Source organism: Haliotis asinina, chromosome 4 (genome assembly GCF_037392515.1).
Source record: "Haliotis asinina isolate JCU_RB_2024 chromosome 4, JCU_Hal_asi_v2, whole genome shotgun sequence".
Taxonomy (NCBI): domain Eukaryota; kingdom Metazoa; phylum Mollusca; class Gastropoda; order Lepetellida; family Haliotidae; genus Haliotis; species Haliotis asinina.
In genome coordinates, this window is record NC_090283.1 from 9,710,934 (window position 1) to 9,773,291 (window position 62,358).

The 62,358-nt window shown below is 42.8% G+C and overlaps 3 protein-coding genes across 3 annotated transcripts; 2 read left to right on the top strand and 1 right to left on the bottom strand.

The window, feature by feature from the left end:
- Positions 1–30,888: 30,888 nt before the first annotated feature.
- On the bottom strand, positions 30,889–39,546 carry LOC137280748 (mucin-2-like). The gene is made up of 5 exons (XM_067811967.1): positions 38,939–39,546; positions 38,548–38,770; positions 36,397–36,754; positions 33,199–36,062; positions 30,889–30,942 (listed from the first exon to the last, which is right to left on the bottom strand). Exons 1-5 carry the CDS (start codon positions 39,544–39,546, stop codon positions 30,889–30,891), a joined length of 4,107 nt encoding a protein of 1,368 aa, XP_067668068.1.
- Positions 39,547–39,592: 46 nt separating this feature from the next.
- On the top strand, positions 39,593–40,492 carry LOC137280749 (uncharacterized). Its single transcript, XM_067811968.1, has 2 exons — positions 39,593–40,148; positions 40,257–40,492. Exons 1-2 carry the CDS (start codon positions 39,593–39,595, stop codon positions 40,490–40,492), a joined length of 792 nt encoding a protein of 263 aa, XP_067668069.1.
- Positions 40,493–53,332: 12,840 nt separating this feature from the next.
- On the top strand, positions 53,333–54,271 carry LOC137280750 (uncharacterized protein F54H12.2-like). The gene has a single exon (XM_067811969.1). It carries the CDS (start codon positions 53,333–53,335, stop codon positions 54,269–54,271), a length of 939 nt encoding a protein of 312 aa, XP_067668070.1.
- Positions 54,272–62,358: the final 8,087 nt, after the last annotated feature.

The following is a 62,358-nucleotide window of genomic DNA, read 5'->3' on the forward strand; positions in this document are numbered from 1 at the left end:
ACGCACTGTCCTAACCACTGCGTTCTGCTACCTACCATCAGTTTCTGTTAAATGTACGCACTGTCCTAACCACTACGTTCTGCTACCTACCATCGGTTTCTGTTAAATGTACGCACTGTCCTAACCACTACGTTCTACTGCCTACCATCAGTTTCTGTTAAATGTACGCACTGTCCTAACCACTACGTTCTGCTACCTACCATCAGTTTCTGTTAAAGGTACGCACTGTCCTAACCACTACGTTCTGCTACCTACCATAAGTTTCTGTTAAATGCACCCACTGTCCTAACCACTACGTTCTGCTACCTACCCTCAGTTTCTGTTAAATGCACGCACTGTCCTAACCACTACGTCCTGCTACCAACCATCAGTTTCTGTTAAATGTACGCACTGTCCTAACCACTACGTTCTGCTACCTACCATCAGTTTCTGTTAAATGCACGCACTGTCCTAACCACTACGTTCTGCTACCTACCATCCTTTTCTGTTAAATGTACGCACTGTCCAAACCACTACGTTCTGCTACCTACCATCAGTTTCTGTTACATGTACGCACTCTCCTAACCACTACGTTTTGCTACCTACCACCACTTTCTGTTAAATGTCCGCACTGTCCTAACCACTACTTTCACCTACCTACCATCAGTTTCTGTCAAATGTACGCACTGTCCTAACCACTACGTTCTACTACCTACCATCAGTTTCTGTTAAAGGTTCGCACTGTCCTAACCACTACGTTCTGCTACCTACCATCAGTTTCTGTTAAATGTACGCACTGTCCTAACCACTACGTTCTGCTACCTACCATCAGTTTCTGTCAAAGGTACGCATTGTCCTAACCACTACGTTCTGCTACCTACCATCAGTTTCTGTTAAATATACACACTTTCCTAACCACTACGTTCTGCTAATTACCATCAGTTTCTGTTAAATGTACGCACTGTCCTAACCACTACGTTCTGCTACCTACCATCACTTTGTGTTGAAGGTGCTCACTGTCCTAACCACTACGTTCTGCTACCTACCATCAGTTTCTGTTAAAGGTACGCACTGTCCTAACCACTACGTTCTGCTACCTACCATCAGTTTCTCTTAAATGTACGCACTGTCCTAACCACTACGTTCTGCTACCTACCATCAGTTTCTGTTTAATGTACGCACTGTCCCAACCACTACGTTCTGCTACCTACCATCAGTTTCTGTTAAAGGTACGCACTGTCCTAACCACTACGTTCTCCTACCTACCGTCAGTTTCTGTTAAATATACGCACTGTCCTAACCACTATGTTGTGCTACCTACCATCAGTTTCTGTTAAATGTACGCACTGTCCTAACCACTACGTTCTCCTACCTACCATCAGTTTCTTTTAAATATATGCACTGTCCTAAACACTACGTTCTCATACCTACCATCAGTTTCTCTTAAATGTACTCACTGTCCTAGCCACTTCGTTCTGCTACCTACCATCAGTTTCTGTTAAATGTACGCACTGTCCAAACCACTGCGTTCTGCTACCTACCATCAGTTTCTGTTAAATGTACGCACTGTCATAACCACTACGTTCTGCTACCTACTATCGGTTTCTGTTAAATGTACTCACTGTCCTAACCACTACGTTCTACTGCCTACCATCAGTTTCTGTTAAACGTACGCACTGTCCTAACCACTACGGTCTGCTACCTGCCATCAGTTTCTGTTAAAGGTGCGCACTGTCCTAACCACAACGTTCTGCTACCAACCATCAGTTTCTGTTAAATGTACGCACTGTCCTAACCACTACGTTCTGCTACCTACCATCAGTTTCTCTTAAAGGTGCGCACTGTCCTAACCACTACGTTCTGCTACCTGCCATCAGTTTCTGTTAAATGTACGCACTGTCCTAACCACTACGTTCTGCTACCTACCACCAGTTTCTGTTAATGTACGCACTGTCCTAACCACTACGTTCTGCTACCTACCATCAGTTTCTGTTAAAGGTACGCACTGTCCTAACCACTACGTTCTGCTACCTACCATCAGTTTCTGTTAAATGCACCCACTGTCCTAACCACTACGTTCTGCTACCTACCATCAGTTTCTGTTAAATGCACGCACTGTCCTAACCACTACGTCCTGCTACCAACCATCAGTTTCTGTTAAATGTACGCACTGTCCTAACCACTACGTTCTGCTACCTACCATCAGTTTCTGTTAAATGCACGCACTGTCCTAACCACTACGTTCTGCTACCTACCATCCTTTTCTGTTAAATGTACGCACTGTCCAAACCACTACGTTCTGCTACCTACCATCAGTTTCTGTTACATGTACGCACTCTCCTAACCACTACGTTTTGCTACCTACCACCACTTTCTGTTAAATGTCCGCACTGTCCTAACCACTACTTTCACCTACCTACCATCAGTTTCTGTCAAATGTACGCACTGTCCTAACCACTACGTTCTACTACCTACCATCAGTTTCTGTTAAAGGTTCGCACTGTCCTAACCACTACGTTCTGCTACCTACCATCAGTTTCTGTTAAATGTACGCACTGTCCTAACCACTACGTTCTGCTACCTACCATCAGTTTCTGTCAAAGGTACGCATTGTCCTAACCACTACGTTCTGCTACCTACCATCAGTTTCTGTTAAATATACACACTTTCCTAACCACTACGTTCTGCTAATTACCATCAGTTTCTGTTAAATGTACGCACTGTCCTAACCACTACGTTCTGCTACCTACCATCACTTTGTGTTGAAGGTGCTCACTGTCCTAACCACTACGTTCTGCTACCTACCATCAGTTTCTGTTAAAGGTACGCACTGTCCTAACCACTACGTTCTGCTACCTACCATCAGTTTCTCTTAAATGTACGCACTGTCCTAACCACTACGTTCTGCTACCTACCATCAGTTTCTGTTTAATGTACGCACTGTCCCAACCACTACGTTCTGCTACCTACCATCAGTTTCTGTTAAAGGTACGCACTGTCCTAACCACTACGTTCTCCTACCTACCGTCAGTTTCTGTTAAATATACGCACTGTCCTAACCACTATGTTGTGCTACCTACCATCAGTTTCTGTTAAATGTACGCACTGTCCTAACCACTACGTTCTCCTACCTACCATCAGTTTCTTTTAAATATATGCACTGTCCTAAACACTACGTTCTCATACCTACAATCAGTTTCTCTTAAATGTACTCACTGTCCTAGCCACTTCGTTCTGCTACCTACCATCAGTTTCTGTTAAAGGTACGCACTGTCCTAACCACTACGTTCTGCTACCTACCATCAGTTTCTTTTAAATATACGCACTGTCCTAAACACTACGTTCTGCTACCTACCATCAGTTTCTCTTAAATGTACTCACTGTCCTAACCACTACGTTTTGCTACCTACCACCACTTTCTGTTAAATGTCCGCACTGTCCTAACCACTACGTTCACCTACCTACCATCAGTTTCTGTCAAATGTACGCACTGTCCTAACCACTACGTTCTACTACTTACCATCAGTTTCTGTTAAAGGTTCGCACTGTCCTAACCACTACGTTCTGCTACCTACCATCAGTTTCTGTTAAATGTACACACTGTCCTAACCACTACGTTCTGCTACCTACCATCAGTTTCTGTCAAAGGTACGCATTGTCCTAACCACTACGTTCTGCTACCTACCATCAGTTTCTGTTAAATATACACACTTTCCTAACCACTACGTTCTGCTAATTACCATCAGTTTCTGTTAAATGTACGCACTGTCCTAACCACTACGTTCTGCTACCTACCATCACTTTGTGTTGAAGGTGCTCACTGTCCTAACCACTACGTTCTGCTACCTACCATCAGTTTCTGTTAAAGGTACGCACTGTCCTAACCACTACGTTCTGCTACCTACCATCAGTTTCTCTTAAATGTACGCACTGTCCTAACCACTACGTTCTGCTACCTACCATCAGTTTCTGTTTAATGTACGCACTGTCCCAACCACAACGTTCTGCTACCTACCATCAGTTTCTGTTAAAGGTACGCACTGTCCCAACCACTACGTTCTCCTACCTACCGTCAGTTTCTGTTAAATATACGCACTGTCCTAACCACTATGTTGTGCTACCTACCATCAGTTTCTGTTAAATGTACGCACTGTCCTAACCACTACGTTCTCCTACCTACCATCAGTTTCTTTTAAATATATGCACTGTCCTAAACACTACGTTCTCATACCTACCATCAGTTTCTCTTAAATGTACTCACCGTCCTAGCCACTTCGTTCTGCTACCTACCATCAGTTTCTGTTAAAGGTACGCACTGTCCTAACCACTACGTTCTGCTACCTACCATCAGTTTCTTTTAAATATACGCACTGTCCTAAACACTACGTTCTGCTACCTACCATCAGTTTCTGTTAAAGGTGCGCACTGTCCTAACCACTACGTTCTGCTACCTACCACCAGTTTCTGTTAAATGTACGCACTGTCCTAACCACTACGTTCTGCTACCTGCCATCAGTTTCTGTTAAAGGTGCGCACTGTCCTAACCACAACGTTCTGCTACCAACCATCAGTTTCTGTTAAATGTACGCACTGTCCTAACCACTACGTTCTCCTACCTACCATCAGTTTCTCTTAAAGGTGCGCACTGTCCTAACCACTACGTTCTGCTACCTGCCATCAGTTTCTGTTAAAGGTACGCACTGTCCTAACCACTACGTTCTGCTACCTACCACCAGTTTCTGTTAAATGTACGCACTGTCCTAACCACTACGTTCTGCTACCTACCATCAGTTTCTGTTAAATGCACGCACTGTCCTAACCACTACGTTCTGCTACCTACCATCCTTTTCTGTTAAATGTATGCACTGTCCTAACCACTACGTTCTGCTACCTACCATCAGTTTCTGTTAAATGCACGCACTGTCCTAACTACTACGTTCTGCTACCTACCATCCTTTTCTGTTAAATGTACGCACTGTCCAAACCACTACGTTCTGCTACCTACCATCAGTTTCTGTTACATGTACGCACTCTCCTAACCACTACGTTTTGCTACCTGCCACCACTTTCTGTTAAATGTCCGCACTGTCCTAACCACTACTTTCACCTACCTACCATCAGTTTCTGTCAAATGTACGCACTGTCCAAACCACTACGTTCTACTACTTACCATCAGTTTCTGTTAAAGGTGCGCACTGTCCTAACCACAACGTTCTGCTACCAACCATCAGTTTCTGTTAAATGTACGCACTGTCCTAACCACTACGTTCTGCTACCTACCATCAGTTTCTGTGAAAGGTGCGCACTGTCCTAACCACTACGTCCTGCTACCTGCCATCAGTTTCTGTTAAATGTACGCACTGTCCTAACCACTACGTTCTGCTACCTACCACCAGTTTCTGTTAAATGTACGCACTGTCCTAACCACTACGTTCTGCTACCTACCATCAGTTTCTGTTAAAGGTACGCACTGTCCTAACCACTACGTTCTACTACCTACCATAAGTTTCTGTTAAATGCACCCACTGTCCTAACCACTACGTTCTGCTACCTACCCTCAGTTTCTGTTAAATGCACGCACTGTCCTAACCACTACGTCCTGCTACCAACCATCAGTTTCTGTTAAATGTACGCACTGTCCTAACCACTACGTTCTGCTACCTACCATCAGTTTCTGTTAAATGCACGCACTGTCCTAACCACTACGTTCTGCTACCTACCATCCTTTTCTGTTAAATGTACGCACTGTCCAAACCACTACGTTCTGCTACCTACCATCAGTTTCTGTTACATGTACGCACTCTCCTAACCACTACGTTTTGCTACCTACCACCACTTTCTGTTAAATGTCCGCACTGTCCTAACCACTACTTTCACCTACCTACCATCAGTTTCTGTCAAATGTCCGCACTGTCCTAACCACTACTTTCACCTACCTACCATCAGTTTCTGTCAAATGTACGCACTGTCCTAACCACTACGTTCTACTACCTACCATCAGTTTCTGTTAAAGGTTCGCACTGTCCTAACCACTACGTTCTGCTACCTACCATCAGTTTCTGTTAAATGTACGCACTGTCCTAACCACTACGTTCTGCTACCTACCATCAGTTTCTGTCAAAGGTACGCATTGTCCTAACCACTACGTTCTGCTACCTACCATCAGTTTCTGTTAAATGTACGCACTGTCCTAACCACTACGTTCTGCTACCTACCATCACTTTGTGTTGAAGGTGCTCACTGTCCTAACCACTACGTTCTGCTACCTACCATCAGTTTCTGTTAAAGGTACGCACTGTCCTAACCACTACGTTCTGCTACCTACCATCAGTTTCTCTTAAATGTACGCACTGTCCTAACCACTACGTTCTGCTACCTACCATCAGTTTCTGTTTAATGTACGCACTGTCCCAACCACTACGTTCTGCTACCTACCATCAGTTTCTGTTAAAGGTACGCACTGTCCTAACCACTACGTTCTCCTACCTACCGTCAGTTTCTGTTAAATATACGCACTGTCCTAACCACTATGTTGTGCTACCTACCATCAGTTTCTGTTAAATGTACGCACTGTCCTAACCACTACGTTCTCCTACCTACCATCAGTTTCTTTTAAATATATGCACTGTCCTAAACACTACGTTCTCATACCTACCATCAGTTTCTCTTAAATGTACTCACTGTCCTAGCCACTTCGTTCTGCTACCTACCATCAGTTTCTGTTAAAGGTACGCACTGTCCTAACCACTACGTTCTGCTACCTACCATCAGTTTCTCTTAAATATACGCACTGTCCTAAACACTACGTTCTGCTACCTACCATCAGTTTCTCTTAAATGTACTCACTGTCCTAACCACTACGTTTTGCTACCTACCACCACTTTCTGTTAAATGTCCGCACTGTCCTAACCACTACGTTCACCTACCTACCATCAGTTTCTGTCAAATGTACGCACTGTCCTAACCACTACGTTCTACTACTTACCATCAGTTTCTGTTAAAGGTTCGCACTGTCCTAACCACTACGTTCTGCTACCTACCATCAGTTTCTGTTAAATGTACACACTGTCCTAACCACTACGTTCTGCTACCTACCATCAGTTTCTGTCAAAGGTACGCATTGTCCTAACCACTACGTTCTGCTACCTACCATCAGTTTCTGTTAAATATACACACTTTCCTAACCACTACGTTCTGCTAATTACCATCAGTTTCTGTTAAATGTACGCACTGTCCTAACCACTACGTTCTGCTACCTACCATCACTTTGTGTTGAAGGTGCTCACTGTCCTAACCACTACGTTCTGCTACCTACCATCAGTTTCTGTTAAAGGTACGCACTGTCCTAACCACTACGTTCTGCTACCTACCATCAGTTTCTCTTAAATGTACGCACTGTCCTAACCACTACGTTCTGCTACCTACCATCAGTTTCTGTTTAATGTACGCACTGTCCCAACCACTACGTTCTGCTACCTACCATCAGTTTCTGTTAAAGGTACGCACTGTCCTAACCACTACGTTCTCCAACCTACCGTCAGTTTCTGTTAAATATACGCACTGTCCTAACCACTATGTTGTGCTACCTACCATCAGTTTCTGTTAAATGTACGCACTGTCCTAACCACTACGTTCTCCTACCTACCATCAGTTTCTTTTAAATATATGCACTGTCCTAAACACTACGTTCTCATACCTACCATCAGTTTCTCTTAAATGTACTCACTGTCCTAGCCACTTCGTTCTGCTACCTACCATCAGTTTCTGTTAAAGGTACGCACTGTCCTAACCACTACGTTCTGCTACCTACCATCAGTTTCTTTTAAATATACGCACTGTCCTAAACACTACGTTCTGCTACCCACCATCAGTTTCTCTTAAATGTACTCACTGTCCTAACCACAACGTTTTGCTACCTACCACCACTTTCTGTTAAATGTCCGCACTGTCCTAACCACTACGTTCACCTACCTACCATCAGTTTCTGTCAAATGTACGCACTGTCCTAACCACTACGTTCTACTACTTACCATCAGTTTCTGTTAAAGGTTCGCACTGTCCTAACCACTACGTTCTGCTACCTACCATCAGTTTCTGTTAAATGTACACACTGTCCTAACCACTACGTTCTGCTACCTACCATCAGTTTCTGTCAAAGGTACGCATTGTCCTAACCACTACGTTCTGCTACCTACCATCAGTTTCTGTTAAATATACACACTTTCCTAACCACTACGTTCTGCTAATTACCATCAGTTTCTGTTAAATGTACGCACTGTCCTAACCACTACGTTCTGCTACCTACCATCACTTTGTGTTGAAGGTGCTCACTGTCCTAACCACTACGTTCTGCTACCTACCATCAGTTTCTCTTAAATGTACGCACTGTCCTAACCACTACGTTCTGCTACCTACCATCAGTTTCTGTTTAATGTACGCACTGTCCCAACCACAACGTTCTGCTACCTACCATCAGTTTCTGTTAAAGGTACGCACTGTCCTAACCACTACGTTCTCCTACCTACCGTCAGTTTCTGTTAAATATACGCACTGTCCTAACCACTATGTTGTGCTACCTACCATCAGTTTCTGTTAAATGTACGCACTGTCCTAACCACTACGTTCTCCTACCTACCATCAGTTTCTTTTAAATATATGCACTGTCCTAAACACTACGTTCTCATACCTACCATCAGTTTCTCTTAAATGTACTCACCGTCCTAGCCACTTCGTTCTGCTACCTACCATCAGTTTCTGTTAAAGGTACGCACTGTCCTAACCACTACGTTCTGCTACCTACCATCAGTTTCTTTTAAATATACGCACTGTCCTAAACACTACGTTCTGCTACCTACCATCAGTTTCTGTTAAAGGTGCGCACTGTCCTAACCACTACGTTCTGCTACCTACCACCAGTTTCTGTTAAATGTACGCACTGTCCTAACCACTACGTTCTGCTACCTGCCATCAGTTTCTGTTAAAGGTGCGCACTGTCCTAACCACAACGTTCTGCTACCAACCACCAGTTTCTGTTAAATGTACGCACTGTCCTAACCACTACGTTCTGCTACCTACCATCAGTTTCTCTTAAAGGTGCGCACTGTCCTAACCACTACGTTCTACTACTTACCATCAGTTTCTGTTAAAGGTTCGCACTGTCCTAACCACTACGTTCTGCTACCTACCATCAGTTTCTGTTAAATGTACACACTGTCCTAACCACTACGTTCTGCTACCTACCATCAGTTTCTGTCAAAGGTACGCATTGTCCTAACCACTACGTTCTGCTACCTACCATCAGTTTCTGTTAAATATACACACTTTCCTAACCACTACGTTCTGCTAATTACCATCAGTTTCTGTTAAATGTACGCACTGTCCTAACCACTACGTTCTGCTACCTACCATCACTTTGTGTTGAAGGTGCTCACTGTCCTAACCACTACGTTCTGCTACCTACCATCAGTTTCTGTTAAAGGTACGCACTGTCCTAACCACTACGTTCTGCTACCTACCATCAGTTTCTCTTAAATGTACGCACTGTCCTAACCACTACGTTCTGCTACCTACCATCAGTTTCTGTTTAATGTACGCACTGTCCCAACCACAACGTTCTGCTACCTACCATCAGTTTCTGTTAAAGGTACGCACTGTCCTAACCACTACGTTCTCCTACCTACCGTCAGTTTCTGTTAAATATACGCACTGTCCTAACCACTATGTTGTGCTACCTACCATCAGTTTCTGTTAAATGTACGCACTGTCCTAACCACTACGTTCTCCTACCTACCATCAGTTTCTTTTATATATATGCACTGTCCTAAACACTACGTTCTCATACCTACCATCAGTTTCTCTTAAATGTACTCACCGTCCTAGCCACTTCGTTCTGCTACCTACCATCAGTTTCTGTTAAAGGCACGCACTGTCCTAACCACTACGTTCTGCTACCTACCATCAGTTTCTTTTAAATATACGCACTGTCCTAAACACTACGTTCTGCTACCTACCATCAGTTTCTGTTAAAGGTGCGCACTGTCCTAACCACAACGTTCTGCTACCAACCATCAGTTTCTGTTAAATGTACGCACTGTCCTAACCACTACGTTCTGCTACCTACCATCAGTTTCTCTTAAAGGTGCGCACTGTCCTAACCACTACGTTCTGCTACCTGCCATCAGTTTCTGTTAAAGGTACGCACTGTCCTAACCACTACGTTCTGCTACCTACCACCAGTTTCTGTTAAATGTACGCACTGTCCTAACCACTACGTTCTGCTACCTACCATCAGTTTCTGTTAAATGCACGCACTGTCCTAACCACTACGTTCTGCTACCTACCATCCTTTTCTGTTAAATGTACGCACTGTCCTAACCACTACGTTCTGCTACCTACCATCAGTTTCTGTTAAATGCACGCACTGTCCTAACTACTACGTTCTGCTACCTACCATCCTTTTCTGTTAAATGTACGCACTGTCCAAACCACTACGTTCTGCTACCTACCATCAGTTTCTGTTACATGTACGCACTCTCCTAACCACTACGTTTTGCTACCTGCCACCACTTTCTGTTAAATGTCCGCACTGTCCTAACCACTACGTTCACCTACCTACCATCAGTTTCTGTCAAATGTACGCACTGTCCAAACCACTACGTTCTACTACTTACCATCAGTTTCTGTTAAAGGTTCGCACTGTCCTAACCACTACGTTCTGCTACCTACCATCAGTTTTTGTTAAATGTACACACTGTCCTAACCACTACGTTCTGCTACCTACCATCAGTTTCTGTCAAAGGTACGCATTGTCCTAACCACTACGTTCTGCTACCTACCATCAGTTTCTGTTAAATATACACACTTTCCTAACCACTACGTTCTGCTAATTACCATCAGTTTCTGTTAAATGTACGCACTGTCCTAACCACTACGTTCTGCTACCTACCATCACTTTGTGTTGAAGGTGCTCACTGTCCTAACCACTACGTTCTGCTACCTACCATCAGTTTCTGTTAAATATACGCACTGTCCAAACCACTATGTTGTGCTACCTACCATCAGTTTCTGTTAAATGTACGCACTGTCCTAACCACTACGTTCTCCTACCTACCATCAGTTTCTTTTAAATATACGCACTGTCCTAAACACTACGTTCTGCTACCTACCATCAGTTTCTCTTAAATGTACTCACTGTCCTAGCCACTTCGTTCTGCTACCTACCATCAGTTTCTGTTAAAGGTACGCACTCTCCTAACCACTACGTTCTGATACCTACCATCAGTTTCTTTTAAATATACGCACTGTCCTAAACACTACGTTCTGCTACCTACCATCAGTTTCTCTTAAATGTACTCACTGTCCTAACCACTACGTTCTGCTACCTACCATCAGATTCTGTTAAATGTACGCACTGTCCTAACCACTACGTTCTGCTACCTACCATCAGTTTCTCTTAAAGGTGCGCACTGTCCTAACCACTACGTTCTGCTACCTGCCATCAGTTTCTGTTAAAGGTACGCACTGTCCTAACCACTACGTTCTGCTACCTACCACCAGTTTCTCTTAAATGTACGCACTGTCCTAACCACTACGTTCTGCTACCTACCATCAGTTTCTGTTAAATGCACGCACTGTCCTAACCACTACGTTCTGCTACCTACCATCCTTTTCTGTTAAATGTACACACTGTCCAAACCACTACGTTCTGCTACCTACCATCAGTTTCTGTTAAATGCACGCACTGTCCTAACCACTACGTTCTGCTACCTACCATCAGTTTCTGTTAAATGCACGCACTGTCCAAACCACTACGTTCTCCTACCTACCATCAGTTTCTGTTACATGTACGCACTCTCCTAACCACTACGTTTTGCTACCTGCCACCACTTTCTGTTAAATGTCCGCACTGTCCTAACCACTACGTTCACCTACCTACCATCAGTTTCTGTCAAATGTACGCACTGTCCAAACCACTACGTTCTACTACTTACCATCAGTTTCTGTTAAAGGTTCGCACTGTCCTAACCACTACGTTCTGCTACCTACCATCAGTTTTTGTTAAATGTACACACTGTCCTAACCACTACGTTCTGCTACCTACCATCAGTTTCTGTCAAAGGTACGCATTGTCCTAACCACTACGTTCTGCTACCTACTATCATTTTCTGTTAAATATACACACTTTCCTAACCACTACGTTCTGCTAATTACCATCAGTTTCTGTTAAATGTACGCACTGTCCTAACCACTACGTTCTGCTACCTACCATCACTTTGTGTTGAAGGTGCTCACTGTCCTAACCACTACGTTCTGCTACCTACCATCAGTTTCTGTTAAAGGTACGCACTGTCCTAACCACTACGTTCTGCTACCTACCATCAGTTTCTCTTAAATGTAGGCACTGACCTAACCACTACGTTCTGCTACCTACCATCAGTTTCTGTTAAATGTACGCAATGTCCCAACCACTACGTTCTGCTACCTACCATCAGTTTCTGTTAAAGGTACGCACTGTCCTAACCACTACGTTCTCCTACCTACCGTCAGTTTCTGTTAAATATACGCACTGTCCAAACCACTATGTTGTGCTACCTACCATCAGTTTCTGTTAAATGTACGCACTGTCCTAACCACTACGTTCTCCTACCTACCATCAGTTTCTTTTAAATATACGCACTGTCCTAAACACTACGTTCTGCTACCTACCATCAGTTTCTCTTAAATGTACTCACTGTCCTAGCCACTTCGTTCTGCTACCTACCATCAGTTTCTGTTAAAGGTACGCACTGTCCTAACCACTACGTTCTGATACCTACCATCAGTTTCTTTTAAATATACGCACTGTCCTAAACACTACGTTCTGCTACCTACCATCAGTTTCTCTTAAATGTACTCACTGTCCTAACCACTACGTTCTGCTACCTACCATCAGATTCTGTTAAATGTACGCACTGTCCTAAACACTACGTTCTGCTACCTACCATCAGTTTCTCTTAAATGTACGCACTGTCCTAACCACTACGTTCTGCTACCTACCATCAGTTTCTGTTAAATGTACGCACTGTCCTAACCACTACGTTTTGCTACCTACCATCAGTTTCTGTGAAAGGTGCGCACTTTGATAACCACTACGTTCTGCTAATTAAAATCAGTTTCTGTTAAATGTACGCACTGTCCTAACCACTAGGTTGTGCTACCTACCATCGGTTTCTTTTAAATGTACGCACTGTCCCAACCACTACGTTCTGCTACCTACCATCAGTTTCTGTTAAAGGTACGCACTGTATTAAACAACAACGTTCTCCTACCTACCGTCAGTTTCTGTTAAATATACCCACTGTGCAAACCACTATGTTGTGCTACCTACCATCAGTTTCTGTTAAATGTACGCACTGTCCTAACCACTACGTTCTCCCACCTACCATCAGTTTCTTTTAAATATACGCACTGTCCTAAACACTACGTTCTGCTACCTACCATCAGTTTCTCTTAAATGTACGCACTGTCCTAACCACTTCGTTCTGCTGCCTACCATCAGTTTCTGTTAAAGGTACGAACTGTCCTAACCACTACGTTCTGCTATCTACCATCAGTTTCTGTGAAAGGTGCGCACTGTCCCAACCACTACGTTCTGCTACCTACCATCAGTTTCTGTTAAATGTACGCACTGTCCTAACCACTACGTTCTGCTACCTACCATCAGTTTCTGTCAAAGGTGCGCACTGTCCTAACCACTACGTTCTGCTACCTACCACCAGTTTCTGTTAAATGTACGCACTGTCCTAACCACTACGTTCTGCTACCTACCATCAGTTTCTGTTAAAGGTGTGCACTGTCCTAACCACTACGTTGTGCTACCTACCATCAGTTTCTGTTAAAGGTGCGCACTGTCCTAACCACTACGTTCTCCTACCTACCAATTGTTTCTGTTAAATGTACGCACTGTCCTAACCACTACGTTGTGCTACCTACCATCAGTTTCTGTTAAATGTACGCACTGTCCTAACCACTACATTTTGCTATCTACCACTAGATTCTGTTAAAGGTATGCACTGTCCTAACCACTACGTTCTGCTACCTACCATCAGTTTCTGTTAAATGTACGCACTGTCCTAACCCCTACGTTGTGCTACCTACCACCAGTTTCTGTTAAATGTACGCACTGTCCTAACCACTACGTTCTGCTACCTACCACCAGTTTCTGTTAAATGTACGCACTGTCCTAACCACTACGTTCTGCTACCTACCATCAGTTTCTGTTAAAGGTGCGCACTGTCCTAACCACTACGGTGTGCTACCTACCATCAGTCTCTGTTAAAGGTACGCACTGTCCTAACCACAACGTTCTGCTACCTACCATCAGTTTCTGTTAAAGGTCCGCACTGTCCAAACCACTACGTTCTGTTACCTACCATCAGTTTCTGTGAAAGGGACGCACTGTCCTAACCACTACGTTCTGCTACCTACCATCAGTTTTTGTGAAAAGTGCGCACTGTCCTAACCACTACGTTCTGAAAATTACCATCAGTTTCTCTTAAATGTACGCACTGTTCTAACCACTACGTTCTGCTTCCTATTGTCATTTTGTGTTAAAGGTGCTCACTGTCCTAACCACTACGTTCTGCTACCTACGATCATTTTGTGTTAAATGTACGCACTGTCCTAGTCACTACGTTCTGCTACGTACCATCAGTTTCTGTTAAATGTACGCACTGTCCTAACCACTACGTTCTGCTACCTACCATCAGTTTCTGTGAAATGTACGCACTGTCCTAACCACTACGTTCTCCTACCTATCATCAGTTTCTGTTAAAGGTCCGCACTGTCCTAACCACTACGTTCTGCTACCTACCATCAGTTTCTGTGAAAGGTGCGCACTGTCCTAACCACTACGTTCTGCTAATTACCATCAGTTTCTGTTAAATGTACTCACTGTCCTAACCACTACGTTCTCCTACCTACCATCATTTTGTGTTAAAGGTGCCCACTGTCCTAACCACTACGTTCTGCTACCTACCATCAGTTTCTGTTAAAGGTACGCACTGTACTAAACAACAACGTTCTCCTACCTACCGTCAGTTTCTGTTAAATATACCCACTGTGCAAACCACTATGTTGTGCTACCTACCATCAGTTTCTGTTAAATGCACGCACTGTCCTAACCACTACGTTCTCCTACCTACCATCAGTTTCTTTTAAATATACGCACTGTCCTAAACACTACGTTCTGCTACCTACCATCAGTTTCTCTTAAATGTACGCACTGTCCTAACCACTTCGTTCTGCTGCCTACCATCAGTTTCTGTTAAAGGTACGAACTGTCCTAACCACTACGTTCTGCTATCTACCATCAGTTTCTGTGAAAGGTGCGCACTGTCCCAACCACTACGTTCTGCTACCTACCATCAGTTTCTGTTAAATGTACGCACTGTCCTAACCACTACGTTCTGCTACCTACCATCAGTTTCTGTCAAAGGTGCGCACTGTCCTAACCACTACGTTCTGCTACCTACCACCAGTTTCTGTTAAATGTACGCACTGTCCTAACCACTACGTTCTGCTACCTACCATCAGTTTCTGTTAAAGGTGTGCACTGTCCTAACCACTACGTTGTGCTACCTACCATCAGTTTCTGTTAAAGGTGCGCACTGTCCTAACCACTACGTTCTCCTACCTACCAATTGTTTCTGTTAAATGTACGCACTGTCCTAACCACTACGTTGTGCTACCTACCATCAGTTTCTGTTAAATGTACGCACTGTCCTAACCACTACATTTTGCTATCTACCACTAGATTCTGTTAAAGGTATGCACTGTCCTAACCACTACGTTCTGCTACCTACCATCAGTTTCTGTTAAATGTACGCACTGTCCTAACCCCTACGTTGTGCTACCTACCACCAGTTTCTGTTAAATGTACGCACTGTCCTAACCACTACGTTCTGCTACCTACCACCAGTTTCTGTTAAATGTACGCACTGTCCTAACCACTACGTTCTGCTACCTACCATCAGTTTCTGTTAAAGGTGCGCACTGTCCTAACCACTACGGTGTGCTACCTACCATCAGTCTCTGTTAAAGGTACGCACTGTCCTAACCACTACGTTCTGCTACCTACCATCAGTTTCTGTTAAAGGTCCGCACTGTCCAAACCACTACGTTCTGTTACCTACCATCAGTTTCTGTGAAAGGGACGCACTGTCCTAACCACTACGTTCTGCTACCTACCATCAGTTTTTGTGAAAAGTGCGCACTGTCCTAACCACTACGTTCTGAAAATTACCATCAGTTTCTCTTAAATGTACGCACTGTTCTAACCACTACGTTCTGCTTCCTATTGTCATTTTGTGTTAAAGGTGCTCACTGTCCTAACCACTACGTTCTGCTACCTACGATCATTTTGTGTTAAATGTACGCACTGTCCTAGTCACTACGTTCTGCTACGTACCATCAGTTTCTGTTAAATGTACGCACTGTCCTAACCACTACGTTCTGCTACCTACCATCAGTTTCTGTGAAATGTACGCACTGTCCTAACCACTACGTTCTGCTACCTACCATCAGTTTCTGTCAAAGGTGCGCACTGTCCTAACCACTACGTTCTGCTACCTACCACCAGTTTCTGTTAAATGTACGCACTGTCCTAACCACTACGTTCTGCTACCTACCATCAGTTTCTGTTAAAGGTGTGCACTGTCCTAACCACTACGTTGTGCTACCTACCATCAGTTTCTGTTAAAGGTGCGCACTGTCCTAACCACTACGTTCTCCTACCTACCAATTGTTTCTGTTAAATGTACGCACTGTCCTAACCACTACGTTGTGCTACCTACCATCAGTTTCTGTTAAATGTACGCACTGTCCTAACCACTACATTTTGCTATCTACCACTAGATTCTGTTAAAGGTATGCACTGTCCTAACCACTACGTTCTGCTACCTACCATCAGTTTCTGTTAAATGTACGCACTGTCCTAACCCCTACGTTGTGCTACCTACCACCAGTTTCTGTTAAATGTACGCACTGTCCTAACCACTACGTTCTGCTACCTACCACCAGTTTCTGTTAAATGTACGCACTGTCCTAACCACTACGTTCTGCTACCTACCATCAGTTTCTGTTAAAGGTGCGCACTGTCCTAACCACTACGGTGTGCTACCTACCATCAGTCTCTGTTAAAGGTACGCACTGTCCTAACCACTACGTTCTGCTACCTACCATCAGTTTCTGTTAAAGGTCCGCACTGTCCAAACCACTACGTTCTGTTACCTACCATCAGTTTCTGTGAAAGGGACGCACTGTCCTAACCACTACGTTCTGCTACCTACCATCAGTTTTTGTGAAAAGTGCGCACTGTCCTAACCACTACGTTCTGAAAATTACCATCAGTTTCTCTTAAATGTACGCACTGTTCTAACCACTACGTTCTGCTTCCTATTGTCATTTTGTGTTAAAGGTGCTCACTGTCCTAACCACTACGTTCTGCTACCTACGATCATTTTGTGTTAAATGTACGCACTGTCCTAGTCACTACGTTCTGCTACGTACCATCAGTTTCTGTTAAATGTACGCACTGTCCTAACCACTACGTTCTGCTACCTACCATCAGTTTCTGTGAAATGTACGCACTGTCCTAACCACTACGTTCTCCTACCTATCATCAGTTTCTGTTAAAGGTCCGCACTGTCCTAACCACTACGTTCTGCTACCTACCATCAGTTTCTGTGAAAGGTGCGCACTGTCCTAACCACTACGTTCTGCTAATTACCATCAGTTTCTGTTAAATGTACTCACTGTCCTAACCACTACGTTCTCCTACCTACCATCACTTTGTGTTAAAGGTGCTCACTGTCCTAACCACTACGTTCTGCTACCTACCATCAGTTTCTGTTAAATGTACGCACTGTCCTAACCACTACGTTCTGCTACCTACCATCAGTTTCTCTTAAATGTACGCACTGTCCTAACCACTACGTTCTGCTACCTACCATCAGTTTCTGTTAAATGTACGCACTGTCCTAACCACTACGCTCTGCTACCTATCATCAGTTTCTGTTAAATGTACGCACTGTCCTAACCACTACGTTCTGCTAATTACCATCAGTTTCTGTTAAATATACGCACTGTCCTAACCCCTACGTTGTGCTACCTACCATCAGTTTCTGTTAAATGTACGCACTGTCCTAACCACTACGTTCTGCTACCTACCATCAGTTTCTGTTAAATGTACGCACTGTCCTAACCACTACGTTGTGCTACCTACCATCAGTTTCTGTTAAATGTACGCACTGTCCTAACCACTACGTTGTGCTACCTATCATCAGTTTCTGTTAAATGTACGCACTGTCCTAACCACTACGTTCTGCTACCTACCATCAGTTTCTGTTAAATATACGCACTGTCCTAACCCCTACGTTGTGCTACCTACCATCAGTTTCTGTTAAATGTACGCACTGTCCCAACCACTACGTTCTGCTACCTACCATCAGTTTCTGTTAAATGTACGCACTGTCCTAACCACTACGTTCTGCTACCTACCATCAGTTTCTGTGAAAGGTGCGCACTTTCCTAACCACTACGTTCTGCTACCTACCACCAGTTTCTGTTAAATGTACGCACTGTCCTAACCACTACGTTGTGCTACCTACCATCAGTTTCTTTTAAATGTACGCACTGTCCCAACCACAACGTTCTGCTACCTACCATCAGTTTCTGTTAAATGTACGCACTGTCCTATCCACAACGTTCTCCTACCTACCGTCAGTTTCTGTTAAATATACGCACTGTGCTAACCACTATGTTGTGCTACCTACCATCAGTTTCTGTTAAAGGTACGCACTGTCCTAACCACTACGTTCTCCTACCTACCATCAGTTTCTTTTAAATATACGCACTGTCCTAAACACTACGTTCTGCTAACTACCACCAGTTTCTCTTAAATGTACGCACTGTCCTAACCACTACGTTGTGCTACCTACCATCAGTTTATGTGAAAGGTGCGCACTGTCCTAACCACTACGTTCTGCTACCTACCACCAGTTTCTGTTAAATGTACGCACTGTCCTAACCACTACGTTCTGCTACCTACCATCAGTTTCTGTTAAAGGTGTCCACTGTCCTAACCACTACGTTGTGCTACCTACCATCAGTTTCTGTTAAAGGTGCGCACTGTCCTAACCACTACGTTCTCCTACCTACCAATTGTTTCTGTTAAATGTACGCACTGTCCTAACCACTACGTTCTGCTACCTACCATCAGTTTCTGTTAAATGTACGCACTGTCCTAACCACTACATTTTGCTATCTACCACTAGATTCTGTTAAAGGTATGCACTGTCCTAACCACTACGTTCTGCTACCTACCATCAGTTTCTGTTAAATGTACGCACTGTCCTAACCCCTACGTTGTGCTACCTACCACCAGTTTCTGTTAAATGTACGCACTGTCCTAACCACTACGTTCTGCTACCTACCACCAGTTTCTGTTAAATGTACGCACTGTCCTAACCACTACGTTCTGCTACCTACCATCATTTTGTGTTAAATGTACGCACTGTCCTAACCACTACGTTCTGCTACCTACCATCAGTTTCTCTTAAATGTACGCACTGTCCTAACCACTACGTTCTGCTACCTACCATCAGTTTCTGTTAAATGTACGCACTGTCCTAACCACTACGTTCTGCTACCTATCATCAGTTTCTGTTAAATGTACGCACTGTCCTAACCACTACGTTCTGCTACCTATCATCAGTTTCTGTTAAATGTACGCACTGTCCTAACCACTACGTTCTGCCACCTACCATCAGTTTCTGTTAAATATACGCACTGTCCTAACCCCTACGTTGTGCTACCTACCATCAGTTTCTGTTAAATGTACGCACTGTCCTAACCACTACGTTGTGCTACCTACCATCAGTTTCTGTTAAATGTACGCACTGTCCTAACCACTACGTTGTGCTACCTACCATCAGTTTCTGTTAAATGTACGCACTGTCCTAACCACTACGTTGTGCTACCTATCATCAGTTTCTGTTAAATGTACGCACTGTCCTAACCACTAAGTTCTGCTACCTACCATCAGTTTCTGTTAAATATACGCACTGTCCTAACCCCTACGTTGTGCTACCTACCATCAGTTTCTGTTAAATGTACGCACTGTCCTAACCACTACGTTGTGCTACCTAGCATCAGTTTCTGTTAAATGTACGCACTGTCCTAACCCCTACGTTGTGCTACCTACCATCAGTTTCTGTTAAATGTACGCACTGTCCTAACCACTACGTTGTGCTACCTACCACCAGTTTCTGTTAAATGTACGCACTGTCCTAACCACTACGTTCTGCTACCTACCATCAGTTTCTGTGAAGGGTGCACACTGTCCTAACCACAACGTTGTGCTACCTACCATCAGTTTCTGTTAAATGTACGCACTGTCCTAACCACTACATTTTGCTATCTACCACTAGATTCTGTTAAAGGTATGCACTGTCCTAACCACTACGTTCTGCTACCTACCATCAGTTTCTGTTAAAAGTGGGCACTGTCCTAACCCCTACGTTGTGCTACCTACCACCAGTTTCTGTTAAATGTACGCACTGTCCTAACCACTACGTTCTGCTACCTACCACCAGTTTCTGTTAAATGTACGCACTGTCCTAACCACTACGTTCTGCTACCTACCATCAGTTTCTGTTAAAGGTACGCACTGTCTTAACCACTACGTTCTCTTACCTACCATCAGTTTCTGTTAAAGGTCCGCACTGTCCTAACCACTACGTTCTGCTACCTACCATCAGTTTCTGTGAAAGGTACGCACTGTCCTAACCACTACGTTCTGCTACCTACCATCAGTTTTTGTGAAAAGTGCGCACTGTCCTAACCACTACGTTCTACAAATTACCATCAGTTTCTTTTAAATGTACGCACTGTCCTAACCACTACGTTCTGCTACCTATTATCATTTTGTGTTAAAGGTGCTCACTGTCCTAACCACTACGTTCTGCTACCTACGATCATTTTGTGTTAAATGTACGCACTGTCCTAATCACTACGTTCTTCTACCTACCATCAGTTTCTGTTAAATGTACGCACTGTCCTAACCACTACGTTCTGCTGCCTACCATCAGTTTCTGTTAAATGTACGCACTGTCCTAACCACTACGTTCTGCTACCTACCATCAGTTTCTGTTAAAGGTCCGCACTGTCCTAACCACTACGTTCTGCTACCTACCACCAGTTTCTGTGAAAGGTGCGCACTGTCCTAACCACTACGTTCAGCTAATTACCATCAGTTTCAGTTAAGTGTACTCACTGTCCTAACCACTATGTTCTGCTACCTCCCATCATTTTGTGTTAAAGGTGCTCACTGTCCTAACCACTACGTTCTGCTACCTACCATCAGTTTCTGTTAAATGGTACGCACTGTCCTAACCACTACGTTCTGCTACCTACCATCAGTTTCTCTTAAATGTACGCACTGTCCTAACCACTACGTTCTGCTACCTACCATCAGTTTCTGTTAAGTGTAGGCACTGTCCAAACCACTACGTTCTGCTACCTATCATCAGTTTCTGTTAAATGTACGCACTGTCCTAACAACTACGTTCTGCTACCTACCATCAGTTTCTGTTAAATGTACGCACTGTCCTAACCACTACGTTCTGCTACCTACCATCAGTTTCTGTTAAATGTACGCACTGTCCTAACCACTACGTTCTGCTACCTACCATCAGTTTCTGTTAAATGTACGCACTGTCCTAACCACTACATTCTCCTACCTACCATCAGTTTCTTTTAAATATACGCACTGTCCTAACCACTAAGTTCTGCTACCTACCATCAGTTTCTGTTAAATGTACGCACTGTCCTAACCACTACGTTCTGCTACCTACCATCAGTTTCTGTTAAATGTACGCATTGTCCTAACCACTACGTTCTGCTACCTACCATCAGTTTCTGTTAAATGTACGCACTGTCCTAACCACTACGTTCTGCTACCTACCATCAGTTTCTGTTAAATGTACGCACTGTCCTAACCACTACATTCTCCTACCTACCATCAGTTTCTGTTAAATGTACGCACTGTCCTAACCACTACGTTGTGCTACCTAGCATCAGTTTCTGTTAAATGTACGCACTGTCCTAACCCCTACGTTGTGCTACCTACCATCAGTTTCTGTTAAATGTACGCACTGTCCAAACCACTACGTTGTGCTACCTAGCATCAGTTTCTGTTGAATGTACGCACTGTCCTAACCACTACGTTCTGCTACCTACCATCAGTTTCTGTGAAAGGTGCGCACTTTCCTAACCACTACGTTCTGCTAATTAAAATCAGTTTCTGTTAAATGTACGCACTGTCCTAACCACTACGTTCTGCTACCTACCATCAGTTTCTGTTAAATGGTACGCACTGTCCTAACCACTACGTTCTGCTACCTACCATCAGTTTCTCTTAAATGTACGCACTGTCCTAACCACTACGTTCTGCTACCTACCATCAGTTTCTGTTAAGTGTAGGCACTGTCCAAACCACTACGTTCTGCTACCTATCATCAGTTTCTGTTAAATGTACGCACTGTCCTAACAACTACGTTCTGCTACCTACCATCAGTTTCTGTTAAATGTACGCACTGTCCTAACCACTGCGTTCTGCTACCTACCATCAGTTTCTGTTAAATGTACGCACTGTCCTAACCACTACGTTCTGCTACCTACCATCAGTTTCTGTTAAATGTACGCACTGTCCTAACCACTACGTTCTGCTACCTACCATCAGTTTCTGTTAAATGTACGCACTGTCCTAACCACTACATTCTCCTACCTACCATCAGTTTCTGTTAAATGTACGCACTGTCCTAACCACTACGTTGTGCTACCTAGCATCAGTTTCTGTTAAATGTACGCACTGTCCTAACCCCTACGTTGTGCTACCTACCATCAGTTTCTGTTAAATGTACGCACTGTCCAAACCACTACGTTGTGCTACCTAGCATCAGTTTCTGTTGAATGTACGCACTGTCCTAACCACTACGTTTTGCTACCTACCATCAGTTTCTGTGAAAGGTGCGCACTTTCCTAACCACTACGTTCTGCTAATTAAAATCAGTTTCTGTTAAATGTACGCACTGTCCCAACCACTACGTTCTGCTACCTACCATCAGTTTCTGTTGAAGGTACGCACTGTCCTAACCACAACGTTCTCCTACCTACCGTCAATTTCTGTTAAATATACGCAGTGTGCTAACCACTATGTTGTGCTACCTACCATCAGTTTCTGTTAAAGGTACTTACTGTCCTAACCACTACGTTCTCCTACCTACCATCAGTTTCTTTTAAATATACGCACTGTCCTAAACACTACGTTCTGCTACCTACCACCAGTTTCTCTTAAATGTACGCACTGTCCTAACCACTTCGCTCTGCTACCTACCATCAGTTTCTGTTAAAGGTACGAACTGTCCTAACCACTACGTTCTGCTATCTACCATCAGTTTCTGTGAAAGGTGCGCACTGTCCTAACCACTACGTTCTCCTACCTACCATCAGTTTCTGTGAAGGGTGCGCACTGTCCCAACCACTACGTTCTGCTACCTACCACCAGTTTCTGTTAAATGTACGCACTGTCCTAACCACTACGTTCTGCTACCTACCATCAGTTTCTGTGAAGGGTGCACACTGTCCTAACCACTACGTTCTGCTACCTACCATCAGTTTCTGTTAAATGTACGCACTGTCCTAACCACTACATTTTGCTATCTACCACTAGATTCTGTTAAAGGTATGCACTGTCCTAACCACTACGTTCTGCTACCTACCATCAGTTTCTGTTAACAGTGGGCACTGTCCTAACCCCTACGTTGTGCTACCTACCACCAGTTTCTGTTAAATGTACGCACTGTCCTAACCACTACGTTCTGCAACCTACCACCAGTTTCTGTTAAATGTACGCACTGTCCTAACCACTACGTTCTGCTACCTACCATCAGTTTCTGTTAAAGGTACGCACTGTCTTAACCACTACGTTCTCCTACCTACCATCAGTTTCTGTTAAAGGTCCGCACTGTCCTAACCACTACGTTCTGCTACCTACCATCAGTTTCTGTGAAAGGTACGCACTGTCCTAACCACTACGTTGTGCTACCTACCATCAGTTTTTGTGAAAAGTGCGCACTGTCCTAACCACTACGTTCTGCAAATTACCATCAGTTTCTTTTAAATGTACGCACTGTCCTAACCACTACGTTCTGCTACCTATTATCATTTTGTGTTAAAGGTGCTCACTGTCCTAACCACTACGTTCTGCTACCTACGATCATTTTGTGTTAAATGTATGCACTGTCCTAATCACTACGTTCTTCTACCTACCATCAGTTTCTGTTAAATGTACGCACTGTCCTAACCACTACGTTCTGCTGCCTACCATCAGTTTCTGTTAAATGTACGCACTGTCCTAACCACTACGTTCTGCTACCTACCATCAGTTTCTGTTAAAGGTCCGCACTGTCCTAACCACTACGTTCTGCTACCTACCACCAGTTTCTGTGAAAGGTGCGCACTGTCCTAACCACTACGTTCAGCTAATTACCATCAGTTTCAGTTAAGTGTACTCACTGTCCTAACCACTATGTTCTGCTACCTCCCATCATTTTGTGTTAAAGGTGCTCACTGTCCTAACCACTACGTTCTCCTACCTACCATCAGTTTCTGTTAAATGGTACGCACTGTCCTAACCACTACGTTCTGCTACCTACCATCAGTTTCTCTTAAATGTACGCACTGTCCTAACCACTACGTTCTGCTACCTACCATCAGTTTCTGTTAAGTGTAGGCACTGTCCAAACCACTACGTTCTGCTACCTATCATCAGTTTCTGTTAAATGTACGCACTGTCCTAACAACTACGTTCTGCTACCTACCATCAGTTTCTGTTAAATGTACGCACTGTCCTAACCACTACGTTCTGCTACCTACCATCAGTTTCTGTTAAATGTACGCACTGTCCTAACCACTACGTTCTGCTACCTACCATCAGTTTCTGTTAAATGTACGCACTGTCCTAACCACTACATTCTCCTACCTACCATCAGTTTCTTTTAAATATACGCACTGTCCTAACCACTGCGTTCTGCTACCTACCATCAGTTTCTGTTAAATGTACGCACTGTCCTAACCACTACGTTCTGCTACCTACCATCAGTTTCTGTTAAATGTACGCACTGTCCTAACCACTACGTTCTGCTACCTACCATCAGTTTCTGTTAAATGTACGCACTGTCCTAACCACTACGTTCTGCTACCTACCATCAGTTTCTGTTAAATGTACGCACTGTCCTAACCACTACATTCTCCTACCTACCATCAGTTTCTGTTAAATGTACGCACTGTCCTAACCACTACGTTGTGCTACCTAGCATCAGTTTCTGTTAAATGTACGCACTGTCCTAACCCCTACGTTGTGCTACCTACCATCAGTTTCTGTTAAATGTACGCACTGTCCTAACCACTACGTTGTGCTACCTAGCATCAGTTTCTGTTGAATGTACGCACTGTCCTAACCACTACGTTTTGCTACCTACCATCAGTTTCTGTGAAAGGTGCGCACTTTCCTAACCACTACGTTCTGCTAATTAAAATCAGTTTCTGTTAAATGTACGCACTGTCCTAACCACTACGTTCTGCTACCTACCATCAGTTTCTTTTAAATGTACGCACTGTCCCAACCACTACGTTCTGCTACCTACCATCAGTTTCTGTTGAAGGTACGCACTGTCCTAACCACAACGTTCTCCTACCTACCGTCAATTTCTGTTAAATATACGCAGTGTGCTAACCACTATGTTGTGCTACCTACCATCAGTTTCTGTTAAAGGTACTTACTGTCCTAACCACTACGTTCTCCTACCTACCATCAGTTTCTTTTAAATATACGCACTGTCCTAAACACTACGTTCTGCTACCTACCACCAGTTTCTCTTAAATGTACGCACTGTCCTAACCACTTCGCTCTGCTACCTACCATCAGTTTCTGTTAAAGGTACGAACTGTCCTAACCACTACGTTCTGCTATCTACCATCAGTTTCTGTGAAAGGTGCGCACTGTCCTAACCACTACGTTCTCCTACCTACCATCAGTTTCTGTGAAGGGTGCGCACTGTCCTAACCACTACGTTCTGCTACCTACCACCAGTTTCTGTTAAATGTACGCACTGTCCTAACCACTACGCTCTTCTACCTACCATCAGTTTCTGTGAAGGGTGCACACTGTCCTAACCACTACGTTCTGCTACCTACCATCAGTTTCTGTTAAATGTACGCACTGTCCTAACCACTACATTTTGCTATCTACCACTAGATTCTGTTAAAGGTATGCACTGTCCTAACCACTACGTTCTGCTACCTACCATCAGTTTCTGTTAACAGTGGGCACTGTCCTAACCCCTACGTTCTGCTACCTACCACCAGTTTCTGTTTAATGTACGCACTGTCCTAACCACTACGTTCTGCTACCTACCACCAGTTTCTGTTAAATGTACGCACTGTCCTAACCACTACGTTCTGCTACCTACCATCAGTTTCTGTTAAAGGTACGCACTGTCTTAACCACTACGTTCTCCTACCTACCATCAGTTTCTGTTAAAGGTCCGCACTGTCCTAACCACTACGTTCTGCTACCTACCATCAGTTTCTGTGAAAGGTACGCACTGTCCTAACCACTACGTTCTGCTACCTACCATCAGTTTTTGTGAAAAGTGCGCACTGTCCTAACCACTACGTTCTGCAAATTACCATCAGTTTCTTTTAAATGTACGCACTGTCCTAACCACTACGTTCTGCTACCTATTATCATTTTGTGTTAAAGGTGCTCACTGTCCTAACCACTACGTTCTGCTACCTACGATCATTTTGTGTTAAATGTATGCACTGTCCTAATCACTACGTTCTTCTACCTACCATCAGTTTCTGTTAAATGTACGCACTGTCCTAACCACTACGTTCTGCTGCCTACCATCAGTTTCTGTTAAATGTACGCACTGTCCTAACCACTACGTTCTGCTACCTACCATCAGTTTCTGTTAAAGGTCCGCACTGTCCTAACCACTACGTTCTGCTACCTACCACCAGTTTCTGTGAAAGGTGCGCACTGTCCTAACCACTACGTTCAGCTAATTACCATCAGTTTCAGTTAAATGTACTCACTGTCCTAACCACTATGTTCTGCTACCTCCCATCATTTTGTGTTAAAGGTGCTCACTGTCCTAACCACTACGTTCTGTTACCTACCATCAGTTTCTGTTAAATGGTACGCACTGTCCTAACCACTACGTTCTGCTACCTACCATCAGTTTCTCTTAAATGTACGCACTGTCCTAACCCCTACGTTGTGCTACCTACCATCAGTTTCTGTTAAGTGTAGGCACTGTCCTAACCACTACGTTCTGCTACCTATCATCAGTTTCTGTTAAATGTACGCACTGTCCCAACCACTACGTTGTGCTACCTACCATCAGTTTCTGTTAAATGTACGCACTGTCCTAACCACTACGTTCTGCTACCTACCATCAGTTTCTGCTAAATGTACGCACTGTCCTAACAACTACGTTCTGCTACCTACCATCAGTTTCTGTTAAATGTACGCACTGTCCTAACCACTACGTTGTGCTACCTACCATCAGTTTCTGTTAAATGTACGCACTGTCCTAACCACTACGTTCTGCTACCTACCATCAGTTTCTGTTAAAAGTACGCACTGTCCTAACCACTACATTCTCCTACCTACCATCAGTTTCTTTTAAATATACGCACTGTCCTAACCACTGCGTTCTGCTGCCTACTATCAGTTTCTTTTAAATGTACGCACTGTCCTAACCACTACGTTCTGCTACCTACCATCAGTTTCTGTTAAATGTACGCACTGTCCTAACCACTACGTTCTGCTACCTACCATCAGTTTCTGTTAAATGTACGCACTGTCCTAACCACTACGTTCTGCTACCTACCATCAGTTTCTGTTAAATGTACGCACTGTCCTAACCACTACATTCTCCTACCTACCATCAGTTTCTGTTAAATGTACGCACTGTCCTAACCACTACGTTGTGCTACCTACCATCAGTTTCTGTTAAATGTACGCACTGTCCTAACCACTACGTTCTGCTACCTACCATCAGTTTCTGTTGAATGTACGCACTGTCCTAACCACTACGTTCTGCTACCTACCATCAGTTTCTGTTAAATGTACGCACTGTCCTAACCACTACGTTCTGCTACCTACCATCAGTTTCTGTTAAAGGTACGCACTGACCTAAACACTACGTTGTGCTACCATCCATCACTTTCTGTTAAATGTACGCACTGTCCTAACCACTACGTTCTGCTACCTACCATCAGTTTCTGTGAAAGGTGCGCACTGTCCTAACCACTACGTTCTGCAAATTACCATCAGTTTCTGTTAAATGTACGCACTGTCCTAACCACTACGTTCTGCTACCTACCGTCAGTTTCTCTTACATGTACGCACTGTCCTAACCACTAAGTTCTGCTACCTACCATGAGTTTCTGTTAAATGTACGCACTGTCCTAACCACTACATTTTGTTATCTACCATTAAATTCTGTTCAAGGTACGCACTGTCCTAACCACTACGTTGTGCTACCTACCATCAGTTTCTGTTAAATGTGGGCACTGTCCTAACCCCTAGGTTGTGCTCCCTACCACCAGTTTCTGTTAAATGTACGCACTGTCCTAACCACTACGTTCTGCTACCTACCACCAGTTTCTGTTAAATGTACGCACTGTCCTAACCACTACGTTCTGCTACCTTCCATCAGTTTCTCTTAAAGGTGCGCACTGTCCTAACCACTACGTTGTGCTACCTACCATCAGTTTCTGTTAAAGGTACGCACTGTCCTAACCACTACGTTCTCCTACCTACCATAAGTTTCTGTTAAATGTACGCACTGTCCTAACCACTACGTTCTGCTACCTACCATCAGTTTCTGTTAAATGTACGCACTGTCCTAACCACTAGGTTGTGCTACCTACCATCAGTTTCTGTTAAAGGTGGGCACTGTCCTAACCACTACGTTGTGCTACCTACCACCAGTTTCTGTTAAATATACGCACTGCCCTAACCACTACGTTCTGCTACCTACCACCAGTTTCTGTTAAATGCACGCACTGTCCTAACCACTACGTTCTGCTACCTACCATCAGTTTCCCATCAGTTTCTGTCAAAGGTACGCACTGTCCTAACCACTACGTTCTGCTACCTACCATCAGTTTCTGTTAAAGGTACGAACTGTCCTAACCACTACGTTCTGCTACCTACCATCAGTTTCTGTTAAATGTACGCACTGTCCCAACCACTACGTTCTGCTACCTACCACCAGTTTCTGTTAAATGTACGCACTGTCCTAACCACTACATTTTGTTATCTACCATTAAATTCTGTTCAAGGTACGCACTGTCATAACCACTACGTTCTCCTACCTACCATCAGTTTCTGTTAAATGTACGCACTGTCCTAACCACTACGTTCTGCTACCTACCACCAGTTTCTGTTAAAGGTGCGCACTGTCTTAACCACTACGTTCTGCTACCTACCATCAGTTTCTGTTAAATGGACGCACTGTCCTAACCACTACGTTGTGCTACCTATCACCAGTTTCTGTTAAATGTACGCACTGTCCTAACCACTACGTTCTGCTACCTACCATCAGTTTCTGTTAAAGGTGCGCACTGTCCTAACCCCTACGTTGTGATACCTACCATCAGTTTCTGTTAAGTGCACGCACTGTCCTAACCACTACGTTCTTCTACCTTCCATCAGTTTCTGTTAAAGGTGCGCACTGTCCTAACCACTACGTTCTGCTACCTACCATCAGTTTCTGTTAAAGGTACGCACTGTCTTAACCACTAGGTTCTGCTACCTACCATCAGTTTCTGTTAAATGTACGCACTGTCCCAACCACTACGTTCTGCTACCTACCATCAGTTTCTGTTAAAGGTACGCACTGTCTTAACCACTAGGTTGTGCTACCTACCATCAGTTTCTGTTAAATGTACGCACTGTCCTAACCACTACGTTCTGCTACCTACCATCAGTTTCTGTTAAAGGTACGCACTGTCCTAACCACTACGTTCTGCTACCTACCATCAGTTTCTCTTAAATGTACGCACTGTCCTAGCCACTACGTTCTGCTACCTACCATCAGTTTCTGTTACATGTACGCAGTGTCCTAACCACTACGTTCTGCTACCTACCATCAGTTTCTGTTAAATGTACACACTGTCCTAACCACTACGTTCTGCTGCCTACCACCAGTTTCTGTTAAATGTACACACTGTCCTAACCACTACGTTCTCCTACCTACCATCAGTTTCTGTTAAATGTACGCACTGTCCTAACCACTAAGTTCTGCTAACTACCATCAGTTTCTGTTAAATGTACGCACTGTCCTAACCACTACGTTCTGCTACCTACCATCAGTTTCTGTTAAACTTACGCACTGTCCTAACCACTTCGTTGTGATACCTACCATCAGTTTCTGTTCAGTGCACGCACTGTCCTAGCCACTGCGTTCTGCTACCTACCACCAGTTTCTGTTAAATGTACGCACTGTCCTAACCACTACGTTCTGCTACCTACCATCAGTTTCTGTTAAATGTACGCACTGTCCTAACCACTACGTTCTGCTAACTACCACCAGTTTCTGTTAAATGTACGCACTGTCCTAACCACTACGTTCTGCTACCTACCATCAGTTTCTGTTAAAGGTGCACACTGTCCTAACCCCTACGTTCTGCTACCTACCATCAGTTTCTGTTAAATGTACGCACTGTCCTAACCACTAGGTTGTGCTACCTACCATCAAATTCTGTTAAAGGTACGCACTGTCCTAACCACTACGTTCTGCTACCTACCAAGACGAGTGTTGGATGTGACGACATCAGGGCGTCCTGGAATGAAAAAGACACAATTTAAACAAAGTTCCAAAATCTTAATATAAGGCACATTGTTAGTAAATATAATGGTTCTGAACTGAATGTTATAAGTCTTGATTTCTCAAGTTCTACCGACAACCTCTGTTTTGATGAGGTTGTTGTTGTGGTTTGAAACCTGTGATTGACCAGTCAGAATCGAGCATTTTCCATACATGATGTACAATTCCAAATTATCACTAGATGCCTTGGGAGGCCTTCCTTTAAGCAGACTACTCTCAGGCATATTAGTAAATCGGACAAGATGGACTCCCACTGTTTATAGCTCACTCTTCCTGCTGGCAGGAATATCATGGTATGAATTCTAAGCATACAAACAATGTTTGCCGAGGGTCACGGCATCACCATCAAAGTTGCCTCAACCGGCTCAGTAAACGAAGTGCAGTGCTCTATTGGGCACAAGACCCCTGAAGATCCGGGTTAGAAATGATCTTCAGTAACTCACACTTGTTCTAAGAGGCGACTAACGTGATCGGCTTGCTCACTTAATTGACACATGCTATCGTATCCCCATGAAGTAGATCGATGCTCTGCTGTTGATCACTTGATTGTCTGCTCTAGACTCGATTATTTACAGACCGCCGCCATAGTGTTGGGATACTGCTGAGTGCGGCATAAAACTAAAGTCACTCACTCATTCCATTCTGAGCGCCTGAAACCGATGAATGTATACGTATATATTTAAAAGTTTGAACGCAACACACCATCGCTGGTAGGCTTCACCTATATGGTTAACACCTATGATTTGAGATTTGGTCCAAGATTAAACTTTAGTTAACATGACACACCATGAGTTAACCGGGACAGTGTCTAAAGCGGCGTAAAACTCAGTTTCACTCACTCACTCTTGAATATTTCAACGCACTGGCTTCTACGAGTCGTGTGATGCAACAGTTACTGTGGGTTATAAACATCAAAGAGAACAACTTACAGCTGACCAGTCCTTCTATTCTGAAATACCAGTGATATACTTGTAGCCATAACACTCTCGAGATGACAACTACCAATAAGCAAATATTCTTCTCACGGAAAGCTAAGCAACTCAACTTTTCAGTCCATTACATTTTCATTTATGGAAATTGCAAAGCATGGAATGATGCAATAGAATTGTGAAACATATGTGCACGATTATTACAATGAAATGGAATGGTATTGTGGCACACTCGACTTACAAGTAACCATAAGCATATACCCGTGAAACGATCGTGCAAGATGCGCTACATAGATGGAGCAATATATGAACATTAAAGTTCAAGTTTTGGACAGTGGAGCAGCGTCCTGTCATTGTAAGCTGACAACTAAACGAAATGATTATAACACTCGCTCACTCATTCACACATTCAAGCCGTCACTCTCGCACTCACCAACAACTCGCGTCTCACACGCTCACTCACTCACTTACTCGTTCACTCAAATGAATGACAGATGTAAGTAAGATGCTCAACCGAAGCAGTTGGCAGAACTTCACGATGGTTGCATGACATATTCGAGCACAGTGGGCAACCAGGTAGATTAGCTAAGGCCAGACAACCTAATAAATATCAACGTCATGCAATCTTAAAAACAGCAAAAGTCAGGAATGTTAAAATGTTGAGACATTCCGTTAAACATTATGTTAATAATGTTACCCTAGCTCCGAAGATCTCCTCGATACAGCGAAAGTACCAGGCGTGTGTCACTGCTAATTCAAGGTGGACACATACACTACTGGCCACTTACATTTACTTGTAAACCAACTGTTCATTCACGGCAATACAAGCTCAACACTGATTTCGTGTTTGTCTGTAGCAATACTTTTGCCCTTGAACATACAATCCAGTAAAGTAAGTAATAAAATCACTCAGTATAAGAAATAAGCATACCATATGTTACCGGACCAACTGCTGTAGTTCTGGCAGCAGGGAATCTTGAGGAATGTATACGTCTGGATGTGGTTAGGGGTGTGATTCGGGGTATGGGTGGGGATGAGATTTTGGGTGTGGTTGCTAGTGTGGTTAGGGCTTTGGTTCTGGGTGTGGTTACGGGTGTGATTTGGGATTTGGTTGTTGGTGTGGTTGCTGGTGTGGTTGCAGGTGTGGTTCTAGGAGAGTTTGGTGGTGAGGTTGCGTGTATGGTTACGGGTGTGGTTAGGGATTTGGTTGTGGGTGTGGTAGCTGGTGTGGTTGCAGGTGTGGTTCTAGGAGAGGTTGGTGGTGAGGTTCCGTGTATGGTTACGGGTGTGGTTAGGGATTTGGTTGTGGGTGTGGTAGCTGGTGTGGTTGCAGGTGTGGTTAGGGATTTAGCTTTGGGTGCGGTTGTGGGTGAAGTTACAGGGGTGGCTGCGGGTGGGTTTTGGGATTTAGTTGTGGGTGTGGCTGCGGGTGTGGTTTTGGATTTGGTTGCAGGTTTGGTTCTAGGAGAGGTTGGCGGTGAGGTTGCGTGTATGGTTAGGGATTTGGTTGTTGGTGTGGTTGCGGGTGTGGCTGCAGGTGTGGTTAGGGATTTGGCTGCTGGTGTGGTTAGGGATTTGGCATTGGGTGTGGCTGTGGGTGAAGTTACAGGGGTGGTTGCGGGTGTGATTTGGGATTTAGTTGTTGGTGTGGTTGCTGGTGTGGTTGCAGGTGTGGTTCTGGGAGAGTTTGGTGGTGAGGTTGCGTGTATGGTTACGGGTGTGGTTAGGGATTTGGTTGTGGGTGTGGTTGCTGGTGTGGTTGCAGGTGTGGTTAGGGATTCAGCTTTGGGTGCGGTTGTGGGTGAAGTTACAGGGGTGGCTGCGGGTGGGTTTTGGAATTTAGTTGTGGGTGTGGCTGCGGGTGTGGTTTTGGATTTGGTTGCAGGTTTGGTTCTAGGAGAGGTTGGCGGTGAGGTTGCGTGTATGGTTAGGGATTTGGTTGTTGGTTTTGTTGCGGGTGTGGCTGCAGGTGTGGTTAGGGATTTGGCATTGGGTGTGGTTAGGGATTTGGCATTGGGTGTGGCTGTGGGTGAAGTTACAGGGGTGGCTGCGGGTGTGTGTAGGGATTTAGTTGTGGGTGTGGTAGCTGGTGTGGTTGCAGGTGTGGTTAGGGATTTAGCTTTGGGTGCGGTTGTGGGTGAAGTTACAGGGGTGGCTGCGGGTGGGTTTTGGGATTTAGTTGTGGGTGTGGCTGCGGGTGTGGTTTTGGATTTGGTTGCAGGTTTGGTTCTAGGAGAGGTTGGCGGTGAGGTTGCGTGTATGGTTAGGGATTTGGTTCTTGGTGTGGTTGCGGGTGTGGCTGCAGGTGTGGTTAGGGATTTCGCTGCTGGTGTGGTTAGGGATTTGGCATTGGGTGTGGTTAGGGATTTGGCATTGGGTGTGGCTGTGGGTGAAGTTACAGGGGTGGCTGCGGGTGTGTGTAGGGATTTAGTTGTTGGTGTGGTTGCTGGTGTGGTTGCAGGTGTGGTTAGGGATTTAGCTTTGGGTGCGGTTGTGGGTGAAGTTACAGGGGTGGCTGCGGGTGGGTTTTGGGATTTAGTTGTGGGTGTGGCTGCGGGTGTGGTTTTGGATTTGGTTGCAGGTTTGGTTCTAGGAGAGGTTGGCGGTGAGGTTGCGTGTATGGTTAGGGATTTGGTTGTTGGTGTGGTTGCGGGTGTGGCTGCAGGTGTGGTTAGGGATTTGGCTGCTGGTGTGGTTAGGGATTTGGCATTGGGTGCGGTTGTGGGTGAAGTTACAGGGGTGGTTGCGGGTGTGATTTGGGATTTAGTTGTGGGTGTGGCTGCGGGTGTGGTTTTGGATTTGGTTGCAGGTTTGGTTCTAGGAGAGGTTGGCGGTGAGGTTGCGTGTATGGTTAGGGATTTGGTTGTTGGTGTGGTTGCGGGTGTGGCTGCAGGTGTGGTTAGGGATTTGGCTGCTGGTGTGGTTAGGGATTTGGCATTGGGTGTGGCTGTGGGTGAAGTTACAGGGGTGGTTGCGGGTGTGATTTGGGATTTAGTTGTTGGTGTGGTTGCTGGTGTGGTTGCAGGTGTGGTTCTAGGAGAGTTTGGTGATGAGGTTGCGTGTATGGTTACGGGTGTGGTTAGGGATTTGGTTGTGGGTGTGGTTGCTGGTGTGGTTGCAGGTGTGGTTAGGGATTTAGCTTTGGGTGCGGTTGTGGGTGAAGTTACAGGGGTGGCTTCGGGTGGGTTTTGGGATTTAGTTGTGGGTGTGGCTGCGGGTGTGGTTTTGGATTTGGTTGCAGGTTTGGTTCTAGGAGAGGTTGGCGGTGAGGTTGCGTGTATGGTTAGGGATTTGGTTGTTGGTGTGGTTGCGGGTGTGGCTGCAGGTGTGGTTAGGGATTTGGCATTGGGTGTGGTTAGGGATTTGGCATTGGGTGTGGCTGTGGGTGAAGTTACAGGGGTGGCTGTGGGTGTGTGTAGGGATTTAGTTGTTGGTGTGGTTGCTGGTGTGGTTGCAGGTGTGGTTAGGGATTTAGCTTTGGGTGCGGTTGTGGGTGAAGTTACAGGGGTGGCTGCGGGTGGGTTTTGGGATTTAGTTGTGGGTGTGGCTGCGGGTGTGGTTTTGGATTTGGTTGCAGGTTTGGTTCTAGGAGAGGTTGGCGGTGAGGTTGCGTGTATGGTTAGGGATTTGGTTGTTGGTGTGGTTGCGGGTGTGGCTGCAGGTGTGGTTAGGGATTTGGCTGCTGGTGTGGTTAGGGATTTGGCATTGGGTGCGGCTGTGGGTGAAGTTACAGGGGTGGCTGCGGGTGTGATTTGGGATTTAGTTGTGGGTGTGGCTGCGGGTGTGGTTTTGGATTTGGTTGCAGGTTTGGTTCTAGGAGAGGTTGGCGGTGAGGTTGCGTGTATGGTTAGGGATTTGGTTGTGGGTGTGGTTGCTGGTGTGGTTGCAGGTGTGGTTAGGGATTTAGCTTTGGGTGCGGTTGTGGGTGAAGTTACAGGGGTGGCTGCGGGTGGGTTTTGGGATTTAGTTGTGGGTGTGGCTGCGGGTGTGGTTTTGGATTTGGTTGCAGGTTTGGTTCTAGGAGAGGTTGGCGGTGAGGTTGCGTGTATGGTTAGGGATTTGGTTGTTGGTGTGGTTGCGGGTGTGGCTGCAGGTGTGGTTAGGGATTTGGCTGCTGGTGTGGTTAGGGATTTGGCATTGGGTGTGGCTGTGGGTGAAGTTACAGGGGTGGTTGCGGGTGTGTGTAGGGATTTAGTTGTGGGTGTGGTTGCTGGTGTGGTTTTAGATTTGGTTTCGACTGCGGTTTTGGGAGACGTTGTGGATGAAGTTGCGTGTATGGTTCTGGGTATGGTTAGGGATTTGGATTTGGTTGTGTGTGAAGTTACAGGAGTGGTTGCGGGTGTGGTTTTGGATTTGGTTGTGAATGCGGTTATGGGTGAAGTTGCAGGAGTGGTTGCGGGTGGGGTTAGGGATTTAGTTGTGGGTGTGGTTGAGGGTGGGGTTTTGGATTTGGTTGTGGATGTGGTTATGGGTGAAGTTACAGGAGTGGTTGCGGGTGGGGTTAGGGATTTGGCTGAAGGTGTGGATCTGGGAGAGGTCACGGTTGAGGTTGCGTGTATGGTAGCGGGTGTGGTTTTGGATTTGGTTGCTGATGATGTAAGGGATTTGACGGTGGGTGCGGTTGTGGGTGAAGTTACAGGAGTGGTTGCGGGTGTGGTTAGGGATTTGGCTGAAGGTGTGGATCTGGGAGAGGTCACGGTTGAGGTTGCGTGTATGGTAGCGGGTGTGGTTTTGGATTTGGTTGCTGATGATGTAAGGGATTTGACGGTGGGTGCGGTTGTGCGTGAAGTTACAGGAGTGGTTGCGGGTGTGGTTTGGGATTTGGCTGAAGGTGTGGATCTGGGAGAGGTCACGGTTGAGGTTGCGTGTATGGTTAAGGGTGTGGTTAGGGATTTGGCTGTGGTTGTGGTCGTGTGTGAGGTTACAGGAGTGGTTGCGGGTGTGGTTAGGGATTTAGTTGTGGGTGCATTTACGGGAGTGGTTGCAGGGTTGCTTCCGGGAGTGGTTGCGGGTGTGGTTAGGGATTTGTTTGGGAGTGTGGTTGGAAGTGCTTTTGCAGGTGTAAATTCGGATGTCTTTGAAGCTGTGACTGTGGGTGTGGTTGAGAATGAGGTTGCGACTGTAGTTACCGGTGTGGTTGTGCCTGTGATTGTAGTTGTGGTTCTGGGTGTAATGGACAATCCACTCGACGATACAGCGCCAAGTGATGTCAATGAATTGGCGGAAGTAGCAGTGTATTGAGTGTTTGAGCGGATACTGCGTGTTGTGGTATATCCAGACGATGATGTTGAGGAAAAAGAACTGATGGACATAGAGGATGCAGAAGAAGGTGCATTGGTGAATCCATTATTACGATTAATGGCCAAGGATGTAGTGGATGTAGTTAAAAGTGATGCAGTTGTTGCAGTAGAGAAAGGTTTAATATGTGCACTGACGGTTAAGGCTGTTGATACACTGAAGAAAGGAGTATTGGATGCTATATTGGATGTAGTACTGTCGATAAAAGAGGATGCACCTGTCTGGGAAGTTGCAAGTGGAGTGTTCGTGGTAGATGGGAATGAATTTGTGGAAACAACCATGTGTGCAATGTTTGATTGGGCACTATCTGTTGATGTGTATGGAGAGGATGGTGCTATGGAAGATACACTGATGGCCATAGAGGATGCAGAAGAAGGTTGATTGGCCAGTCCAGTTTTGAGATCAGTGGCCAAAGTTGTTGTGGGTTTTAACGATGATGCAGTTGTTGTTGCAGTAGAGAAAGGTGTAGTATGTTCACTGCTAGGTCCAGCTGTTGTCGTACTGAAGAAATTAGTACTGGGTGCTATGCTGGATGCAGTACTGTCGATAAAAGAGGATCCAGTAGTTGTGGTAGTTGCAAGTGGAATGTCACTGCTGGATGGGAATGAATTTGTGGAAGCAACCATGTGTACAATCTTTGACTGGGCACTGTCTGTTGATGTGTATGGTGAGGATGGTGCTATGGAAGATACACTGATGGCCATAGAGGATGCAGAAGAAGGTTCATTGGCCAGTCCAGTTTTGAGATCAGTGGCCAAAGTTGTAGTGGGTGTTAACGATGATGCAGTTGTTGTTGCAGTGGAAAAAGGTGTAGTATGTGGACTGCTAGTTCCAGCTGTTGATGCACTGAAGAAAGGAGTACTGGGTGCTGTATTAGATGGAGTAGTTTGGGCAGTTGCAAGTGGAATGTCACTGCTGGATGGGAATGAATTTGTGGAAATAACCATGTGTGCAATGTTTGATTGGGCGCTGTCTGTTGATGTGTATGGAGAGGATGGTGCTATGGAAGATACACTGATGGCCATAGAGGACGCAGAAGAAGGTTGATTGGCCAGTCCGGTATACAGATAAATGGCCAAAGACGCAGTGGGTGTTAACGATGATGCAGTTGTTGTTGCAGTGGAAAAAGGTGTAGTATTTGCACTGCTTTTTCCAGCTGTTGATGCACTGAAGAAAGGAGTACTGGGTGCTATATTGGATGAAGTAGTTTGGACAGTTGCAAGTGGAATGTCGCTGCTGGATGGGAATAAATTTGTGGAAATAACCATATGTGCAATGTTTGACTGGGCGCTGTCTCTTGATGTGTATGGAGAGGATGGTGCTATGGAAGATACACTGATGGTCATAGAGGATGCAGAAGAAGGTTGATTGGCCAGTCCGGTATAGAGATAAATGGCCGAAGATGTAGTGGTTGTCAACGATGATGCAGTTGTTTTTGCAGTAGAGAAAGGTGTAGTATTTGCACTGCTTTTTCCAGCTGTTGATGCACTGGAGGAAAGGGTCGTTGGTGCTATGTTAGATGAAGTAGTTTGGGCAGTTGAAAGTGGAATGTCGCTGCTGGATGGGAATAAATTTGTGGAAATAACCATATGTGCAATGTTTCACTGGGCGCTGTCTGTTGATGCGTAAGGAGAGGATGGTGCTACGGAAGATACACTGATGGCCATAGAGGATGCAGAAGAAGGTTGATTGGCCAGTCCGGTATAGAGATAAATGGCCAAAGACGCAGTGGGTGTCAACGATGATGCAGTTGTTGTTGCAGTAGAGAAAGGTGTAGCATGTTCACTGCTAAGTCCAGCTGTTGATGCACTGGAGGAAAGAGTACTGGGTGCTATGTTGTCTGTAGCACTTTTGACAAAAGAGAATGCAGTAGTTTGGGCAGTTGCAAGTGGAATGTCGATGCTGGATGGGAATGAATTTGTGGAAATAACCAAGTGTGCAATGTTTGATTGGGCGATGTCTGTTGATGTGTATGGAAAGGATGGTGCTATGGAAGATACACTGATGGCCATAGAGGATGCAGAAGAAGGTTCATTGGCCAGTCCAGTTTTGAGATCAGTGGCCAAAGTTGTAGTGGGTGTTAACGATGATGCAGTTGTTGTTGCAGTGGAAAAAGGTGTAGTACGTGGACTGCTAGTTCCAGCTGTTGATGCACTGAAGAAAGGAGTACTGGGTGCTATATTGGATGAAGTAGTTTGGACAGTTGCAAGTGGAATGTCACTGCTGGATGGGAATAAATTTGTGGAAGCAGCCATGTGTGCAATGTTTGACTGGGCACTGTCTGTTGATGCGTATGGAGAGGATGGTTCTACGGAAGATACACTGATGGCCATAGAGGATGCAGAAGAAGGTTGATTGGCCAGTCCGGTATAGAGATAAATGGCCGAAGATGTAGTGGGTGTCAACGATGATGCAGTTGTTGTTGCAGTAGAGAAAGGTGTAGTATTTGCACTGCTTTTTCCAGCTGTTGATGCACTGGAGGAAAGAGTCGTTGGTGCTATGTTAGATGAAGTAGTTTGGGCAGTTGCAAGTGGAATGTCACTGCTGGATGGGAATGAATTTGCAGAAGCAGTCATGTCTGCAGAAGAAGGTGCATTCGTAAATCCATTATTGAGATCAATGGCCAATGATGTAGTGGGTGTTAAAAATGATGCAGTTGTTGTTGCAGTAGAGAAAGGTGTAGTATGTTCACTGCTAGTTCCAGCTGTTGTCGTACTGAAGAAATTAGTACTGGGTGCTATGCTGGACGCAGTACTGTCGATAAAAGATGATGCAGTAGTTGTGGTAGTTGCAAGTGGAATGTCGCTGCTGGATGGGAATGAATTTGTGGAAACAACCATGTGTACAATGTTTGACTGGGCACTGTCTGTTGATGTGTATCGTGAGGATGGTGCTATGGAAGATACACCGATGGCCAAAGAGGATGCAGAAGAAGGTTGATTGGCCAGTCCAGTTTTGAGATCAGTGGCCAAAGTTGTAGTGGGTGTTAACGATGATGCAGTTGTTGTTGCAGTGGAGAAATGTATAGTATGTGCACTGCTAGTTCCAGCTGTTGATGCACTGAAGAAAGGAGTACTGGGTCCTATATTAGATGAAGTAGTTTGGGCAGTTGCAAGTGGAATGTCGCTGCTGGATGGGAATGAATTTGTGGAAGCAGCCATGTGTGCAATGTTTGACTGGGCGCTGTCTGTTGATGCGTATGGAGAGGATGGTGCTATGGAAGATACACTGATGGCCATAGAGGATGCAGGAGAAGGTTCATTGGCCAGTCCGATATAGAGATAAATGGCCGAAGATGTAGTGGGTGTCAACGATGATGCAGTTGTTGTTGCAGTAGAGAAAGGTGTAGTATTTGCACTGCTTTTTCCACTTGTTGATGCACTGGAGGAAAGAGTCGTTGGTGCTATGTTAGATGAAGTAGTTTGGGCAGTTGCAAGTGGAATGTCACTGCTGGATGGGAATGAATTTGTGGAAGCAGCCATGTGTGCAATGTTTGATTGGGCACTGTCTGTTGATGCGTATGGAGAGGATGGTGCTATGGAAGATACACTGATGGCCATAGAGGATGCAGAAGAAGGTTCATTGGCCCTTCCAGTTTTGAGATCAGTGGCCAAAGTTGTAGTGGGTGTTAACGATGGTGCAGTTGTTGTTGCAGTAGAGAAAGGTGTAGCATGTTCACTGCTAGGTCCAGCTGTTGTTGCACTGAACAAAGGAGTACTGGGTGCTATGTTGGATGTGGTACTGTCGATAAAAGAGGATGCAGCAGTTTCGACAGTTGCAAGTGGAATGTCGCTGCTGGATGGGAATGAATTTGTGGAAACAACCATGTGCACAATGTTTCATTGGGCACCGTGTAATGATGTGTATGCAGAGAATGGTGCTATGGAGGATACACTGGTGGCCATAGAGGATGCAGAAGAAGGTTCATTGGTCTGTCCGGTATTGAGATCATTGCCCAAAGTTGTAGCTGGTGTTAACAATGATGCAGTTGTTGTCGTAGTGGAGAAAGGTGTATGGGGATCAGCGGTGAATGTTTTTGTATGTATGGATGCGATAACAGGTGTTATCGCATATAAAGTACTGTGTTTTGTTCCCGGAATGATATGTGTGTTGGTTGAAGCAATGGTGTTAATGGCAGAGTCAGCTGTATGTGATGCTGTGAACGCCCACGAGCCTGCAACTGAAATTACAAAACGTGCAGTTGTTAATTAAAACTACACCTTGCAGATAAAGTACTGTAGAGAAACCGTAAATGGGTGACATATCTGCTGAATATACATCATTTCTGCAATTGATCTTAGAACATAAAATACGCTGCTGACTGCACATACGATAAATGGTATTTACGTTATAAATCTCGATAGAAACTCCAAGTCGTTTTGGTGGAAAAGCAATGCGGATTTATGTTCAGTAAAGGATGCCCCTTTGGAGAGAATACACCCAGAGCATGTTGGCATGTAGGAGACTGATATCATGTTTACAATTTCAGTTGATGACAGGTGAGTTTCTGATGAAAGGTGAAATATAGGATTGTAATATTGTGATAAGGAACCTAGATTCATATCTATACGATTAGAGCTGACGATCACAGGTGTACGTCCAACCGATATCACCTTCCTTGCACAAAGAAATTGCTTTGATGGTTTATTCTAGAAAGTAGTCTCTAATTTATTTCACTCTGAAAGCAATAATCCCGACGTCTATAATTCATGAATTGTGGCGTTAAACGAACCAACCAACCAATATTAAAATCCTTCCGGTGACCATACCTGCTGCTGTAAACATCATCAGTATTGGCAGCGCAATGCGAGCTACAGTGACTTCCATCCTTCATGAAACTCACGAAACGCCGAAGGTGCAATATTACGTGGAGGTGACCAGCTCCTATGACGACGATCAACTCACGTTCTGAATATGAGGGAAAATGGCAGATCAGTGGAAGCGGTTTCTCGATTCAATATCAGATCATGAGCGTAACTGAACCCTTGTTAATCTGAGTGGAAATTCTTATTCTTACGCATTTAGAACTTACGAAACGGATCTGCCATCCACCTTTCGCACAAATGATAAGACCCAGTTGCAAGTGTGGAAGATCCTTGCATTACTGACAAGAAATGCTGAGAGCTTACAAGGCTAATTAGGAGGCACAGTATCACTGGTCTTATATGTTAGGCGTTAATACCGACGGGCAAACGAAGTGAGAGAGTAAGTGAGTGAATATTGTTTAACGCCGTACCAGCACTTTTTGACACAACATTCACGAATAATAGTCAACAAATTTCTATGTATTGACTAAGGATAACGTCAGTTCTAGTGAGAACCGTCAAAACGTTGCAGTCCAAATACTTCTCACATGTGAATGATGAACGGCGGCGGCCGTGAATACGTGCAAACACCTAGTTGCAGGTACAGAAACGTGCAGAAAACATGGACAAAGTACTGTGACTATGTGTCCCAGTCCACCCAGCTGTGCATGGGTACCTCATAAGGATGGGACAGCCACATTAAGTCGGTGCGCCTATTAGTTGTATGATCCCCTGGGAGACTGAAAATACGATGTGCCGTTGTGATGGATATCCAATGATCTGGAGAAGAAGCAAAGCGCCCTTGAGCAGTTGAACTGACGAATTGGAAATCGGCGCTATACAAATGTCTTGTACATATAAACGGCTTATTTTACACTAGACGTTCAGTCTTTGGATACGATAACGTGCATGGCTTAAATCATGTTTTACAGCAGCCCCTCGCACCAAGTTGTGGTGAGGTCTCCGTGAGGTTTCTACCATCACCGAAAGCATCGCCAGCGGCTACTCTCCAATGGTCGCGTTATATTTGGCGAATATAGTGAATTGGTATCTCCAATGGCTCAGCTTCTACGACCGGGTCCAACTCGCGCAATCAGTTGCAGTATGATCGCACACGTGTCAATAAACTCGCAGGTAGTTCGTAGACAGCAGTTACTCGAAATGTGTTCGGTTCCTTTGATCACGTTTTTCATCTGCTCCACCATAGTGTTGCTCCTCTAAGACCATGGCTTTGCTATAAATGCTTTTAAGGTAAAGGCATCATCGGCCAGTGTGAGGTATGGCAGATTACGTGGTTGAACACCAGTACTGTATCAGCATCAGATTGTTCAAATGTTAATAATCAGATAAACCAGTGATTCACTTCATGAGCCTCGATCAACGGAACTGAGATACGATGGCATGTGTCAACCAAGTCAGCGAACCTGACCACCCACATCGCCTTTTACAGCAAGCTAGCATGGTGGACGTGATGTGATTAATCGGAGAAGGCTGAATATTCACACACGTTCATTTCTCGGGATCCGACGACAGAGAATGTTTAATGCACCATTTGCATATGTGATGTATTCATTTCGAGTAGAAACCGAAACGTTACACAGTGGATATCAGTCGCTTATGAAGACATGCCGTCAAAGATCATCGCCATCTGCAGTCAGTACAATGTAAGACCAGGGACAGAATTTGGTCTTTAGGATGCCATGTTGTCGTCACAGACCATCAGATGGATCGGTTGATCCTCGCTGACTTGTTTGCGCAGACCGATGATACGCTGTTGATCTCTGGATTGTCCGGTCCACCCTGCTTAATGGTCGCTTAAGTCAAAACGAAACATCCAGTCATTATGGAACATGGTGAATCGACCTTCGTCTGTAAACACCACTCGCTGCGAATGTTGTATCAGCCTGCGACCTACAGTCTTTGCCCACTATAACCTACTATAACCTACTATAACCTACTATAACCTACTACAACCGACGACGATGTTCCTAAATCACCACAATGTTCCTGGCTGCCGCCGTTTCCGTTGCCGTGACGACACGGTTGCGCAGTTGAAGAATACGCAGATGGCGGTCTTCCCGTGGGGTCGTCACACGTGGTCCGCCTGATCTCGGCCTCACTTGGGTGCTGACAGTCTGCAATGTGGCTGTTGTTGGCACCCATCTGTCTCATACATATGGCCCCTCTCTCTCTCTGTTTCTGTCTCTTTCTTGCGCTGTTAACAGTGGCATAACTTCGGTGCCTTTCTGTCAGGTGACATGTATGGCCAGCGATTCGCTTCCTTTTTGTACCATTTCTCGACACGCATTTTGCAAAATCTCCGGGATGCACATTTTGCCATTTTTCGCAAATGCACGCGCTTCTGTAAACCAACATGTTGCGTTTGGGAGAATGATTAGTGTGTGGGCGAGCAGTTTCGGCTTGAAAAGATTTTACTAATTTGGACTTTTGCCAAAAATACGAACTGAAAAGTGTCCACTTTCAGTATGCCTTTGAGTTTATTTGACATTCTGTTGGAAGTAGAGATGCCGTTTGTACATGAGAATCTTGATGTTCGTTCTAGCCCGGTCAGGCCAGTTGCGAAACTCATTCCAACGCAGAAAACCGGTGTTACGTTACCTTCGCGGAGAAGGCCTTGAGTTAGCCCTCCAAAGTCAATGTTAGATAGTTTCCTTTTTCACAGATTATTTCAAATGGGTTATCATATCAATACCATTGCCCATTGTAGAAATGAGAAAAAATATTTTGAAATCATGGTTTCAGTAAGGGACATGGATCGTCATTCTTCCCCAAATTCGAGTATTCAACCTGATGAAAGTACTGCACTTTACCAAAGACATAGCAGTGATCAGTTCATCGGCACTCAATATTTAGCTATTAATGAACCAAAATCAGACAGAGGTAATCAGTTCTTATCTTCTGTTTAGTTACAAAATTTTAAAACTGTAAACTGAAACATTCAAACCCCCAAAATTAAATTTTAATATGGATTCACTAGGTTCCGGTTCAATGTATATAACGTGAAACGGAAAATATAGCTGTTCGGTTTATGTTGTACATTAAATGAGTTTTTTGTTAATTAGGTACGAAATTAACACTACTTTCTCAATAATTTCAAGACCATCTTGCACGATCTCACATATGTCAGTATCTATCACTGCTAGTATTATTTTCTAAAACATGCAAACACATTATAACAACTTACCTGACAAAAGATTTCACACCGTCCAATGTCTATCTAGTATATGATATTAATCTGAATATGTTAATCAAACGGATGCACTTACAAGTGCACTTACAGGTGCATAATCAATATTGATATTAACCCCTACAGACTGGCTACCAAGTTACGTTAATGGCACATGTCTCCTTCAGTCAAAAGTAATGTTTACCCCACCCTAAGGTGTAATATATAGAGAGAGCTTGCACAGCTGCGTCGATAGGGATTTCAAGTGTCTATATGATTCAGATAATAAATAAAAAATTAAGGCCATGTTTTCATGTTCCAATGATATAAAATATGTCTTTGTAGCTTGCTCCCTTCTGTGTGTCAAGTTAGGACTCGCTGGCCATTCCTAAGTTGTCCCGCCCGGCCTTTACTTCACTCGCTCATATTTGACATGTACAGGGATTTATGTTAAACAGCAGCAATTTAGACACAATATTGCTGTGTAATGTGTTTCCTTCTGATCCCATTTCATATGTAACTGTTTGGTTGGTTTGATATGTGTGGATTGGTTTGTGGGTTTATTGTTTAAGGCCTCACTCAGCAATATGTCAGCTGTATGGCGGAATATATAAGGAGTAATCCATATGGTTTATATTAATACGATGATACGACTGATACGATGATGTCTCAACTAAGTGAATGAGCCTGACAACCGATCCCGTAAGTGGTCTCTTATGAAGGCTTGCTGAAAACCAATTCAAATTTGATGTGTCTTGATAATTATATATAATTTGATGTGACTTGATAATTATTTATAATTTGATGTGACTTGATAATTATATATAATTTGATGTGACTTGATAATTATATATAATTTGATGTGACTTGATAATTATATATAATTTGATGAGACTTGATAATTATTTATAATTTGATGTGTCTTGATAATTATTTATAATTTGATGTGACTTGATAATTATTTATAATTTGATGTGTCTTGATAATTATTTATAATTTGATGTGACTTGATAATTATATATAATTTGATGTGACTTGATAATTATATATAATTTGATGAGACTTGATAATTATTTATAATTTGATGTGACTTGATAATTATATATAATTTGATGAGACTTGATAATTATTTATAATTTGATGTGTCTTGATAATTATTTATAATTTGATGAGACTTGATAATTATTTATAATTTGATGTGTCTTGATAATTATTTATAATTTGATGTGTCTTGATAATTATATATAATTTGATGTGACTTGATAATTATATATAATTTGATGAGACTTGATAATTATTTATAATTTGATGTGTCTTGATAATTATTTATAATTTGATGAGACTTGATAATTATTTATAATTTGATGTGTCTTGATAATTATTTATAATTTGATGTGACTTGATAATTATATATAATTTGATGTGACTTGATAATTATATATAATTTGATGAGACTTGATAATTATTTATAATTTGATGTGACTTGATAATTATATATAATTTGATGAGACTTGATAATTATTTATAATTTGATGTGTCTTGATAATTATTTATAATTTGATGAGACTTGATAATTATTTATAATTTGATGTGTCTTGATAATTATTTATAATTTGATGTGTCTTGATAATTATATATAATTTGATGAGACTTGATAATTATTTATAATTTGATGTGTCTTGATAATTATTTATAATTTGATGTGACTTGATAATTATATATAATTTGATGAGACTTGATAATTATTTATAATTTGATGTGTCTTGATAATTATTTATAATTTGATGTGTCTTGATAATTATATATAATTTGATGAGACTTGATAATTATTTATAATTTGATGTGTCTTGATAATTATTTATAATTTGATGTGTCTTGATAATTATATATAATTTGATGAGACTTGATAATTATTTATAATTTGATGTGTCTTGATAATTATTTATAATTTGATGTGACTTGATAATTATATATAATTTGATGTGGTTGCAATATCTTATCAATATTGTGTTACTAAGTAGATACCTGTATGATCATGGGCTGGTAGTCACGTAACACTAAGACTTCTTATCTGTATTTCTTTGGGAGTGCCCGTGTTATTTAAGTACTTGTTTTCCTTACATTACAGGTTCAGGGAGCCTCTACCGCTGTGTAAACAAAACTTTAAAATAAACGATCAGCAAGCAGAAAAAATCAATATATTCTGGTATTTGTTTCAAGGGGTTCACCGTCGTGAGTGTAAATACACGTTTTGGACACACTGTTGGATTACTAAAGAGTTAATATCATAGTGCGCCCATGTAGTCATTCCAACCAGATAACAGGCAAAAAAGTAAAGATTCCAACCAGATCCCGGGCATAAAGGTAATGATCCTATCAAGATCACAGGTATAAATGTAAGGATTCCAGCCACATCACAGGCTTAAAAGTAAGGATCCAAACAATATTACATACTGAAGGATACCACAGGATCACAGGCATGAAAGTAAGGATTCCAACAAAGATCACAGGCATGAAAGTAAGGATTCCAACAAAGATCACAGGCATGAAAGTAAGGATTCCAACGAAGATCACAGGCATGAAAGTAAGGATTCCAACAAAGATCACAGGCATAAAAGTAAGGATTCCAACAAAGATCACAGGCATAAAAGTAAGGATTCCAATAAAGATCACAGGCATAAAAGTTAGGACTCCAACAAAGATCACAGGCATAAAAGTAAGGATTCCAACAAAGATCACAGGCATAAAAGTAAGGATTCCAACAAAGATCACATGCATAAAAGTAAGGATTCCAATAAAGATCACAGGCATAAAAGTTAGGACTCCAACAAAGATCACAGGCATAAATGTTAGGATTCGAACCAGGTGACCGGCATAAACCTACGGATTCGAGTCAGATGACAGGCATAAAACAAAACATCTTTCAGTTTTGGTATTGATGTCTGTGCTATGTAATAGAATGCCTTCTATATGAAGGCTGGTCGTAAAATATTATGACCAGATATGCCAGCTGCAATACAAATAACGTGAGAACAGCCCATCGGCATCAGAATGCGATGAAATGCAAACCTACAAATTCACTAAATTTGACCCCTGGGTGTCCTGTACATGAAGAAATTGGTGGGTATCTGTTGTCATCTGGGCCGGCCGGCACTTGACGATCGAATTACGTCAGGCGACGGGGTGCTGAATTAGTTCATACCACAGCCAGATAAATGACTCATGTAACGTTCCCCGCACTCTTCCAGCCCTTGGTATTTGGAGTTTTGTTAGATTGTTTGCTGAACTGGGATTTTTCTTGTTGTTTTTTGTGTTGTTTCTGTTTTGTGTTGTTTCTTTACTGATCATCGAGAATGGTTATTCTATTATATTCACACGTCGTACTGTGTTGAAGTGGGAAAAGATATACATGTACAGATATGAGAATATCACCCTTGCACCTGTAAACATAGTCAGACACAATCATCAACAGTGTTTCTTATGGCATATTCAAGCTTCCGTACATGAGTTAGTGAACTAAGGTGACAACGGCAAGGTTTCGACCAAATTCCTACTATAACATTGGGTATATAGTCATCCTGCACAAGGTCCATCAATGATCAGTCTTCAAAACACGCGAGTGACATTACTCGGTGTGTTACTCATCATCATGTTCATGTTACAACGGCAGTTTTTCAAAAAAAGTGTTTTCCTTTACAGCAACTTATAAACATCGAAATACCTGCACGTCCACACAGTAGCTGTAACACACAAACATTAACTTGGATTCAAATCTCCTGCGATGACTTGATCGCGTGGTTTGTTGATAGACGCCATCAGTAGATATAAATTTCATTCTACAGCACAGACAATAGAAACTATGTCAAAACAATGGTAAAACAATGCGGTAATTAGCTAAAACAATAGCCCATGACCCACATCCCTCATCCCTCATCCCTCATTTCGTGCTCCAATTAGCAAAGACAATGAAACCAGTGACCGTAAATCCCCCATCCCTCATTTATCCCTCATCCCTCATCCCTCATCCCTCATTTGGCCCACATTTCATCCCAAAAATAGCTACACGTGACAGTCATTATCTAATCATATCAATTTCATTAAGCCTAGTGATACATAATATCACCATGATGAAAAGAAGTTAATGATGTTTAAGGAAAAATTATCAATGGATGTTTCACGCTATAGTTGATGGTTATTTGTTACAAAACGATTGGAATGCTGTCTATTCAAATAAGTTGTTTATACAGAACAGTCACGACAGGGTGGAATGACCGGTTGATACCCAGTGCACGGTGTACTCTATATATAGAATCAACAAACCAGGGGTAGCATGACTGGATGATGAAACTTAAACCTTTGAATAGTGCCATGTCATGATTAGTCATCCCTTTCACATTCTTTTTTTAAAAAACACACGTTCCACTACGTCTATAAATCTACCAATGAGCGATGGTGATTATTGTGTGTTGTCCAATGACATACAGTAGTTTGAATTCACCAATAGATGTGCGCATGCTCGCATCCATCACTGCTTACAGCAATGTTATTCCAACTGAGTACAAGCAACAGACAAGGTGTGTCTTTGCTGAACAGACATCATGGGAACAAGAGTTACAGATCGGTTCGTATTCTTTTATACAAAATCTTCACCATTTAGCCAGCACTATCCTGTTAGGATTGAAGTTGATGGTAAAATCTTCAACTGTGCTGAGCAGTATTATATGTACATGAAGGCAATGACGTTTGGCGATGTGGTTACAGCTGAACACATTTTAAGAGCCTCTTCTGCTGTTATGCAGAAGAGATTAAGAAGATGTGTGAAAAACTTTATTCAACACAAATGGGATGTTGTGAGTTACCATGTTGTGAAGAAAGTTACCCTGGCTAAGTTTACTCAGTCTTCCACTCTTCGACATGCATTAATGAACACCTCCACAAAAATATTAGCTGAAGCCAGTCCATATGATAGACGGTGGGGTGTTGGACTCTCTCTTCACGGTCCCAAGCTATTAAATCCATCTAACTGGAAGGGACAAAACTGGTTGGGGAAAGCTTTGATGGAGGTCAGACAAGAGCTTATGGACAAAGTTGTTGAGAGTGAAAAGTGTTAAATTCTTGTTTACAGTCAACTGAATGGTAAAGCAGCTTTCTATTCCTGGAAGCAAGGTCTACAATCATCACACACCTTGCACGAAACAGTTGTCATGCAATCTAACGAATGGTTTCAAGATCGCAGTGAATGTGTCAAGGATGCTAAGAGAAAGTTTCAAGATGATTCTAGGTCAACGAAAAGAATCATCATCAAGAAGACAAGAAAACTGTTCTTGTGTGTCGACGAAGTTGATAGTGGAAATCACATAAAGCATGCGGAAAATCTTCTCACTTTGTGTTACACTTTGGAACTGGCTAAAATTCTTAGACGGTTATCCTGTGATTTGTGTTTTGGATGTATGTTTGAACCTGAGGGAGAACTGGTGCACACGTGTAAGCACATGCTAGAACAGGATCACGTTGATGGTCTTTTCATGACGGCCATGAGTGAAATAAATGATGAACACGTGATTGATAAATGGTTGGAAGTATTTAGTGATGACACATCTCTGAATTACGTGAACATAGTTTCATACCGCTGCAAAGACTTTCGGGACACTCATTTTAAAACATCAGAGTGGCTTCATGATCTGAAGCAACGTGTGGTTAAGATGCTGTTGTTAGAAAATCGCTTTCAATAATTGTGAATGTATACATGAATGAATTCTATTAATTAAAGCATATGTTCCTTCCTATTCGTACCTTCATGTTATATATTGCCTGTTACAACTGGTTTCATTCAGTACGTGTGTGAGTTCACAAAAGATGAACAGGGTATTGTTAGAGAGGCACGAAAAAGCATTAGAAAAGTATTATTATGACCCTCACAATCCAGGAGCCTACTATGGTCCGTCCAAACTCCGACGGGTATTGAAGACAACACCTCAACCTGATGTTAGGCTCAGGAAGGTGAAATGGTTTGTCAACAACCAAGATCCTTACAGTTTACACAAACCAGTCAAGCATAGATTTAAAAGGATGAAAGTCAGAGTGAATTCCATGGACGAAATGTGGGATGTGGACCTTGCTGATCTTTCACGCTACAGCAAAGAAAATGAGGGTATCCGGTATTTGCTTGTCGTGATTGACATACTGAGTAGGTTTACTTTTGTCCTTCCTTTGGAAAATAAAAGGCCAGAGTCCGTGTTGAAAGCCTTTAAAAAAATACTTCAAGAAAGAAAACCAAGAAAAGTACGCGTAGATGGTGGTAGTGAGTTTAAGGGAGTGTTCAAATCTTTTTTGGAAAAACAAAATATTACCATTACTATTGCACGCAACGAAAACATTAAAAGTAATTATGTGGAACGCTTCAACAGAACACTGAAGTCGTTGATCACACGTTACATGACACGTAAGAACACCAAGCATTATCTCAGTGTTCTACCTGATTTGGTGTACAACTACAATAACACCCCACATTCGTCTTTACCCCTTCTATCACCTGCTCAAGTAAATAAAAGCAATGAATTGAAAGTTTGGCAACACTTGTATGTCAAACCCTTGTTGAAGTCAAAGGAAAAAAAAGGTCAAGTGATAAAGAAATACAGATATAAAGTTGGTGATCTTGTTCGCATCCCATACCTGAGGAAACCGTTCAGCAAAGAACTTGATCTGAAGTGGACGGAAGAACTTTTCAAAGTAACAGAACGTTTCAAGAAACAAGACATACCTCTGTACAGAATTAAAGATTTTCATGGTGAACTTATTAAAGGGAGTTTTTACACTGCCGAACTGCAAAAGGTTAACAAAGGAGACGATATTGAGTGGCAAGTGGAAAAGATCTTAAAGAAGAAACGCATGAGAGGAAAAACGTATGTTTTGGTTCGTTGCTTAGGTTGGCCTAGTTCTTTTGATTCATATGTGGAAGAAAGTCAACTGAAAAACCTATGATGGAGAAATATGTGTTTCTCAAGAGTTCTGACACAAAAAATTCTTATTTCAAGGATAACAGCCCTTATCATTTTCGCATTAAGCTCAATCAAAGACTGCTGTTTGATGGATTTTGGGTCGTGTCTTTAAACTTTGGAAAGATAGACCTCACTCATGTGAACGATCCTTATGTAGATATACTGTGTAACCTGTGCGATAGTTCACTGGTGGGTAATACCCAGTTACCACTGTTAAGACGCATTGATCTGAGGAATGGACCCAACTTTTCCTTTGCTAATGAATACAATATCCATGTGATGGTCAAAGAGTCACCTGACATTGAAATCTGTATAAAAGCGAGGAGTGGAACACCACTGTCATTCTTGAAAGAGCAGACTTATGCAACACTTCACTTGAGACGTTATCCCTTTGCTGACTGAACATGGATTCCCTCCCTCTGTATATCCCAGATTATAGCAAATGGCAGAAATACTTCAAGAAACAAATGACAAGTACTTCTCGTGTTGTGAATGGAAAAGCTCCCCCTAAAGTTATTCCATCTCACCGATCTGTTTCTCAACCGGAAGAACCTAAAATCGAACTGCAGATGACTTCAGAACAACAAAGTGTTGTGGAGAGAGCGGATGCTAAAGAAAAGCGTCATAGGTCTTTAAAAAGAGCTGCAGGTGAACAGATTGCCACAACCAAGAAGATACGTCAGACAAGTAACATCGCCTCCAAGACAGCTAAAGTGCTCAAGTGTACTCCTGTGAAAGAAAACGACATCTTCAGTTGAGCATCATGTCTTTATTGAATAGCAAAACTTTTGAAGAGTTGGTACCGGATTCGCTCAACCTATTTACCTTACCTCCATATCAGACCAGTATCCAGCAACACTATTTTGTAGATGTACGCCCACTCAGTCAAATTAATGACTCTTCTCCACTGGAATTTCACATATCCAATTCGGGTAGTGATTACATTGATTTGAAGCGAACAAAACTGCATGTAAAACTCAAAGTCACCCATGCGGATGGATCGGTATTGGATGCAGACGAACACGTGGCACCTGTCAATTTGCTTTTGCAGGCACTGTTTTCTCAAATTTCAGTGTATATGCAGAACCAGTTGGTGTCTTCGACCAACAATCATTATGCTTACAAGAGCATGATGAAGACCTTGCTAAACTATGGAGCTGATGCGAAAAGCTCTCAAATGACATCGCAGCTGTTTTACAAAGATGAGGGTGAAGATAATGATGCCATTGAAACAACTGATTGTGTCACTGGAACCAATTACGGTTTGATTGCACGTGGTACCTACATCAAGAAGAGCAATGAACTGACCATGTCTGGACCTTTGTATGAAGATGTGTTTAGCATGAAAAGACATTTAATCAATGGAGTAGATTTGACTTTGAAATTGTACAGATCATCACCTACTTTCTGTTTGATGAGCGGTAAAGCCAACCAAGAGTATACCATTGAGCTACTCGATGCTTATCTTCAAGTATGCAAACTCAAAGTCAACCCGGCGCTGATTCTAGCTCACAACACCCTGTTCGAAAATAACTCCAATGCACTCTACCCTTTCACCAAGTCTGAGGTCAAGGTCAACAGCATCCCTGTTTCTCAACTGACGCATACCATTGATAATGTGTCCAACCCCATTGCTAATCGTTACATCATCGCCTTTGTGGAAAGCAAGAGTTTGAATGGGTCATATGACACGAATCCTTTCAACTTTCAATCCAGCATGCTCAAAACTGTCAGTCTCTATGTGAATGGTGTCAGTGTACCTGGACGTCCAACTCGAGCTGATGATGTGAACAGCTACGTAAACATGTTTGATGGCATGGGGTTTTGGAGAGAAAATCGAGGAAATTTCATATCCAGGGGAGAATTTTTGTTAGGAAATGCACTGTTTGTCTTTGAACTGGAAGAGTTGTGTGGAGAATCCGAGTACCTCAATCTGGTGAAGACTGGAAATGTGCGGTTGGAAATCGAGTTCAAAGCTGCACTAACCAAAACGCTGAGCTGCATCATTCTCAGTGAAAGAAACTCCATCATCGAAATCGATCAAGCGCGAAACGTCTTCATCAAGTAAATACAGAGATGAAAGCTTCACAGTTGATGTGCGCCCTTCAGTGTGATTCAACCTTACAGACTCACGTCTTGGGGGTGTATGCCAGAGATACGCTTCCTATAATCGCACCTTTCATGCAAAGACAAGGTGTAGGATGTATTGTGAATACTGAGTCCAGTCAGAACAGTGGTCGCCACTGGGTTGCTATGTACTTTAAAAACAATACAGCAGAATTCTTCGATAGTTTAGCAGATCCTGTTGATGTTACATTTGATCGCTATTTAAAGACTTATGCTGGTTCTTACTTACGCAGTAATCACCGGTTACAATCTGTGAATTCAAATGTGTGTGGGTTCTATTGTTTGTACTATGTATTATGTAAATTTAAAGCATGCCAGAGTCTAAACCATATACTTCATCAGTTTGATGTACACAACTTCATGTGGAATGACGCCTTTGTATCTGAATATGTTTGTAATTATTTCAAATACTGCTCTGCTTCTTGTCTAGATTGTAACTGATGTTATATCTATGTATGAAAAAAAATATCAATAAAATTAGTGTAGATGAGATTAGGTTTGTGTTGTGTATAAATACCACGGTATCAAGCCTAGTATTGCAGTTCTGTGCTAAAGAGCGATCTGAATACATCATGGGAGAATGTGTGTTACCATTTCAAACTCCTACTACAATATCGGTTGTGGGAGGATCTTCAAGTGGGAAAACCTTTTGGGTTGCACAGCTCTTAAAACAAGCTAGCTGCATGTTCGATCCACCACCCAACCTGATTGTGTATTGCTATGCCGTGTGGCAGGATGCCTACAGCGAACTTGAGAGGACGATTCCCAACATTCGATTTAAAGATGCACTACCTACAGAAGAGGAGTTAAAATCATATTCTTCGGAATCCGATAAACGGTGTGTACTGGTAGTAGATGACTTCATGCAAGACATTTGTAAGAACCCTCTGTTTTTACATCTTTATACCACACTATCTCATCATCTGGGAATTACTGTCATTAACATTCAACAGTCAGCCTTTCCTAAAGGCGAATGTAACAGAACCATGTCTCTAAACACCCATTACTTTGTTCTGTTGTCTAACCCGCGTTCAGCACATGAATACAGAATTTTGGCATCGCAAATATTTCCAGGTCAAATTAAATATTTTATGGAATCCTTCCAAGATGCAGTTGGGAGAAAACAATATGGGTATCTTGTTTTGGATGCTTCACCCCATGCTGATGAACGCTATGGACGTTTACGCACAAACATATTTCCTGATGATGAAGTATGTACAGTCTACTTACAACAGTCCCAGAAGTAGGACTGAAATGATATATTCGTCTCTCTACAAGTGTTTTCATCATTTCACACTCACCGCTGAAGTTGAACAGAACCATGGATGTGTGCGGACGGTTCAATGATGTGCTCGCAGACTGTGTTGAAGCAGAGCGTTACACTGAGGAGTATGGCTATAAGTTTAGTGACAGATTGAAGTCGTTCAACAACTGGCCTGTTCAAATGAAACAGTCGCCAAAAGCCATGGCTGAAGCAGGATTTATTTACACAGGACAGTCTGATAAAGTCTACTGCTTCAAATGTAGGCTTCGTGTACATCAATGGATACCCGATGATGATCCCATGACTGAACACTTCAGACTGTCTCCACACTGTAACTATATACACATGGTGTCTGAACCCATGGATACCAAGAAAGGTTAGACGTGAGCAACTTTGAATAAATATTAATCACCGTAGTTTTTCAAACTGACAACCTTCCATATAACAACCAATTCACGTCACTTCAGCCATAGTACAGTCAGCCCTCGGTCAGAATGTATGCAGTGAAAGAAAGGAATTGTCTGATCAACATTATCGAAAAACACAGAAAGAATGATGCAACATTGAAAGAAACAGCTTCTCGAATGTTGTTTACAGTGTCAGTGTGGGGAGACGATTACGCTGCTTTACAAACAGAACATCACTATGACTCATGGACTGAAGTCATTAAAGACTTCTTGTGGAATAACAGACTGTGTCCCAACATATTAGATGAAGACATATGGATAGATGGAAGGGTAGACTACGAATGTTTCTGTAGTGAAAACGAGCGAGTGGTTGCTAATAATATTTTTCGAAAGGCTATGTCTTTACAAGATTACGAAGACTCAAATCACAGTACCACTGTGTCTGTTAAGGGTGAAGATTTGTTGGAAAGTTGGCAAAGAGATCCTCCTCATGATTGTAGTCAGTGCAAAGACGATGACAACAAAGAAGATGCGATTTTGGGTTTCTAGATAAATAACACTAACCAAAGATGTGTGTCTTCATTTGAGAGTGGAACAGCTACCCTACAGCATCAACATGAGTGGTCTGCTCCAAAAACATTCAGCTTTTCTTATGATGTTGGAACAAGCTAGTGTCAGGCAAAGAAAGGCTTTGTTAATACATGCCTCACGTGAACAGCTTATGTCAGTGATTACTCTTATATTTAACATTTTGAGAGGAATCATACCCTTACCACACAGTGATAAAATGCGTCTCTCACGCTACAAGAAGTGCATTCGATCTTTAGCCAGCAAGACAGTTAGTAGTCGCGAGAAACGTGAGCTGATTCTGACACATCATTCGGTTCTACCCATTTGCATAAAATCCTTTCAAGTATACCTCTCATCGATTCACAATGAGCAAGCCTATGGTTCTTCTGACAAGAGAGACCTACCAGAGGTTGATGAACAATCAAGAAGAACAGATTCTTCCTCAGACAGCGAATCAGATACTGAATCAGAATCCTCTGACGAGACAAGATCTGAAGATGATGAATCATAATAAGGGTTCTAGTGATGAAACGGTTGCATCTGTCATGGAACATAACATGGACTTTATGCTTCGTGTCCCCGAGCAGATCATTCGAGGGGTTTCGTCTACAAAGACCATTGGGAAGTTAATGAGCTTGTGGATATTTGTGAAAGAAAATATTCTGAATGGTCAAATAGGACTAACAGGAGATCTAAGACTTGTGTTACCTAATGGTGAGGTATTACATGGTTCAAATATAGTGGACTTGCTCCGCTTTCTCATCATGAAAGCAGGTGCTGAGAGTCACCGACCAGTGGGATATAGAGAGTTTTATAAACTTTTGAGACATTTACACGTTCCTAAACATCTCATGAAAAGCAGGCAAAATAAAGACAAAAAGAAGAAGACTGTAAATACTTTATATATAAAACGCAAAGCGTCTCATGGTGTGCCTGGTGTGACAAACGTAAGGAAAACAATCGAACCATTTTAATGTACATCCATTCTTCTATACATATTATGTACAAGGAAATAAAAAAATGGATTACTAAATGACTAGTTGGTCTTGTTGTTTATCGTAAATGCATGTTGAGTTTGGTCAGCATCAGCAGTTTCTCTTTTCCTGTGTTGGAAAGCAAACCAGCGTTCAAACTGTTAATGTTGTCATACCAGTCGGTGTATCTATCATGGAAGTTTAGTCTGAGTTGTGTACGTTGATGACGTGCACTTTCTAACATGTTTTGATGAGATATTCCACTCAGAGCTTCTTCAAAATAGCGCTCCACCTTTTCATCACTATTCAGCATCACACACTGGTGATTGATTTGAAACGGATGACCAATTTCACATCCATAGCAATCGTCTTCACACAATTTGGTGATTTTTGTCTGGAGTTCATTCAGGTAGAGCGTTTTGAGAATAGACTCGAACATTTGACGATGGTGTCTCAAGTCACATGCACGCTCAAGAGACCGCCTTGTGGTGTTAATTTCACGCACTTCCACAGGATATACAGTGTTAGCAGGGATCACACCCTGTTCCATGAGCCGCTGCAGAACCCTCTGTGCTGCTTGATAAGCAGCCATTCGTGTTCTTCTTAAGGTTTGTCCTTCACGCAGCGTTTCACCATTGGCACCGATCAGTCTGTACACATATCTCTGAACATTCATTTTGACGCTGAAAATAAATTAATGATTAGATAAATAGTTAGATAAAAGGAGCAATATATATATAATTAGATAAATTATATATAATGAATGAGTAAAGGAAGCAATATATGGTGAATGAGTAAAGGACTCCATACATGGCAAATGCGTAAAGGAAGCACATACCTGTTGAGCACTGTTTTCTTGTGGAAAGATGTCTTCACATACATAGTGAATGTATACAATTTTTTTTAGATTGGTGAATATCCATATGGAACGCTGTGAACAGCATCATCTAACAGATACCTCTTGTCGTCAACTGGTGTCAATGCCACTTTGTTTTGTCTCTCAGTGTACAAAGTGTTATTGTATGATCGAATCAAGTGAAAGGAACAACTGAACCTCTTCTGTTCAAATAATGATTGTTTATACATATCATGTCTGAGAAATTTCTTGATGACAGATTTCTTAATGCCTTTAGCTGTCTTTTTTTCGATGACGTTTTTAGATTTTTGCATCAGAAAAGAGTACATTTTGCTTTTTAGTCCCACAAACTCTAATATGATGCTCCCGCCTGCTTCATCCTTCATTTTACCAGTTACCTTGCGATTTTCATCCGAGTATAACCCTTTTGGATCATCAGGTGCATAGTTGGAAGTGTCAAACAAATGTTGATTGTATTTCATGAACACATAAGGATCCAAAAGGGGTTCATGTGAAGGTGCATGTACATGCATAAACAAACTGTCCGTGTCCGTCATCAAAAGGTCAAGTCTTTCTGGCCCATACTGCATTTGCATGACATCATAATAGAAAGTGTAAATTTCATATTTGGCTAAATCCAAGATGGTGAAGCCAACAGCAATGGGTTGATCTAAATGTACAGATAATTTCTCCAACTCTACTGCAGTCACGTCTTCTGAAAAACTTTTGACCTGTTTGAAGTTACTTTTAGCTGCACATTTTCGAAGTTTAGATCTCTGTGTTACCAACTGAACTGTTTTATGCTTTCGTTTATTCATGCAGAACCGTCCAAACACACAGTTGTTCATGAGTTTATAACGATCTTTATCACAGTCATCCTTGGCATTTTTGCGGTTACTCAAATTAAGATCGATGTAAGGTTTCAACCATGCTCCTTGTCTAAATTTTAACACTCTGTGTATTTTTGTACATATCAATCCATGTCTCAGGTACAGCTGTAACGTTTTGAAGTGAACCACGTAGTGGGAACGATCTTTTAGAGTAGTGAACAGTTTTTTACCGGATGATTTCTTTGAACCTTTACGCAACGATTTTTTGAGTGGGTTGAAATGAGTTAACAGTTTCTGGTGAGCAGGTGAAAACTCATCATAGGGAATGTCATCATGTGTAGGAGCCATGGGAAAAGCAGCATGAGCTTTGTGTAAGTGTTTGGGATACAACAAATCGACTTCAAGGATGTAACCTGTATCTCCTTCTGTATCGACAGTTGTCCAGTCAATGCTGTCATACTCTTCAGAACTGATGAAGCGATAGTTTCCAATGGGGAGCGGTTGTAGCATGACTGTTGCATATAGAGAGTTAACATCAAAGTAGAGAAGAAAGGAGGTGTCTTTCAGTGGATCAAAACCCGATAGGTGATAATTGTTAGCAACTGCATATTTCTTACTAATCATAGACACCCCACCACGAATGGAATTTTCAATGAAATTGTAAGTGTCGACATCAGTGAACAGATCAAGTTTGGCATCTGTGATTTTCATAGCAGCATCCAGACAAAAACCTGGCATGGAGTAATAATGACAAATGTCAAGACCATAGTCAGTCAAACACCCTGTTCTGAAGGTCTCTATGATGTCGGTTAATAGCAGCACATCAACACTCACATACAACCGGACAAAGTCGCTCATGGTTTCACAGTCAAACTCCTTCCATAATTCATGAACAAATGTATAGTCTTCCTGACTAATATTTTCATCAGACAAAGAACTGAAAAAGGATGCTTGAGAAGGTAAACAGGTCTCATTCAGTTTTCCCCAGTCATCCATGTATTCATAAGGAAAGGGAACTTTCCTTGTTAACATGTTTCCATGATGGGGGAAGTGTTCTTTCAAATAGACAAATGAATCCACGCCTTTGTTCAGTTGGTTTTGTGTCAGTGCATCTAAGGAACTTTGCAGAAATTTGTAACTATCCAAAAAGACCAAATTGTTATCCACTGTAAACGATAGAAACTGTTCTGAGTTGTGAGGGATGACTGTAATGTCTCTGTCACCAAAGTGTTGTGCTACTTCCAGTATCAAGTGAGAATCATAACGTTCAGAGTTATGAAGCATGACAACCACTTTCTTGCGTAACTGAAAATTCAGGTTACATCGATTATGCAAAACTTGTCGAAAACGTCCTGTCAGGTGATCGTGGTCTAACACTCGATCAGTACCTAACAGTTCACTACACAAACCACAATGAGTAGCATTGGCGATGGTTATCTTATCTTGGACAGTGAGCTGCATGGGTTTGATAGAATCCAACAATGTCTGGATGCTGTCATATTCCCTTAAAATACTTTCAATAAAATGCTCAGCTGCCTGTTCTCCTACATAGGTTTGTACAGGTTTCGAATACCGTTCCTCCGTGCACACCACTTTGTAAGCATAAGCACAAGGTACATGTTTATTCAGTCGTGAACTACCCGGGTTGCTTTCTGGAATGAGCAAGGACTCAAAATCAGCCACGATAACAAACTTGGCTCGTTCTGTTTTGCTTTGAGAACGTAATCTAAACTGATACACCGCATCCTCTGGACTAGGCATAACGACTCTTTGTGCTTTGTCATAACAGTAGTCTTTATGCTTATCCAGACATTGTTGTGATGTATAACACCAAAGACATTTGCGACAGATGAACTGAGTGCGGTTATTACGTTGCTTGTTTCTGACTAACCCACTTAAACTGGTAATGAGACAGTAATGTGTATTTGGTTTAACGTCTACGTCCATGCGTTCATGTTCTTCTAACCCTAGGATGCCTTCAAAATCATCCGACTCACTTTCTTGTGAAAGCAACAACAAATCAATCTTCCCGTTTTCATCTGCATCCAGCCTATTACTGATGTACATGGGATACAAAGTATTATCTTCAAACCCATACACGTTGATACTCAACTCATTGGCTTCTTCAAATCGAGGAATTTGTTTTAAAGTCATGGGAAAGGTGAATCCTTCTAAATTCAAACGGTTTAAATAAGGACGATAATTTCCCTCGCGTTCTTTGTTATGAGAAGCCGGAAACAGTTTTGCTAAATTGCTGTAAGCAAAACAAAGATTATCGCCATTTTTTATGTTGATAATACTTTTGGATTTCTTGACAAGAGTTTGTGGTAGTGGAATATAACTACCACCTTTGAAAGGTTCAAACTTTACCACAGTGAGTTTCAAAAGTACAACGGCGGAGATATTCAAACCAGAATGAACCCCCTCATAATCATCCAGCGTCTGAAGCATCTTGTGTACGGCTTCAAGATACTGTTCATTTAAGTCACTACCCTCTGTAGCTATAGTCATGACACTTCTGAAATAAGCCTCATGGTAACTTGTGCTCTCATCTTCCCGACTAGGTTTGGCCATTCTAAAATGGAGACACAACCCCCATTTTACGGCTTTTTTCTCACGAATTTCATCGGATTCCTCAATTGTATCAATAACCTGACTTTGTTCATTAATCATGAAATTCAGTGGGTCCGTGCTATTCCGTCCGTCAAAGTCATAGTCTCTAACATCTCCCTGTAGGGAGTGGCTTGAACATGGACGTGAGGCGATATTGGTGGCGGGAGGGGCGTTAGGTGGGGGAGGAGGAGGGACAGATAGCGTAGCCGTTTTAGCCCTTTGTCTACGTTTACCTCTGCCACCACCCGACATGTCATGGTCAGTTTTATGTGTGTGCATTCTTAATGCTTTAGAGGTTGGGAAAGATTGATGATACGTTTGACAAATATGTTCATCAGGAGCAGATGTTTTACAGTTACATGAATGTCGTTGATAACCGAATTTGCTGTTAAACCTTTCAAAGCAATGTGGACATTGACGACAATAAACAACATTTTCGGAACAACTTTTGACATGACGTTTTAAATTGTCTTCCCGATTAAACGATCGATGGCAATGGTTGCAGGTAAACAAT

Bases quoted from the DNA above. Each gene is read 5' to 3' on its own strand.
- LOC137280748 (XM_067811967.1), bottom strand. From the start codon at position 39,546: ATGGCCATCAGTGTATCTTCCGTAGAACCATCCTCTCCATACGCATCA. The intron at 38,771-38,938 runs GTCTTTGGCCAT...ATTCCCATCCAG, and splicing joins TCATCGTTGACACCCACTGC to CAGCGACATTCCACTTTCAA. The intron at 36,063-36,396 runs GTAACTTCACCC...CTTCACCCACAG, and splicing joins CCCCACCCGCAACCACTCCT to CCACACCCAATGCCAAATCC.
- LOC137280749 (XM_067811968.1), top strand. From the start codon at position 39,593: ATGGCCGAAGATGTAGTGGGTGTCAACGATGATGCAGTTGTTGTTGCA. The intron at 40,149-40,256 runs GTTGATTGGCCA...GTGCACTGCTAG, and splicing joins CAAAGAGGATGCAGAAGAAG to TTCCAGCTGTTGATGCACTG.
- LOC137280750 (XM_067811969.1), top strand. From the start codon at position 53,333: ATGATGAAGACCTTGCTAAACTATGGAGCTGATGCGAAAAGCTCTCAA.